Source organism: Haliotis rufescens, unplaced genomic scaffold (genome assembly GCF_023055435.1).
Source record: "Haliotis rufescens isolate VD_foot unplaced genomic scaffold, xgHalRufe1.0.p SCAF_3, whole genome shotgun sequence".
NCBI classification, from domain to species: domain Eukaryota; kingdom Metazoa; phylum Mollusca; class Gastropoda; order Lepetellida; family Haliotidae; genus Haliotis; species Haliotis rufescens.
In genome coordinates this window covers 43001970-43062917 of record NW_025964001.1, presented here as the reverse complement: position 1 = coordinate 43062917, position 60948 = coordinate 43001970, and the positions used below count along the sequence as shown (strand labels likewise).

At 38.9% G+C, this 60948-nt stretch overlaps 5 protein-coding genes across 10 annotated transcripts in view; 1 reads left to right on the top strand and 4 right to left on the bottom strand.

Moving 5' to 3' along the window:
* Positions 1-705: 705 nt before the first annotated feature.
* On the top strand, positions 706-9995 carry LOC124123567 (tryptophan 2,3-dioxygenase-like). Its single transcript, XM_046486770.2, has 12 exons — positions 706-759; positions 1348-1423; positions 1844-1914; positions 2381-2446; positions 3088-3149; positions 5347-5422; positions 5662-5772; positions 6267-6329; positions 6517-6571; positions 7410-7547; positions 8013-8112; positions 8856-9995. The coding sequence occupies exons 1-12, from the start codon at positions 715-717 to the stop codon at positions 8962-8964; spliced, it is 972 nt and encodes a 323-aa protein (XP_046342726.2). The 5' UTR covers positions 706-714; the 3' UTR covers positions 8965-9995.
* Positions 9996-23071: 13076 nt separating this feature from the next.
* LOC124125289 (tryptophan 2,3-dioxygenase-like) lies at positions 23072-25242 on the bottom strand. The gene is made up of 3 exons (XM_046488571.2): positions 25106-25242; positions 23748-23838; positions 23072-23353 (listed from the first exon to the last, which is right to left on the bottom strand). Exons 1-3 carry the CDS (start codon positions 25230-25232, stop codon positions 23260-23262), a joined length of 312 nt encoding a protein of 103 aa, XP_046344527.1. The 5' UTR covers positions 25233-25242; the 3' UTR covers positions 23072-23259.
* Positions 25243-26052: 810 nt separating this feature from the next.
* LOC124124917 (tryptophan 2,3-dioxygenase-like) lies at positions 26053-34534 on the bottom strand. The gene is made up of 8 exons (XM_048403431.1): positions 34490-34534; positions 34128-34203; positions 33121-33188; positions 31952-32017; positions 31277-31338; positions 28288-28753; positions 26277-26342; positions 26053-26100 (listed from the first exon to the last, which is right to left on the bottom strand). The coding sequence occupies exons 1-6, from the start codon at positions 34532-34534 to the stop codon at positions 28648-28650; spliced, it is 423 nt and encodes a 140-aa protein (XP_048259388.1). The 3' UTR covers positions 26053-26100; positions 26277-26342; positions 28288-28647.
* Positions 34535-47943: 13409 nt separating this feature from the next.
* Positions 47944-53841, bottom strand: LOC124123562. Its single transcript, XM_048402967.1, has 2 exons — positions 52374-53841; positions 47944-48223 (listed from the first exon to the last, which is right to left on the bottom strand). Exons 1-2 carry the CDS (start codon positions 53588-53590, stop codon positions 48220-48222), a joined length of 1221 nt encoding a protein of 406 aa, XP_048258924.1. The 5' UTR covers positions 53591-53841; the 3' UTR covers positions 47944-48219.
* A 6537-nt stretch (positions 53842-60378) lies between these two features.
* The window catches only part of LOC124123518 (spectrin beta chain, non-erythrocytic 5-like), a 151931-nt gene continuing 151361 nt past the window's right edge, over positions 60379-60948 (bottom strand). For all 6 annotated transcript variants that reach the window (XM_046486682.2, XM_046486718.2, XM_046486709.2 and 3 more), the window contains one exon: positions 60379-60948. This exon is cut by the window's right edge and continues 1851 nt beyond it. The gene's annotated coding sequence lies outside the window, so the exon portion shown is untranslated.

Here is a 60948-nt window from a genome sequence, read left to right as displayed (position 1 = left end):
TAACCATGACACTGTAACCAATCACCTCGATAGACAACCGTATGGACTTTACTTATGTCGGGAAGGGAGAAGACTCAAGCAATATGATGTTATTTCTATCACCCTAAATTAATTACTGAACAAGCTGGTACAGCTTGTAAAATAAGTTTAAATATTGACAAACAATGTTTATATGATGTTTCTTTGTATCATATGAGTATATAAAATAAAACACAAATGTAATACTGATCTCAACTTCAGGTTAATGTTTGACAAACAATATTTTATGATAAACCATTACATAATCAGAGTATATGAAATAAAACATAAATGTAATCAAATACTAATCTCAACTTCTGGTTAATGTTTGACAAACAATGTTTTATAAAAAGCCATTACATAATCTGAGTATATGAATTAGAACACAAATGTAATCAAATACTAATCTCAACTTCTGGTTAATTCTGTGTTAATTCCACTTGGACGTTCCTGCTGTTCTTAAGCATATACAACATATATTTTCTTAAAAAGCTAAACAAAAGCATGCAAACTGACATCATGTCACGATAACCAACAGTGGGTGAGTGTCTTCTATACAGATTTGTAGCGTTAAAATCTTCATAGAGCCACACTAAGGTGATCTGTGTATTTATCGTTCATGTATATTCTCCAGTGAATACTTGCATATACTCAGGTTGTTATTTTATTTCTTTATTATGCAGTTTTGAAAGCAGCATGGCAGGGGTGGAATCTAAGCTCACCTACGACTCCTACTTGAAGGTGAATGCTGTAGTTATTATCAAGGTGTTCATATTTTTATGTTAGGACATTAACATAATTATAATTTCATCAAGGTCTCAATGTTTGCAATCTTACACTGGAAGAAAGAACTCTCTTTCCAAGCAGGCAAAGAACATTGACAGAACGCCAATGCCCAACTTGCCATGTCCATGTGTGTAGTGGCCGCTCATTTGCATATATCCACGAGCCAAATAACCTCGGTTTCAAAGTATTTGCAGAACTACTTCAGATTGCGTGGTCTGGGGTAGTCTCTACGTTGCCTGTAATATGTTAGGTTTCGGGAGATGCCATTCCATGTTTTGGATAGGCTGTGAAATATTGGAATGAAAAACGTTATTGTCCGGTGGTACATGTCAACATTAATTTCGGATGGGTAAGTAGAAATTATATTTCTAATTCCCAAATTCCTAAAGTCCCTTGTGTTTTTTTCAAGTGAGTGAGTATGATTTAGCAATATTCCGGTAGTATCAATACAGGGGAACCCAGAAATGGGCCTTTACTTGATAAACTGAAGGGCACTTCTTGATCATTATAACATATTCATTGTTTCCTTATTACTGTACGTAGATTCCACAACTACTGGTCTGCCAGGAGCCAATCACAGACGTCCACGATGAACACGTGTTCATTATTGTCCATCAAGGTATTTTAGTTCACGTTTGAACATGTCTTTCTCCTAAGTTACTTAATGTAGATCACTCTTTAACTTCCAAGTTGTGATAAAACTAATCATTGCACATACAGAATACGCATGGCATAATAATATTTTCGAATAGTTGTTGATCTGATCTGCCGGGTAAAACAAAGTATTCACTTGAAACTTGGATTTGACAAATAAATTACATTTTTTAGTCGCCGAATAACTGCGAACTTCGGGTCCAAAACACAACTTTGATAACCATATCAAATACATCGCCAAGGAAAAAACATTTCTTGTCGGCATTATTTCTATACATATTTCTATGATTACTTTTTCCCGGCAGTTCATCGATATCTCGGCTTGCTCTATCAGTCGTATATGACAATACATAGCTTGAGTAACAAAATGCTGTGTCAATTTCAGCCTTCGAACTATGGTTCAAGGTGATCATCCATGACATCACGTCGGTCAGGGATATATTTCACAACCCTAAGGTACGCTGTATCTTAAAGGATCACTTAATGTTTTATCTGGATTCTCTGAGCATCTTCTGTGACATCAGCATGTGAACGTGGTATGTGTTTTCTGGTGGGGCTTCCGGGTTTGATTTGGTCCCCAGCAACCCATGTTAGTCGAAAGGGGCGATTTATTAGATCGGGTGGTCTTGGTGGTTGACTTGGTTGATAGCGTGTCATCATATCCCGGCGTCGTTGATTGTTGCTCACATTATCATTGACTGGATCATCTGGTCCAGACATGATGATTTTACGCCGCCGTCATATAGGTGGAACATTGCTGCGTGCGGCGTTAAACAATAACGACACACACATATCATGGTTATATATCATTTGAAACATGGACCGGGGTCCTACATTCTTCATGAATAAAGATTTCTACGTCATGTGATTATACTTTAATAATTGAGTTGTTGAATGATCGAACGTTATTTCTTGTGTTTAGGACTGGAAAAGCCTCCCTCTACACACTGCCATCAACCGCCTGCAGAGAGTTGCGATGGTTCTGAGGGTGAGGCAACAGTTGACATACTCTGGATGTTGTTAATTTAGCCTCTCATGCTGTTAACTCAGGGTTCCTAATCAGAACAGGTCTTAGTACCCCTTGCTCGTTTACCGAGTTGATCCCCGTGAAAAGTCGGGTTAGAAATGGTCTTCAACAACCCGTATTTTCCGTTAGACGTCGACCAACGGGATAGGGTGGTCAGGCTCGCTGACTTGGTTGATGCATATCATCGTATCCCAGACTTTTTGCAGACCGCCATCATATAGCTGGAATATTCTGACAGTGGCGTTTAACAACAAACAAACAAACACACTTAAGAGCCGACAAATGAGGACCGACAGTGTGTGACTGGACTGACAGCGTGTCAACGTCATGGATCGTTGCTCATGCTTTCAACTACTGATGCCCTGGTCTAGATTATTCATACGCCGCAGTATTCAGGTTGGGTTATTGCTGACTGTAGTGTAAAACGTCACACATTAAACACACTTTTAATATTTGTAACGTTTGGAGTAGCGGAAGGGAAACGTACATGTACAGAAAACTGTCTTGAGAGGAGATTACACACATACATTATTGCCTTGTCGAGGATAGGAGTGCACTGATAACGTATCTGTTCTTCAGTATGTCTATTGTATTTATTGCAGCTGGTTGTGGAACACTTCCACATCCTGGAGACGATGCCGCCCCTCAATTTTGTAGACTTCAGGTGAGTATATAATGTGCCATATCATATTCACCCCAAATGGAGCCTCGCTGACCCAGGCTTAAACGTTATGCAGATAGTGAAAGAATGTATTTATTATATACATTAGTGTGAAAGACTGAGTCTCTGAAGTAGAGAAAAGGGATATTTTCATTACAGTGAACATAATTGAGATTTCACTGCACTGAACATAACACTTTGACGTAACTATTTGCATACAAGAGTTACCTCCCCTTAAATTGTCTCCCCTTATCGCAAGTGTCTAGTCCGTACACAAACTGTTGATGTCCTTTTTACGTCAACTCCACATTGACTAGGCAAAATACTGACAGACGGTCTTTTAGTTGATATCACTTCTTGCCGTTTGTTATTCTCTCGAAAATATTTCTCATTTAACACGTCAACGAGACTGTTCATTTCGCAAAGTGCTATTTTCGTTACTTGGCCAGCGTGTATTTTTTCGCTTCCAACAGAACGTTTTTGTCAAAGTTGATTTTGTATATAATCATATCTATATGTATGATACAGAATTTTCGTGACCCTAAATAGTTTTTGTTACTTTTGTTTATATTTGGTATGATTTTGCAAACTTTTTTCATCGCAAATACAAGGAGTGGTGAACCGTAGGGAGAATAGATAATAAATATTATATTCCATGTGTCTCTTGAAATATCTCTTGGGGGCCACTCGTGAAAATATCTCTTTTCTTTCCGTCACTCTATGAGAGAATCATGATATTTCATTCAACACATTAAATATACTCTATATATTTGGATATTACGAAATATACACCTGGATGTCTGTGATGTTGTTTTACTATGGTCGATGAGTTACGTTGTGGAGATATTTCTAGGGGCGATATGTTGTATTACTAGGATTATATTCCAGGGACGTCCTGTTACGTTGCTATGATCATGTTCCAGGGAGCAGCTGTACTATTGCTGTGATCATGTTCCAGGGAGGAGCTGTTCTATTGCTGTGATTATATTCCGGGGACAAGCTGTTATGTTATCGGATGAGATTCGAAGGATGATATGTTATATTGCTATGATCATGTTCCAGGGAGGAGCTGTTCTATTGCTGTGATCATGTTCCAGGGAGCAGCTGCACTATTGCTGTGATCATGTTCCAGGGAGGAGCTGTTCTATTGCTGTGATTATATTCCGGGGACAAGCTGTTATGTTCTCTGATGAGATTCGAAGGATGATATGTTATATTGCTATGATCATGTTCCAGGGAGGAGCTGTTCTATTGCTGTGATCATGTTCCAGGGAGCAGCTGTACTATTGCTGTGATCATGTTCCAGGGAGGAGCTGTTCTATTGCTGTGATTATATTCTGGGGACGAGCTGTTATATTCTCTGATGATATTCGAAGGACGAGCTACTATATTTTGGTGATTATGTTCCAGGGACGAGCTGTTATATTGCTGTGGTTATGTTCCAGGGACGAGCTGTTATATTGCGGTGGTTATGTTCCAGGGACGAGCTGTTATATTGCGGTGATTATGTTCCAGGGACGAGCTGTTATATTGCGGTGATTATGTTCCAGAGACGAGCTGTTATATTGCTGTGGTTATGTTCCAGGGACAAGCTGTCATATTGCGGTGATTATGTTCCAGGGACGAACTGTTATATTGCGGTGATTATGTTCCAGGGACGAGCTGTTATATTGCTGTGGTTATGTGCAGGGACGAGCTGTTATATTGCTGTTGTTATGTGCAGGGACGAGCTGTTATATTGCTGTGGTTATGTGCAGGGACAAGCTGTTATATTGCTGTGGTTATGTGCAGGGACAAACTGTTATATTGCTGTGGTTATGTGCAGGGAGGAGCTGTTATATTGCTGTGGTTATGTGCAGGGTCGAGCTGTTATATTGCTGTGGTTATGTGCAGGGACAAGCTGTTATATTGCTGTGGTTATGTGCAGGGACGAGCTGTTATATTGCTGTGGTTATGTGCAGGGACAAGCTGTTATATTGCTGTGGTTATGTGCAGGGACAAACTGTTATATTGCTGTGGCTATGTGCAGGGAGGAGCTGTTATATTGCTGTGGTTATGTGCAGGGACGAGCTGTTATCTTGCTGTGGTTATGTGCAGGGACAAGCTGTTATATTGCTGTGGCTATGTGCAGGGAGGAGCTGTTATATTGCTGTGGCTATGTGCAGGGAGGAGCTGTTATATTGCTGTGGTTATGTTCCAGGGACAATCTGACAGGGGGGTCTGGGTTTCAGAGTCTCCAGTTCCGACAGATCGAGAAGCTTCTTGGAATGAATGACGTAAGATGTAACGCTGATATATACAAACCACGTTATCAACTGAACAGGAAAGGAAGTGTGGCTAAGATGCCTCTGAGCTTGTAGATACGTATATCTTAGTGCGTGAAGTATAAAGAATGGTAAACTACAGTTGCTAGTTCATTAGGCTGATACACTATTGTTGGTAAGAAATACTTGAATTTCATTTTATAGCCCCTGTCATTTATTGCTTTGGATGTTTTCATATGTTTATGTTATAGGGCAATCGACAAAAATATGAAGGACAGGATTATAAAGATAAAATGGATCCAAAGGACAAGGAGATTCTAATTGATTACCCAGATGGGGGTACATTCCTAGATGTTGTGGAAGTACGAATCTTAAGTACCATTCTATGAACCTATTTTGTGAACTCTTGAGTATCATTCATTGAGTCTGAGAGAAGACGCTGGATCATATGCCAACTGACTGTATCAAATCTCCCGTGTAGGGCCCGAGAACTGACATAAATATAAGCAGCATCATGCCCATGTACACCCTATGAAGATCCGAATTTGAATTGGTCTGCATCAATTCATGTTTTGCCTCAGAGGCGGTTAGGATCGGGTGGTCAGGCTCGCTTACTCGGTTGATGCATTTCATCGTATCTCTGTTGGGTTGATCGACGCTTATCATGTAAATCACTGGATTTTCCGGTCCAGACTCTATTATTTTCAGATCACCGTCGTGTAGCTGGAAAATTGCTGAGTGCGGCGTTAACAAACAAACAAACATGCCTGTATACAAGCTGACGCTGTACAAAGAGGAATGTTATATTACAAAATGACTTGTTGCTATGTTATTTATTTGTTTTGTGTTGGTACAGACGTGGCTTGAATCTACTCCGGGAATAGATGACGGAATCTTCTGGGGAGAGTATCGTGACAAGGTAAACTTTGATTCAATATAATTAAAATTAAATAAGTGGAGTAAGATTGTACACAGTTTTAATTGGCTAGCGCGTTCAACTAATACCACGTATGATCCCATCAGGCCATAACTGAATAACGTTATTCCACTGCTTTAAACATTAATTTATGCACATGCTAGTAACGAACGAATAAGGCTTTTTTTAGTTTGTAAAGAAGGAAGACCTGGACCCTTTGCTTGATCAGTCAACGTATAAAAAAGGTAAGCTTGCTTTGTATTCCTTATTAAGAAGTTTAAGTTCATGTTTAGACCATACCGATGTAAGCGTTTTCAAGGTCTTTCATAAGTATTTCGTCCATCAACGACAAATCAATGGAACTTATTCTGTCTTCAGTGGTTCAAGACCATTTGATAAAATTGAAAGCAAATGTCATCTGAAGTTAAGGAGAAAACAATATTCGAAATGGTGGACTTCCTAATAGAAAACTTGTGTTTGAAATTGGGGATACGACACTTAAGCAAGATGTAATATTCATCAGGGGAACAAACTGCGATGATCTGATGTCGTTCATTAATGGTCAGGTAGCCAATTCTCTGACTAACCCATCTGAGCTAGAAATAAGAAACCAGTTAGCCGTTTCATATTGACAAAATTCAGAATGACAAAAAACTCTCCACACGACTGTATGACAATGGGGGTGACATCAACTTTCCCTTTCACTTTTGTTTGAGGTATAACCGAGCATGTTCTTTCTACGAACAATTCAAAGAGCCTAACACTTCGTTTGCTTTAACGATGTTGAATCAGGCTTACAACATCGGTGGTCTCCGTAAAAAGGTTTTATAGCTGACACGTAGGGGAGCATTTCCAAATTGGACGCAGCAGTTTGACGTGAACAATTGACTTGCCATAAAAAAAATGCACGTGTTAGTGACGGGTACCGCCGTTGAGTCAAAATACGCTCGCATCTTCCCGCACATCTGGCATGAACAGTAGTTGATAGTGGTCCATAAAGACAAAATCTGCTTTCAGCAGAGATTTCTTATTGTGGAAAGGATATCGATGTTGTCGCTTTCATTTACTTTCACGCCATAACAGGTTCCTGGCAAATGAGTCAACGGTCGCTGAAAGGAGCTCTTCTCATCATGCTGCACCAGGACAAACCTGAGTTCCAGATGCCCTACCAGTTCCTCACACTGCTGATGGACATCGATGTCGCCCTCATGAAGTGGAGGAGTATGTATCAACACATATATACACCTGAAAACTTTTTATTCACCCGCCGTTTTTTCGACCATTGTATGTCGAACATATCGATAGAAAAGTTAAATGTTTGCTTGTTTGTATTGTTGTGCGCATACACGTCGCTACTTAAGTGCAATTATCTAAAAGCCTATCTCACCTTGGCAGGTCTTCCCACGGCCTGCATATGGCTTATATAACACTGAGTACCTACAGCAAGACCATACGGGAACTCTCATATGATATCATAATGGTATTAGTTCTGAAGAGCTAAGGCCAGAACGATCGGAATCTTTCTTCTGAAATGTTGGTCTTTATGTGATTATTTGATTATACTGGCAATTCCACTGATATTGCTGCAGACCTCTTTGCATTTACAACAAATTGTTAAGGAATTACCGAATCAGCTGCGTAAACTCTGTTTCCCCAACTTTCTGATTACACGTCCTGCACACACAGGTACCCACATCCACATGGTACACAGGATGATTGGCCAGAAGCAGGGCACTGGGGGCACACAAGGCACTTCCGGATATGACTACTTGCGAACTACCTACAGGTAAGCCTTCATCTGTCACTGATATTCCACAGGAAACGCCAGAAGTACACTCAGTATACATAACAAATCTTTAAAGTGGCGTAAGGCAACACACTTACTATTATGAAAATTGTGTGAGTGGCAGGGCATGCATACCCTTTTCCCGAACACCTCGTGTGATCCAGTCATATAATTCCAGTGGAATCGGATTGTTTTTTCTCTGGCTTTGACGTTATAGTTTTGCATGTGTTTGTGACATCTTTTCGCGAACACTTGGCATCAACCCTATTCAATAGTGATTCATAAACACATGCTCATGATACTGGAAAGGGTTTTGTCGTGTTTTATACAGAATATTATAAAGAAATATGAATGTTATTCTTTACTGTTTTCACTTTTCCCCTACTTCAACCTCAGATGTGATGAAACATTGTGTTAGTAGCATTTAAATGATCCCACAATAACCATGACCTGTTTAAATCTATAAAGGAAATCACCATTGAGCTGTATTGCATTCCACATTTCGTTTCACAAAATGCATCCTCAAATCTCTATTCAGGTGAACAAATTACTTTGTCTTTGCATGTGTTTGTGACGGGTGCCACGGGTGGGAAAGAATACGCTCACCTTTTCTCGAACACATGGTGTCATCACCATTTGATAATGATTCATAAACAAATGCTCTTTTTAGTAGCCATTTCTTATGATTTTGGAAATACATTTGATCGCTTTTTATTCATTACATTTTGTTTTCGTGGTTACAGTGATGATTACAAGGTTTTTCGCGACCTCTTCAAGATGGCAACATACTTACGACCCCGAACGGAAATTCCTGAACTGAAGACAGAGCCGAAGAGTCTCAAAGACAATTGAGTCCATTCTCATATACCATGTGTATTTGATCAAAACTATAACCTAAATATCCTCTCGACAGCCGGGGGGTTGCCGATTGGTTTTTGAAAATTAGGCTCGTATCTGAAATACCCAGATGAATCCCTTGAAATAGGCCAACATGGTCTCTATTATACAGGCACAGATATAATACCCTGAGGATCTCAAAAATGTATTTGGAACTTGATGAAACGTGACGCGTACACGCCGACCAGCTTGAATGTATCGGTGTGGTCTTCTTTTTTCTTCTATCTTTTAATTCTTTGTACCCCAACACCTTGCTTTGTATATATTGAGATTACTACCCAGGGTCTGCTCTTTCCGCAGATACAAGACAGTTAGGGGACATTGGCATTGAAGTGTAAGGGGTCATTGAGAGACAGGTGAAATTCACCGAACATTTAGATGTATAAATGGCTATATAGTCTTAATAATTTTGGTGGTTTTCATTTGTTTTAGTGATACTTGTCGAATGCACATTTCCATGACCTTGCCATATATCTATAACACGTGACCAGCCCCGAATGTATTATGGTCGGAAATTACGTTTGAAGGTTTGAACGTGCAGAGCACATGCTGAAATTGCCAATAACAGTGACATTATATTGACAGTTAAATTAAATTTACTCGCTACTAGTTTCAAAACACATAAGCAGAAACGCAATCATAGAAGCTTTTAATTTACTATAATTATTCATGCTGAGAGTATTCATTTCAACTTTATAAACAGTATTTGTTTTGAGAAGTCAATTTACACTTGAATAAGAACGCAAGTGTTCCCTTAGAGAAAACACACACGCAGGCTCGCGATTATGACATAAATGCATTCACAAATAGAATTATTAGTCAAGAAACTCACATATACACTATTCAGAGACACCACATTACAATTCTTTATAGCTAAAATGGATAGAATTATCATAAAACCGCCCGCATGTTATCAGAAATGAGCGGGCCACTGGTAACTTGATAATGCCCTTATATCGCTTGACGACGGGCCATTATCACGCCCGTTGTTAGGTGACGTCATAGGGATAGGGAAAGGTGACGTCACGTTCAATAGTTGCGTCATCTGGTTTGTTCTATGACGTTTCTATATTCGTAAAAGTGGGTCAGTGAAATTCGTGTTGATTGCACTTAATGTTTCAAAACCGATTTTGTTGATTATTTTCATTTGATAACAAATTCTATCCGTTTTAGCTATAAGAACTGTAACGCAATTTTTCAGGGCATTATCATTTGCAGAAGACCTCGGGCAGTAAATGGAAGAACTCGGGCTTCTACAAGTGATAATGCGTTAAAAAATTGCGTTACCCTTATATTATGTGAGAAAACTTCGGACATTGGGCCGTTTTTACAAAGAGTATATCTTGTTTGTTACACTGCCTATTTTTCGAATAATTCCATATCGATCGATGTTTAATATTTTTTTTTCAATCAATGTTAAAAACCTTATACTGAAGATGTGTATGCTGAAAATAATCTGAATTTTAATGCTTTGGTGAAACACGGCCATGGAACGTTTATGTGTTTGATATTGCTATTGACTTTTGCTGTTTGCTTGTTGATAAATTTTACTTGATTGCATGATAAATACGTCTACAGGTAAATAAAATGTGACATCATTTAGTGTAACATCTTTAAAGCAGATCCCCATGAAGATCCGTGTTAAAATTTGTCTTAATAAACCCATGCTTGTTGTCAGATCGATGCTCATGGTGTCAGTCAGTGGATTGTGCAGACTCTGTTATTTACAGACCGCCGTAATATAGTTGAGATACTGCTGAGTGCGGCGTTAAACAACAAACAAACAAATCTTCAAAAAATGGTTCTACAGCAGAGAGTGCCGGGTCTAGTACTCGATTTGAATGCATAAAACTCAACAGATACATAATCCAAAAGTAGGAATTAAATAGTTGAGTGATGTTGTTTAGAAAGACCGGTTACAGACGTTTTGTTCAATTCATGTGTAAACAGAACATCAATTATGCCGCAGAATGTCAGCTGAATTGGAGGAAAGTCCAAAGTGACGGAGATTACAGCTCACTGTGTTAGACCTAGTGATGACACAACGATATGTGTCAATGTTGTTTATTCGGTTACATTTAACTTTTTGTAAATAATCGAGTCTGGACCAGACAATCCAGTGATTGATGTCATGAACATCGATCAACGCAACTGGGATACGATGACATGCATCAACCAAGTCAGCGAGCCTGACCACCCGATCCCGTAAGTCGCCTCTTACGACAAGCATAATTGCCTGATACGGCAAGCATGGGTTGTGGAAGACCTATTCTACCCCGGATCTTCACGAAATCAGCCTACTCCCCGTAACTGTCGATTTGAATAACGCGTGTTAACCTTTTCGAGGTTGCATTTTTCGAAAACAGATGTACCATTCGAATTCGCCATTGTTCTTTTTACAGATCTCTGCTGTTCGAAAGCGACCATAATATCACGTGGTTGTCTGATTTCGGTTTCATTTATCTTCTTTTCAGTTTGTTGCTGTTTAGGACCTTATATATAGTAATAAAATACTGAAAATTCAATACTTGAAATTGTCGGTGTTTTTGCTAATTGTCCTCGTATTAATTCATAGTTGTATCAGAATTACACTTGCAGCCTTTACATACATACATACATACATACATACATACATACATACATACATACATACATACATACATACATACATACAAACATACATACATACAAACATACAAACATACATACATACATACATACATACATAACTTCACTTTTCGTCACATCAGTTTGTATGATGCACCAGTTGAAGTGATGGTAAACATACAACACAAACATACAACACAACCATAAGAGTACTCTCTCTACCATACAAAAAGTACAAACTCTTAACATTATTATGGTGTTTGTTGTTGTTTAAACTTGTTTGTTGTTTAATAGTTTACTCACACTGCTGCAGCTTTATGATGACGGTCTGTTAAAGGTGAGGTGAGTTGAAATTGGGTTTAACGTCGCGTCCAAGATTATTGCACTTATATAGCGACGTGCATGTACGTGTGTGTGTTTGTATGGCTGCTTGTACTAGTCCGGACTGATGCCGATTTATAGCGCTAGCTCACTGAGATACCATGCGGCAGTTTAACATGAATACCCCACTCCGACAACAGTATACTGACTCCGAGCCTACCAGTCCTTGTTTTAGCCCCTTAATGCCGAGCGCCAGACAGGGTAACAACGGTCTGCTAAATAACCGAGTCTGTACAAAACAAACATGTGTAACTAAATTAAAAGAAACGTTTCACACCGTTGGGGTACAATGACACACAATCAACCACGGGTATCGTACAGTGAATTCCTAATCATTATGGAAAGGGTTTTTTTCACTGGTAGTTTTGGACCGCTGGACACGATGGATGTCCTGAAAAAATCGTTTGGCTGCTCCTTTCAGGAAAAAACACACCCTAATTGTGATACTACATGTGTCCGGTGATTATGATTATTAATAATATTTATGAAATTGATCAAGGCTTAAGTCAGAAAATTTAACATGTACCTAAAAATTCCAATTTCCTTTGTTTTATAAAGCCAAAACATTACTCCAAATAAAAATATCACAAGTAACTCGAGTATATCTAAATCACAGAAGTGTCTATAAAATCTTCACACTTCTCCACTGATCAACAACAGGTTCACCAACAACACTGTTCCATATTTAAGTACACCATGTTCATAGCCTTATTATGAACAGAATTATACTTGAAAGTTTTTAAGTACCCTATAATACAACACCGTATTCAATAATAGATCACACCATAGACTGGAATAAGTTTAATATTGCATACCACTGTATAACTTGTGATTAGTAAAGCAATTGCTCTGCTCGCTGAATACATGCTGACAATCCTGAGTTACAAGTAAACCTAAATAATAATAATAACAATAAAAATAATACATTCTAACTGGATATATCCACGTAACAGCAATAATTCTTCTAACCACCGACGTGCCTCTGAAATGCAATACTTTAGACAATCGTTATCACTTAAAACACACCTGTGACTTCACCATTGTTTGAATATGCATTATTATTCACGAATGGACTGTCAGTTATGTACACTTGTAGCACGGATGCAGCATTTTCCCTTTGATGTCAACCGTACATCAGCTAACAATATTGGCCAAAGGATGGAACCTGCGATAACCTGTTTTAGATATCAATGATCATTTGGCAACGAAAATGTTCCAGGCCACGTGTTTTCACATGATTACGTAACCCTTGTTTCGGATCCAAGATGGTGGTAAGCACTAAATCGTATACACTGTATCTTTGTTAAAACCACAAGGTTCTGAAACTTGCCTGAAGACATACTAGCGGTAATTTTTTAAGGTTGCATCGGAGTTGTGTGGCATCAGAATGTGAATGTGGTATGATACGACAACAAAACGAGCAAATTGTTTAATGACAGAACTTTAATTTTAGGCCTGGAAAAACATCCTATTACACACTGCCATCAACCGCCTGCAGAGAGTTACGATGGTGCTGAGGGTGAGGCAACAGTAGACAAACACTTGTTAATTTTAGCCTATTATGCTGTTTATCCAGGGTTCTGGGTCACAGTAGGTCCAAGTCGCCCTTGCTCCTCTTAAGAGTAGATCGGGATTAGATTCGGGTTAGAATTGATCTTCAGCAACTTATGTTTGCCGTAAGGGGAGACTAACCTGATCGGGTGGTCAGATTCGCTGACTTGGTTGATACATCGAATCGTATCACAGTTGCGTACATGGATGCTCATGATGTTGATCACTGGATAGTCTGTCGTCATATAGCTGAAATATTGCTAAGTGCGGCGTTAAACAACAAACAAACAAACTTAGGTGCCGACAAATGAGGATCGACATTGTGTGACCTGGCTGACTGTGTGTCAACATCATGGATTCCGGGGTAGAATAGGTCTTCAGCAACCCATGCTTGCCGTAAAAGGTGACTATGCTTGTCGTTAAAGGCGATTAACGAGATCGGGTGGTCAGGCTCGCTGACTTGGTTGATGCATGTCATCAATCCCAATTGCGTGGATCGATGATCATGATATCAATCACTGGATTGTCTGGTCCTGACTCGATTATTTACAGACCGCCGTCAAATAGCTGGAACATTGCTGAGTGCGGCGTTAAACAACAAACTAATCAACCAACCACCGTCATGGATAGTTTCCCCTGCTGTCAACCACTGTTACCCTGGCCCAGATAATTCACAGGCCATGATCAGGTTGGATTATTGCTGACTGTGGTGTAAAACTACATTCATTTACTACACGTTTAATATTGACAACATTTGGTGGAGCGGGAGGGAATCTTATTTGAAAACTTACATGTACAGTAAACTGTCTTTGGAGGAGATTACACCTACACATTATTGTCTTGTCAAGGAACATGAATGCACTGATAAGACATATATGTTCTTCATTATGGCTATAGTATATATTCCAGCTGGTTGTGGAGGAAATATATGTTCTTTAGTATGTCAACTGCATCTATTTCACCTGGTTAAGGGACACAACCATTATGGATATTTAGCATGTAGGAGTAAGATTTATTTTGATATATTTATACAGTTCCTGTCTTTTAGTGAGTCGAACAACTTACAAATATTACAAATTCTTTTGATATCAATTTTATTTAGTTGAGGCGAGAAAACTATGAAGAACAAGACTATAAAGAATTGCTTGAATGTATGACATGACCGAAATGTGTGTACAAGTACCATCCATGTATGAACTGCATGAATTAGTCATACTATAAGAATAATATTATTGCATTTTTGTTCCTGTTTAGTATTATATTGATAATCAGTGGTCCCATCAGTAACATCACATGGAGCAAGTGCATCCCGCTTTGTCTCATCGAGCGTGTCGAACAGTTTACCAGATTGAAACAAATGAACTGACAGACAACTGGTCATGTGTGAAGGATTTGTAACAGCAGAATGTGTTGATATAATGTGTTATTCTTATTTTCGCTGGATTTCAATTTGGACTTACTGGAATGTACGACATGACCGTAATGTGTTAGTACAACCCATTGCCCTTCAGTATGCACGATTAAATCAAGATAAACAGACAGCATTTAAAGTATGATTATTGCATAAATGTTGTCAATGTATATGGCACCGGTGGGGCAGGATACGCTCAACTTTTCGCGAACACCTGACATCATCACCATTTGATACTGATTCATAAGCACATGCTCATGATATAGTCGGAATCGTACCATCGACTCTGCATTTAGCAAGGGTTTCTGTTGGATATGGAAAGGGTTTTGTCGCTTTATCTACATGAACCAAGCCGATTTGTCTGCCGGTGGACATTTTGTCCCCGAGACATATTACTAGCTTGGTACTATTTACCTAAAACATGTTGAACGAACAACATAGAAACTGTTTGGACTGAGACAGTAAAACTGCCCCACCCCACCCCCCACACCACCCCACCCCACCACACCCACCACATTAGGCTGCAGACGGGATTGCTGCAACATGGTTTAGATTGCAGTCCTCGGTCCTTCCGAATATCATGAAATCGACTTATGTTCAACATGAAGGCAACTTCTATTTCAAACATCATTAAAAAATGTTCAGTAAAGTTAGAGGAAATTTTCCTTTCGAACCCATATCCATTCAGCATTTCTTCATGTGGCACAACAAATCGCAAAGCCTGTCCCATTTTGATAACTGATCCTGAATTCAAAGGAATTGAATCTACCCATTGTGGATAGATTTATGTGGGACATACACAACAAACATTATCGACACGAGTCAGTCAGCATAGATCGGGCATCAACAGAAACGTTTCCAATAGTGTCTACCAGCATTTCAATTCTGAAAATCACTCCATCCTTTGTATGAAAGTTAGGATATGAATGCAGTCGACCTTATAGAATGTTCAGAGAAATTCATTGGATTTGACCGTTCTGTACAGTAATGCAATATGGATGAAATGATGAAATAAAAGACGTTGGTACAGTCTTTCTAACCAACGAACAGCCAACGTCAGTGTATAGAGTCTGTTTCCGGCATCCCAAAGACGTGGACGCAGCCATGGTCACAAGAAAGGATGAAGGTCAAATGATACTATTCATTTTTGATGATTGGCTGCCTCTCCTTCAGGAACCATTGGGTCTGCACAAAGTAAGAACAAGACAATACTGTGTCATTGAAAGAAGTCAAACGATTGGTGGGTCTACAAACAGAAAGAGGCCGCAGTATCGACAAGAGAGTATAGTTCTTGATATCGCTTTGAAAAGTTTGGCCAAACCAGACTCCTATAAATCAGACAAAGACCACATGTTCTTGAATTAGAAATTTCCAAATAAGGGAATATAAGAAACGTTCTCAGACAAAAATTAGTTTCCCAAATGCCCCATAATATTTCAAATTTCAGGAACCAAGACCATTTCATTGAGGTTGTTTAATTATAGGTACGTGTTGCAGAACATGGACTTGGCAGCTCACGATGTAAATCCAACTACTTGTGGCTGCCAAGAATCATCATACTGTTACCAACCTGTTGGTCACACTATCACAGGAGACTTCATTATTGTTGACAATAACAACCTTCGTTAGTTATTCAAATATGGTCCAAAATAGCGGGAGCAACCTCCTGATAGATATGAATGCTGTCGATGCATATGCCAAAAGATGGGCCAAAAGAAAAGAGGAACCTGTTGAATGTCTTTCAGAGTGGGCTACGTCAGTACGTGACGTCGTCATTGGTAGAATGCACAAACATAAACAGAGGAAACGGAATTGGAATAAACCCATACTGTCCCAGCTAGCTGTAATCCATAGTATGGCTACCCTACATGAAAAGTATTTAGTTGTTGCCACGGACAAGGCCTCAAATAACATAACCATTACATGTAAGCGTCACTACATCAATTCGTTGATCAAAGAAGTTGGTATTAATGACATATCAAATAATGCCATATATAAAGCCAGTTTGGTAACTGATTAAGAAATCAGCCCAAACCATGCATCAATACTACCAACTATTAGGATGAATCTAAAACCTGAAGACATGTCCATTCCTCTTCTGTACTGGATCCGAAAGCTCCATAAAAATCTGTACAAAGAGATGTATTGCTGGGTCCAGCAAATGTACCACCAACTCTCTGTCTCAAAGACCAACCATAATCCTTAATACAAGCATGGAAGGACATTCTGTATATTCACAGAAAGTAAGACCATGGGGATTCTAAAAAACTCAATAGAACTGCTTGGCTTTTTGCAATCCCAGAAAGGTTACATGCTGATACCATTCAACTTTGTACACCGCTATCCCACATGACAAACGTAAGGAAAAACTTCATTCCTTGATCCATGGGGATTTTGTTACAAAACGTGGTGAACACAGACACAGTTATGTATCTATATTCAGAGGTTCAGGACAAGTTGTCACAAGTGCGACGAAAGAAAACAATACGTGAAATGTTGGACTTCCTCATTGATAACATATTTGTAAAACATGGGCTTAAGACACTTAGACAAGAGCAGACTTCTCCATGAGCACCAATTGTACTCCCCTTTTGCTGAATATGTTTCTTTATGCATATAAATCGGAAATTCTGCTCGGATTGACAAAGTAATAAGATAACAAAGGTGGAAACGTAACTGTGGAAGTCAACAGTTAATTTGCGCTGATAGGTGATTAGCAATGGACAAACGGAATCCAACACTTAACAGTGTCATTACAAAGTGTTTTTCTGTCTTTGGAAAACCTAACTGTAAGCTATTTAAAAGTTTGAAATTCTTTCACATATGTTAAATATATTATCCATCATGTTAGTTATTACTAAAGTAACCTATACACAATTAAGATATTAATGAAGTAACTCTGAACGAATTACTTCGTATCTACCATATATGTACCAAAGGTATCTGACAAAGAATCTGAATCCATTGAAGGCGACTTACAAAATGATGAAGTTCTTAATGCTTTTAAATGTATGAAAAATGAAAAAAGTCCTAGACCATCAGGATTTTCTACAGAATTCTATGTCTTCGTCATGACAATAATAATTTCTAACTTAATTAATTAAACTCTGCATACCAACACGGTGAACTTTCGGTCAGTCAAAAACAAGGTCCTATAACATGCATTCCAAAGAAAGGGAAGTCAAAAGAACAGATTAAAAGTTACTGACCAATATCACTTCTTGATACATCTTATAAAATAGCCCCAGCAACAATACCTGCCCGAATTTAAAAAGTACTCCCTTCTATCATAATCGAAGATCAAAAGGATTTTATGAAATGTTTGTTTGTTGTTTAACGCCGCAAATAATCGAGTCTGGACCAGACAATCCAGTAATTGATATCATGAGCATCGATCCGCCCAATTGGGATCGATGACATGCATCAACCAAGTCAGCGAGCCTGACCACCCGATCCCGTTAGTCGCCTCTTACGACAAGCATATGAAATGTAGATACATTGGCGAATGTACGAGACTGGTATTCTACATAATGTATTAAACAGATTTTTTAAACATACCCGAATTATTGATATTAGTCAATTTCGAAAAAGCATTTGACTCTGTAGAATGGAAATATACAGTTAGGTGTCTTGACTTCTTTAACTTAAGACCATCTGTCGAAACATGGCTTAAAAACCTTTTATAATGATATTACGTCAAGTACTCTTGTAAATGGATTTGCTTCAGAATTATTCCATATAATGCGAGGATGTAGAAATCTCTTAGTGATCCTCTTCTCATTTCTCTCATGAGTGCAGGCATTCTTGCCCATATGGTACGCGAAAATAGACAAGTGAAAGGAATAAAAATGCTTGACACTGAATATCTCTCAACACAATTTGCAGATGATACAACAGTTATATTAGACGGATCAGAAATTTGTTTCCAAACGACTATGAACATACTTGAAACTGATGACAATATTTGACAGTCGATTGATTATGGTTGGTATGAGGTGGATAACATTGAATGAGCGAACCCAGCTTCCTATTATGCAAGAAAGGGTCACTGAACAGTACTATTTGGACAATATACGGTCGCCCTTTGATGTCATGTTTCCAAGGCGTGTGGTTCAACACAGGAGTACATCGCCCATTCTCACCATACACGAATCGTCAGTGCATACCTCCAGCAGCACAACATCCATATAATGCCATGGCCAGCAATTAGCCCAGACCTTTCCCCCACTGAACACGTCTGGGACATGACAGCTAGACGTGTGAGACCACCGCCAGGTGCTGAAAGATGAGTGGGACAGACTCCCTCAAATCGCCATTAGGAGGTCATACACAGTATGCCTTGTCATGCGGATGAATGTTTGACAAATCGTGGTGGTATTATGCACTACTGATCCAAAAACGTCAACTTTGAAATTTACCATCTTCACCCTATCATCCTCCAAGATCATTGTCGGTCATAACAATTTTTAGAAAATTGAGGTATATTGTCTGATATTTTGTTCTAGATCCATCAGATCTTGTTTTGTCTTTCCCTTCTTACAATGTCAGTTTTGCTGCCTTCTGTGGTATTTGACGTACTTCTGATGTCACTTGTGATATCACTTACTGTAGATATTACTTGCTGCATCTGTTAGCTAAAATTATTGTATACATTACCACTTCTAGGTCTTATTTCTACGTCATCATTTCAAAAAGTCAGTTATGAGCATTTGGATTCCTGTACGTAGGCAATTAGGAGATAAACCTACTGTGTTTTGAAAGCGCTCGGTTCCAAATTATAATAAGTGGTATCTACTCAACAGTGAGACTACATCAAATTTCAAAACACAGTTGTTTTATGTCCATTGTACCATGATGGCAACAATGCTTTGAAAATGGTGCTCCCTTGCAACCCGTAACAACACAGGGTACAAAGGTCGCAAACTTGGAACGTTCCGAAAAGTGACCACACTTAGTTACATGAATACAGTTCAACATTAAAATACCCATAGTCTTGAGACGTTCGCAATGTGTCCAAAACACATAGTTTTTCAAAAAGAAGTTGACAAATAACCCGATAAACTTAGTCCAAAGATACTTTAATTTCATCGCAACCTGCTCTGCACTATTTGAACTCGGCAAGTCATTTCTTGGAAACCAGTGAGAGAAGTCATTTCTTGGAAATTGGCTATGCCATTTCCAGTGTAGGGATGAAAGGTTGTAGAAATAGTTTTAAAAATGCTAAACGAATATATTTCTCCAAAAGACTTAATAGATTAACATTCTAATATTGTTTCTACATGGGTAGGTTTTATTAGGTAGTTAGCAATTACCCCAGTAAATGATTTATAAAATGAAAATAAATGCCTCTCCACCCCGAACTTGGATGTGGCAGAACTTGACCAACATCAAGATTACTCACACCTCACAACTGTCTATGGTTGAAAATTTGTGCTTCAGACAAGTTACACGAGCAAGATGACAACCCCGATCTGTAATGTGGTTCAACATTAGCCTGTAGATTTACTGGGAATGATCCTGCTGGTACAATACGATTGCAAATGGAACTGAGTATGATTGAACAGCCGCTTTTTAGGCTGCAGACAAGCCGGATATTTAAACACGTGGAATCTGCATGATTTGACCTGTCAATTTCAAGATTTCACGGAATCAAAGCCTGTGTGTGAAAGCAATGTGACATTTGTGACTCGGAAATAGAGGTTCTTGTATGATTTTCTTAATTGTGCGTGTCCTAAAATGAATTTCATCAAATTGATAAGCTGTGACTTCGAAGGGAGGAGTGTTTTCTGATGGTCTTTCAAATCCCCTCCTGCCAAATCTTTACAGGTGGTGGTTGACGGAGATGACATTTATTAGAGACCAGGCGAGGAAATATCGATACGTTTAACAGTTCCTATAAGGTGATTGACAGTCATTTTTTATTAATCAATGTGTAGGCTATCTATGTATTCATGCACTTGTTATTTTGTGTGAAAAGGCTTAAAATATTTAAAAAGGGTTTCCGTAGCAAAAAGAAAAGATCATTTAAACCAATCAGAATCAAGCATTCTTCGGTGTCATGGTAGAATACACGATCTCTACCTTAGGCCAGGTTCACACAGTGCCGATTATGGCTCTCGTTTGAGATCAGACAGTGCTATGACACTAAAAGTGAAAAAGTCGGATTACTATCCTCAATGATCTTGAATGTCCTGTCATTGTCTGAACGCAACTGTATACGTTCGTAACAGAGTCCTACGGATCGGAAAGGTCCAGAGAGATGGGCCAAGCACTCCCGACAGTATGGTGCGTCCCCTAACATTCGGTAAACTCGGACGATTTTGTCTAGTCCGATTACAATCGTGACTATGTCGTGACAGATTCTGCTGTATAGGATAAAAATCGTAACAATAACCTGTGATGTCTGCACGGTGTCCTGTGGATCGGGACGCTGTCGTGATAAACGGACATGAATTGGTCATTGCTGTTTCTTGTCGATTGAGTCCAGATTTCGTCCAGATCTCGCCGAATGCAAACCATCTATGTCGGTTCACTGTCCGGTCACTGTCTAACCTCTGTCGGATCGTATTCGGGTGAATCGGGACGCTGTCGAAACAGATTCGGTCGTTTTTTACCATGCGGAAGATGCAAATCGGATGAGTACGGGGGAACAGCGACGAATTCGGCTGGAAACGGCTGAAATGTGACGCTTCCTGAACACTATCTGCTTGTTTGTGAATTTCCCACCACGAATCACAGGATCTTGATCTGGCTTTTGACAAATTTTAATCGGGAATGGTCCTATCAAGGACGACAGTAAAAATCCAGAATGTGTGACTGAGCCCTTAAGTAAAATTTTGGATAATCCTGACAGGCTACTATGTCCGATCAGAGCTCTGAGATAGTATACTCAAGAAAGACTTTTTATCTAGTGCAAGCCTTCTTCCGAAAAGGATATTACCATGGCTCCTGTGACAGGATGGCCCAAAACCATCATAGCAGACAGCTATCGCAAGTACAACTCTCCACACAAACATGGGGAAGCTGCAGAGCTAATGGGACCATAACTCTAGTCGCAAGTCTGGCTACCTATTCTTGCATGACATTTTTTAACCCTAGTAGTAAGCCTGTAACCCTCCATCCCTTTTCTTTTGAGAAAAAAATGAAGAGGGGAGGGGAAGAAAGTTACAACAAGTTACATGTTAGTCTCGGATGTATCAATTCACAAGCCACCAGGAGTGAAGTCACAAGAGACATCAGTTCCGGAAATTATGTCAAATATACGTAAATATCACCGACTGGAAACGAATGTGACGGCATCAGTAGGAAATGGCATCTCTAGATGAGGTAATGGATACTATTATGTCGTGTATACTGGCATGATGTAACAGAGGAAAGGTATTTAAAGGAATTATCACACCATTTCTTAATTCGTTGGATAAAGGAGAGTATGTCAAAATCACACAATAGTTATATTTTGGTGTAATTCTAAGAATAGTACCTCTATTACATCAGGAATTAGGTACCTCCCACCTTCCGTATATGTCTGCATCTAGTTGATAAAGGTTGTTTGGTGAAAGACTTCACGTTTTCCCGCCTCGCGCATGCGCAGTTGCATTTCTGTACAAGAAAGGGTTTTCCCCACAACTATTAGAAATGATGGCTGTCAAAAGGACGTCTGTGAAATTCTAAATAGTTTAAAGCTGATTGTCAACCAAAACAGGAATGTATGTAATTTGTTTTTGTTAGTTAGTTAATGCCACACTCCGATATTCCAGCTGTATGGCAGCGGTCTGTAAATAATCAAATCTGGGCTAGATAATCCAGTGACAGATATCATGAACATCGATGTCGCAATTGGGACTGGAAGACATGCATCTTCCAAGTCAGTGAGCTTGACAACCTGATCCCTGAACCTGATCTACTGCAGTAAAAGTTATTACTTTCAATACTAAACAAACACATTTGATTGGTCTTCATATATATTTATTGTGCAAATAAATAACATGTGTCAACAAGCAAACAGCAAAAGTCAATAGCAATATCAAAAACATAAAGAAGGTTTCATGTTTCATCTGTGCATTGAAATTCAATTATTTTTTCAACATACATATTGAACTGATATTGAATGAAAAACATATATTATAGATCGATGTATATGAGGATTAATCGAAAAGATCGAATTTAGATCAAAAGTCAATTCATATACATAATATAAACGTTTGGTCATACTTATATGGGTGTTTGTGCGTACGTGAGTGAGTGTGTGTGTCAGGGAAAACGTGTTTGAGACTGGTTGGCTATATCATCAGATGCCACGTTTAGGTACGTTGGGTAGCAACTTCGGGAATTTCCGTTCGAGGTCGTAAGTATGTTGCCATCTTGAAGAGGTCCCGAAAAACCTTGTAATCATCACTGCAACCACAAAAACAAAATGTCAAGAAGATGCGTTTGAGTTAATTTTAAGTTTTGAGGATGAGTTAATGTTTGTAAAACAAAATGCACACAACTCAATGATGATTTCCTTTATGGAAAGACGATTTACATAGGCCATAGTTATTGTACGATCCAAAAATGCCACTATAAGATGTTTAAATCGCATCTGAGGATAAAGACAGGCAAAGAATAAAGGAGTAAACAAGTACATACATGTACATATTTGTTTGTAACGTTTCTCCATAAAAAAATGCCACATAAATTTTATAACCGCAATTTGGTTTGTTGAAACCACACAGACACAGATTTGTTATGTTTACTGAGTATCCTTCTGGCGTTTCCTATTGGATATCAGTGACAGATGTAGGCGTACCTGAAGGTAGCTCGCAAGTAGTCGTAACCGGAAGTGCCCCCAGTGCCCTGCTTCTGACCAATCATCCTGTGTACCATGTGGATGTGGGTACCTGTGTGTGCAGGACGTGTAATCAGAAAGTTGGGGAAACAGAGTTTACGCAGCATACTCGGTAATTCACACAGACTTTGTTGTAAATGCAAAGAGGTCTGCAACAATATCACTGTAATTTCCAATATAATCAAATGCTAAAATAAAGACCAACATTTCAGAAGAAGCATTCTGTTCATTGATGACCTTAAGTTGTTCAAATCTAATGCAATACTTTTATGATTTCGAATGGTAGTTTTCATACTGATCTTGCCGTAAGTACCTCACACTGTCATATTGGCCATAGGCAGGCCTTGTGGTCCGTGGCAAGAGCTGCCAAGGCAAGATGAGTTGATATTTGCAGTTATATAGCGACGTGTGTGTGTTTTTGTACAGACTAGATTAATGCCATTTCCACATGTCTGCATGTATCTACTTGCACTAGACAGGACTTATGCCGTTTTCATAGTGCTAGCCCACTGAAACACAATGCCGCAGTTTAGTACACTGATCCGGGGCCAACAAGTTCTTGTTTTATCTCTGTAATGCCGAATGACAGACAGGGTAACAGTAAGAACAATCTTTTAACTTCGTTTGGTATAACGTGGCTGGCGATCAAACCACCGACTTTCCAGAGGCAGACCCTTTATCCACAAAACCATGTAGTGGTCTAAAAGTCATATTGGCCCTCAAGCTTCACTTAAAGGCACTGGTTGATTTGGACATATTAGAAGTACTTCATTCTTAAAAGTCAATATCAGTTCAAAATTTCAGAGGACACAATATCTTCCTATGTAGCAGCTTGTAAATGTAGAGAAGTGACACTATGTATTAATAATAGCATCTTTATAAACAAAATGTTGAAACATGGATACGCGTCCTTATTATACAAATTGAAATTAATTAAGTATCCCTGTAACCGCCACGGTCCTCTTCCTTTCTTCTGATTCCCACAATTAGTTTTCTGGTACAGTCAATTGCTGCTATTCCCGATGGAATGTAACTGCTACAGCTGACAGATGGATCCATTGCCTGCATGTCTCAAACATTCAGTAGATTCTAATCTGGACTCTAATGTAGCCAGGGCAAAGTGTCTTTGTCCCGCAAATAATATATTGAACATTGCCATCATTTTCATAAGTCAAGAGCCTCATCTTCCAGATGGCATTTATTTTTCCTACCTATTTATGAATGAACGCGAGTGACACCATGTTGTTAGATATAGATGGTAAAAAACAAACGGGGGCTGCCTAATTAATTTCCGGGTGTATATATGGGTTGGTACATACTCCGCCATTTCATGAGGGCGACATCGATGTCCATCAGCAGTGTGAGGAACTGGTACGGCATCTGGAACTCAGGTTTGTCCTGGTGCAGCATGATGAGTAGAGCTCCTTTCAGCGACCGTTGACTCATTTGCCAGGAACCTGTTATGACGTCAAGGCAGATAAAAGCGACGAAACATTTTTCGTGAATATAAGAAATCCCCGCTGAAAGAAGAGTCCAACCCGACTATATCATGAGTATCGTTTATGCAAAAGTTGTGGGATGTTCTTTAATTTTTTTCTAAAAAAAGCATGTTCGATTGTACCTCAAACGATCTGAAATGTAGACGCCAAAGGTTTCAGCTGCAGGAACATTGCTTAGCATAAAGAGAAAGTTCAAGTCATCCCTCTTGACATACAGTCGTGTGGAGGGTTATTTGTCACTCTGAAGTTTAATGACTAGATCTAAATATGATACAAATGAGGTGGTTTCACTGGCCTCTTATTTCTAGCTCATTTGGGTAAATCAGTGGGAGGAAATTACTGAACGATTAAAGATAATCAATATATCTGGAGTCTTGCCAAACTCCCATGTTTTGATTTTGCCAATCCCCACAGAAATTGTATGTGTACAGGAACAGACCAAAAAGGAGGGAGATTGCTGCTTCTTGCCTAAATATCCTATCCCATAATTTCAAACACATGTTTTCTGTGAGTAAGTCCACCATTTCACATATCGTTTTCTCAGTAAACTTCAGATGACATTTGCCTTCATTTTTTACAAATTGTCCTGAACCTTAGATGAGAGAATAAAATCTATTGGTTTTTCATTGATGTACACACAAAAATAATTATGAAATAACTTGATGGCGTGAAGATCGTGATGCTGACAAAGACAAATATGTAGCATATCTTACATCTTATAAAACATTAACTGTAACTACCCTTTCTAAGGAATGAAATGCAAGTTTACCTTTATCACTCGTTGACTGATCAAGCAAAGGTCTCAGGTCTACCTTCTGTTCAAAATGAATGTTTATATTAACAAAAGTTCAAAGAGTAAGATATTCAACAAGTTCCTGTGCAGTGTAGCCATATTTATTAAATACATACATTTTGTTTAATACATTTATTACCATCGACCATATGAATCTGCTTGTGTGCTGTTTCATGATTATACTGAATTAATATTTACCTCGTTTTGACTATACTTTGCCCAGAACTCCTCGTCATCTATTCCCGGAGTAGATTCAAGCCACATCTGTATCAGCACAAATCACATCAATTACGTAGCAACAAATTATGTTGTAAGATAACATTCACCTTTGTGCAGCTTCTGCTGGTATATAGTACAAATTCCTTTGAATACCTTCCCTCTGTCAAATCACAGCCATTAAAAATCTTTAAATTTTCAACAGACGTCTGTTTCATTGTCAATCACCCCAACCAGTTGTTTGGTAATCCACTCCTTGTGCACAACCCTTTGCACATGGCATGAATCGTCACTTCTTTCCTGTGTGTGTAAGCTGCAACAGGCTTGCTTGACAATGGTGTAAGGATCTATACCAAAATGTCGCATCATTATCGAACAAAGAAGTTGTCATCCATAAAAAAATATCTAAATTATCAGGCAGGTAGGATACAGTTGTGTATCACATTGTTTTGTGGTTTGCGGTGTAAGGATCTATACCGAAATGTCGCATCATTATCAAACAAAGAAGTTGTCATCCATAAAACATATCTTAATTATCAGGCAGGTAGGCTACAGTTGCACCAGTTCCCAGTGTTATCCCAAACCGTCACGGCCCAAATGCTATTTAATAATCAATTTCACCACATCATTAACGATGTTCGGCAAGACAAAATTGACAGATTCCAAACGTCAACCATCACCACCAGACCACCACCTCTACACCATGCATCCGGAGAGGGTTGGGTGGCTCACATGGATGGCACTATCGTCAAAGGAACATGGGTAGATCTAGACGAACGAAACGCTTCAAATAAACTGCCTGAGATGCTTTTGATTTACCACGCAACTGAATCCTGGACATTCAGATTGCGTCTGTCGTCGGTACTGTTTGCTACGGACATCACTGTAGTAGCCTATCTACAACGACGGGGAGGAACGAAGTCACAGTGTTTGTTGAAGGAGACTATTCATTTATTCTTTTCATTAGATCAGCTACAGATTGGACGGACATCACATTCCTGGAAAACTATCCGTCTTTGCTGATTGTTTATGCCGGAGGAACAAGATCATGTCGACGAAGTGATCTCCACATCCCCAAGTCTTCAAGTGGGTAACGACGATTTGGGACACTTCCGCTAACAACATTTTGCAACGTGTCAGACCAGTACCAGACCCATAGCTAGCTCCCATTACCTCCTGATCTGCTCCGTCAGCCACGATCGAAGGTATTCCACGGAAGCCTCCAAAATCCCCACCTATACACCTGGAAACTATCATGTGTAAAAATGCAGGTTTTCCGGTTTCTCCAAGTCTGCCTCCGATGCTGTGGCACAGTCGTGGAGACCTTCCCCCTCTGACATCTATCACAACCCGATTCCACAAGTTTTGGACACTGGCAGAGAGGAAGGGAAGTGGAGCTCTTCTCATGTTAGCAGATTTTCAGCTAGATATAACGCAAGGAGAAGAATTTCGCACCAGGCAAAAGTGTGGACCCTCCACACAGACTTTTTGGCCCATCGTTGTCACAGGAAATATCCTACTACCTCTTTTGGATAAAGACATCGCCAAGGCTACAATCTCCGAAAATGCAGAGCTCTCTCCCCCGTCAGGAGTGATTGCAAGGTTGATGAAATTAGAGCATCATCAATGCTCAGCATGTCAATCACTGGATTGGCTGGTCCAGACTCGATTATTTACAGACCGCCGCCAGTTAGCTGGGATATTGCTGAGTGCGGCGTTAAACAACAGACAAACAAACGATGACATGCATCCACCAGCGAGCTTGACCACCCGATCCCTTTTGTCACCTCTTAGAGCAAACGTGGATTGCTGAAGACCAATTCTATCCCGGATCTTCATGCGGTGAACATCAGTAAGGACCTGCATAAATTTATATCAGTTTGACTTGATGCAGTCAGTAGGCATATGATTCAGGTTTTCTTTGCTCAGACGCAATGTATAATACTTTATATTTCACAGAATAGCATCATAATATATAACTTAAGACTCGTACTTGCACAACATCCACGAGTGTACCCTCATCAACTTGGTCTGGGTCCTTCTGGAGAATCACCTTATCCTTTGGATTCTTGTCTTCATATTTTTGTTCTTCATGCTTCTTTCGATTTTGCTAACACAAATGGTATAAAAAGGATTTGTAATATATGGAAATGGTACAACTCCAAGGAAAGCTATCAACAACAAATGACAGGGACTATGCAGTGAAATCAAAAGAATTCTTACTTCAACATACTCAATATCCATAATGGTGTATAATTCAAATAAAATAGCAACTGTAATTTACTAGCTATTATTCCTGACGCACTTAGATACTAGTATTCGTACTAGTATACGGCCATACTCCTATTCCTGTTCAGTTGATAACCTGGTATATCAACGTTACATCTTTGATTCCAAGGAGCTTCTCGATCTGTCGAAACTGGAGACTCTGGAACCCAGACATCCCGGTCAGTGCATCCCTGGAACATAGCCACAACAATATAACACCTCATCTCTGAAACATAACCACAGCAATGTAACACCTCGTCTCTGGGACATAACCACAGCAATGTAACGCCTCATCTCTGAAACATAACCACAACAATATAACACCTCGCCCCTGAAACATAACCACAGCAATGTAACGCCTAATCTCTGAAACATAACCACAGCAATGGAACGCCTCATCTCTGGAACATAACCACAGCAATGTAACACCTCGTCTCTGGAACATAACCAGCAGCAATGTAACACCTCGCCTCTTGAACATAACCACAGCAACACGACACGTCGTCCCTGGAACATAACCACAGCAATGTAACACCTCGCCTCTGGAACATAACCACAGCAACACGACACGTCCCTGGAACATAACCACAGCAACACGACACCTCGCCCCTGGAACATAACCACAGCAACACGACACCTCGCCTCTTGAACATAACCACAGCAATATAACACCTCGCCTCTCGAACATAACCACAGCAATGTAACACATCGTCTCTGGAACATAACCACAGCAATGTAACACCTCGTCTCTTGAACATAACCACAGCAATGTAACACCTCGTCTCTTGAACATAACCACAGCAATGTAACACCTCGTCTCTGGAACACAATCACAGCAATATAACACCTCGTCTCTGAAACATAACCACAGCAATATAACACCTCGCCTCTGGAACATAACCACAGCAATATAACAACTCGCCTCTGGAACATAACCACAGTAATATAACACCTCGTCTCTGGAACATAACCACAGCAATGTAATACCTCGCCTCTTGAACATAACCACAGCAATGTAACACCTCGTCTCTGGAACACAATCACAGCAATATAACACCTCGTCTCTGGAGCATAACCACAGCAATGTAACACCTCGTCTCTGGAACATAACCACAGCAATATAACAACTCGCCTCTGGAACATAACCACAGTAATATAACACCTCGCCTCTGGAACATAACCACAGCAATATAACAACTCGCCTCTGGAACATAACCACAGCAATATAACACATCGTCTCTGGAACATGACCACAGCAATGTAACACCTCGCCTCTTGAACATAACCACAGCAATGTAACACCTCGTCTCTGGAACATAACCACAGCAATATAACACCTCGCCTCTGAAAAATAACCACAGCAAAATAACAACTCGCCTCTGGAACATAACCACAGCAATATAACACCTCGTCTCTGGAACATAACCACAGCAATGTAACACCTCGTCTCTGGAACACAATCACAGCAATATAACACCTCGTCTCTGAAACATAACCACAGCAATATAACACCTCGCCTCTGGAACAAAACCACAGCAATATAACAACTCGCCTCTGGAACATAACCACAGTAATATAACACCTCGCCTCTGGAACATAACCACAGCAATATAACAACTCGCCTCTGGAACATAACCACAGCAATATAACACCTCGCCTCTCGAACATAACCACAGCAATGTAACACCTCGTCTCTGGAACACAATCACAGCAATATAACACCTCGCCTCTGGAACATAACCACAGTAATATAACACCTCGTCTCTGGAACATAACCACAGCAATATAACACCTCGCCTCTGGAACATAACCACAGCAATGTTACACCTCGTCTCTGGAACACAATCACAGCAATATAACACCTCGTCTCTGGAACATAACCACAGCAATGTAATACCTCGTCTCTGGAACATAACCAGAGCAATGTAACACCTCGCCTCCGGAACATAACCACAGCAATGTAACACCTCGTCTCTGGAACACAATCACAGCAATATAACACCTCGTCTCTGGAACATAACCACAGCAATGTAACACCTCGTCTCTGGAACACAATCACAGCAATATAACACCTCGTCTCTGGAACATAACCACAGCAATGTAACACCTCGTCTCTGGAACACAATCACAGCTATGTAACACCTCGTCTCTGGAACACAATCACAGCAATATAACACCTCGTCTCTGGAGCATAACCATAGCAATATGACACCTCGTCTCTGGAACATAACCACAGCAATATAACAAATCGCCTCTGGAACATAACCATAGCAAAATAACACCTTGTCTCTGGAACATAACCACAGCAATGCAACCCCTCGTCTCTGGAACATAACCACAGCAATATAACACCTCGTCTCTGGAACACAATCACAGCAATATAACACCTCGTCTCTGGAACACAATCACAGCAATATAACACCTCGTCTCTGGAACATAACCACAGCCATGAAACACCTCGTCTCTGGAACACAATCACAGCAATATAACACCTCGTCTCTGGAACACAATCACAGCAATATAACACCTCGTCTCTGGAACACAATCATGATTGATAACCACATGCTCATGAAACAGCATACGGAATCGAACAATCGACTCTAAAGAGATTTCTGGTGTCGAAGGAAAGGGTTGTGTTGCTTTTTTAAGCCTGAGTGAGCGAGGCAGTCCTCAAATATTAATGGTGAATATGATATGGCACATTATATACTCACCTGAAGTCTACAAAATTGAGGGGCGGCATCGTCTCCAGGATGCGGAAGTGTTCCACAACATGCTGGAATAAATACCAGAAACATTCTGAAGAACAGATAGGTTATCAGACCATTCATGTTCCTCGACTAGGCAACAATGTATGTGTGTAATCTCCTCTCAAAACAGTTTAATGTACATGTACTATTCCAATAAGGTTCCCATCCACTCCTCCAAATGTTATAAACATGAAAAGTGCTGTTAATGTCTGTAGTTTTACACAACAGTCAGCAATAAGCTATATGACGGTGGCCTGTAAATAAACGTGTATGGGCCAGACAATCAAGTGATTGACATCATGAGCATCGATCCACGCAATTTGGTTACGATGACATGTATCAACCGAGTCAGCACACTGACCACCCGATCCCGTTTGTCACCTCTTACGGCATGCATGGGTTTCCGAAGGCCATTTCTAAAGGCGACTATGCTTGTCGTAAGAGGCGACTCGATTATTTACAGACCGGCGTCATATAGCTAGAATATTGCTGAGTGCGGCGTTAAACAACAAACGGACATTCTAACCCGACTATTCATGGCGATCAAGTATTAAGACGAGCAATGGGTACTAGTACCCTGAGCAAACAGCATAAGAGGCTAAATTAACAACATCTAGAGTATGTCAATTGTTGCCTCACCCTGAGCACCATCGTAACTCTCTGCAGGCGGTTGATGGCAGTGTGTAGAGGGAGGTTTTTCCAGGCCTAAAGTTCGATCATTCAACAATTTAATTACCAAAGTATAAACAAATGACGGAGAATTCTTTAGTCATGAAGAATGTAGGCCCCGGCCCATGTTCATACAAATTATGTAAAATCATGTTATTTGCGTGTTTTTATTGTTTAAAGCCGCACTCAGACTGTTCAAGCTATATGACGGCGGCATGTAAATAATCGAGTCTGGACCCCACAATCCAGTGATTGTTAATATGAACAACGATCCATACCATCGGGATACCATGACAGGTCAAGTCACGGAGCCAGACCACCCGATCCATTAAATCGCCTCTTACGACAAGCATAGGTTGCTGGGGACCAATTCTACTCCGAAATCCCCATGGGAGAAGAATATTAGAACACGCCAGTCGTGGCTTACTCGCTTATTGTGTCGTATCCCCCATACCACGTTCACATGCTGTGCAACAGAAGATGTGCACCAAATTTCGATGCAACCTTGAAAATTACCGCTAGTATTTCTTCACAATTCAGGTGAGCTTTTAACAAAGATACAGATATTGCGTCAGTGAGTACCGTCAACTTGAAATTGAAACAAAGTTTACGTGAGCAGGTTTGTTTGTTTGCTGTTTAACGCCGCACTCAGCAATATTCCAGCTATATGACGGCGGTCTGTAAATAATCGAGTCTGGACCAGACAATCCAGTGATTGACATCATGAGCATCGATCCACGAAATTGGGATACGATGACATGCATCAACGAAGTCAGCGAGCCTGACCACCCGATCCCGTTAGTCGCCTCTTACGACAAGCATAGTCGCCTTTTATGGCAAGAATGGGTTGCTGAAGACCTATTCTACCCCGGATCTTCACGGGCCTACGTGAGCAAGTGAAAACACATGACCAGAAACTTGATACCTTTGTTTGCCAAATTAGATATTGATAGATATCTCAAACAGGGTATCGCAGGTCCCACCCATTGACAGGATATCGTGAGTTCTTGTAGTGTTCAACTTGGCATCAAAGGGAAAACGCCACATCAATGCTGCAAGTGTACATAATTGACAACCGGTAGTAAATTCGTGAAAAACAATGGAGACGTCACAGATGTGCTATAAGAGATATAGCGTACCTTGTCGTGAAATATATTCCTGACCGACGTTACGTCATTGATGATGACCTTGAACCATAGTTCGAAGGCTGAAACGGACACAGCATTCTGTTCAGCGAACTATATATTTTAAAATGCAACTGGCATGGCAAGACATGTAAATTGCCGGGGAAAAGGAAGGTATACACCCATGTCTGATTGTGGCTAAAATGAAACCAGAAAAAATGGTTATTCGATTGTGATATATTTGATGCAGGCATCATAGTTGTGTTTAGGAACTTAGATTTGCAATGCTTAGGCGACTGTTTGTAACGTTTGTAAATGTTTTGGTCAAATCCAGTTTTTAAGGGCTCCTTCTCTACAACCTTGTAACGTTTGTAAATGTTTTGGTCAAATCCAGTTTTTAAGGGCTCCTTCTCTGCCCGGCAGTTTAGATCAATAAGTCTTCGAATCTTAAGATATATGATCAACGTCATGTATGTTCCGCACGTGTAAAACATAGTTTAATCATAACTTTGAAGTTAAAGAGTGATCTACGTTATGGAACTTGTGAGAAAGAAATGTGTGATCCGAAACAAACAGGAGCAAAGAAAACTATACCTACAAATATAAGTTGATTTCATATGTTTAATCTTCAATTGAAATGTCTTAAGTTAGCGATAGTATATCCTTAAATGAACTGTATTGGCGCTTCGTAAGCATTCAGAGAATTCTCGTACATTATTTTTTTAGATATTATTTGATTTAAACTTCTAAAACTTAAATACATTTTGACATAATACATAACAGTTTGATGAGTATCTGAGACATTTTATTCTGAAAATCAATAAATTAGCTTTTTCCGGCACACATTTACCACATTTCAAAAATGGTGTGGTTACAAATTCATTTCTTACCCCAGTCTTCATTGAACCAATTATTTTCCTCAAAACTACCCATCCACAGATGGCTTTTTACAAACTGTTGCAGAAATGAGTGATGCTCAAATAGACATAATCAAATTTAACAAAACTTTTTTTCCAGTTTACCTTGATGGACAATAATGAACACGTGTTCATCGTGGACGTCTGTGATTGGCTCTTGGCATGCCAGTAGTTGTGGAATCTAAGTACAGTAATAAGAAAACAATAGATATGTTATAATGATCAAAAAGTGTCCTTCAGTTTAATTAATAAACGCCCAAGACTACACAATCTAATGCATTCGTTATTTGGCTCATGTTGATATTAAATGAACCGTAACCGCACACATGGTAAGTACAGAGTTGGCATTCAGTCCATGTTCTTTCTTCTAGTGTAAGAGTGCAAACATTGAGACATTGTTGAAATTATAATTATGTTAATGTCATAACATTAAATATGAACACATTGATAATAACTACAGCATTCACCTTCAAGTAGGAGTGGTAGGTGAGCTTAGATTCCACCCCCGCCATGCTGCTTTCAATACTGCACAATAAAGAAATAAAATAACAACCTGAGTATATGCAAGTATTCACTGGAGAATATACATGAACGATAAATACACAGATCACCTTAGTGTGGCTCTATGAAGACTTTAACGCTGCAAATCTGTATGGAAGACAACCAACCACATGATGTCAGTTTGCAGTCCATGTGAGCTTTTTAAGCAACTAGTACATGCATGTTGTATATGTTTTAACAGCAGGGATTACCAAATAAAATTAACACAGCATAAACCAGAAGTTGGTCAGTATTTGATTACATGTGTGTTTTATTTTATTTCACATGTACTCAGATTATGCAATGTTCTTGTAAGTCCAGCAGCGTGTTCTGTCATTGGATTTCGGGAGATAGATAATACATCATATTACTTGAGTCTTCTCCCTTCTCGACATACAACCAGCCGCTTGTAAAATCCACACGGTTGTCTGTTGAGGTTTCACTTTTATTTGATCCAAAGAGAATGAAGTGATTGGTAATTGATTACATTTACGTTTTATTTCATATACTCAGATTATGACATGAACCATCATATAAACATTGATTGTAAAATAGCAATGGCTCTTGTACGTCTACACGAAAAACAACACGAAATAGTACAGGTAACATCAAGGAGACATCACCATAAGTAACATTCATTTGGATACACTAATACATTGCAAATGAATAAACCACAGAAGAATTCATGATATGGAATAAAACCTTATGCAGATACTTTTATTTCTGAAACATGAAATACTCGTTCAATGAAAAAGCAGTAGATAAACATGATTAAATAACATAATATTTTCCAGATGAAGAGCAGATTCTTAAACTGCCCGTTATCTGGAGTCATTCAAAACTGTAGCTATAGAAAATGTATCATTAACTTCAGGCACAGCACTTCTGAGATTGTGTCTTATAATGTTATGCCCAAAGCATTTAATTAGGTAGTGTCTCCACATTGCAATGGCCACGTTTAGAAGGCCAACAGTGTCCTGGTCGACGTGCGGTCAGAATGACCCCATCCCGCCTTCTACGACAGCAAATTTTAAGACCAGATTTTACATTTGATCTAAGATTGTGCTTAGTTTGTCGGCCTGTTGTGGCAGCATCCCACACTTGTTGCCACCTTACTGAAAATAGTTTCAAAATCGTTAGGACTTGATCTGATACATCAACTTCAAGATTTTAAAATCTCATCCCCATGTATTCCAACATGTGCTGGAAACCAAACAATATCGCATGCAATGTAATTCATGTTAAGAAATGTATCTGATTTTAAAATCTCATAAACAATGTCATCTCTGGATCCATTTGCACCAGCTTCTAGAGCTTTAATTGCTGCCATGGAATCTGTAAAGATACCTGCTTTATTGTAATGTTCATCTTCCCATCTCAGAGTTTACAAAGTTGACAAAAGTCTGCAAGAACTGAAAGATATTTAGGGAATCTAAACACATTAGAAATGGAGAAAGGGGTATTCAGCCCCAGCACTGCGATCATTGGATGACTCTTTTGATGCATTAGTGTTTTAATTAGAATAACGTTCAGACCGAAAATCTTGATTTATTACTTTTATCAACTTTTGACAATTATACTGAGTTCCGAACTCAGTCCAGGCTTGAGTAGACGTCACGGGGATGTGGCAGGCGGAGCAGAAGGGTCAACTGGGTTACTGTTGTAAAGACCATGTGGAATTTTGCCGTGAGACCAGTCATACGTGACACATTCCACACAGTCCTTACAAGCTCTGTTACTGCGTGGTTCCTGCTTTTGGTTTTAATTTGAAGAAAGTATTTCATATATCCCTGTTGTCTACGAAGATGAAGAGGCATCCCTGGACACTCAACTTGAAGAGCTGATCTTGGAGTTGTTGCATAGGCCCCTGCGCACATTCTCAAAGCTTTAGACTGAAATGGTCAAGCCTATGCAGGTGACATTAAGACGCAGGCGCAAACACGTAGTCTAGATAACACGTCGTGACTAGATAGGATCAGGGCGTTGTAAAGCAATATCATAGTTGATTTATAAGCACCCCAATTAGTTTTTGATTGATGACCTTGCTACATGTGTCATACAAATGTGTATAAAGGTGACCAAAATGAACACCAAGAGGTTTGAACACTAAAATTATTTCCAATTTATGGTGAACGAGAGTTGGCTTGATATAAGGGATGTTTCGTATTGTGATCACCATCGCCACTGAATTTAATGTGATATCTTGAACCCCCATTTTGAAGACCAGGGACTGATTTTACTTTAGCAGATTTGGATAGATTCCAAAAGACAAACTGAAAATTACCAAACCATCCCCAAACGATCAACCATCTGCAAATTGTGAAGCATTGATATCAAGAGGCAGGTCCACGAAAAAGTCATTGATCATGATATTGCATAAAAATGGACTTGGGGGTACCATTTTCAATCACTGGCAGGCCCGTCAGTTCTTGATCTATGCGAACTGGAATGGTTTGTTTGGACAAAAAGATAATATCCACATAAACATATTACCACTAATTCCAAGTTTCCATGGCAACAAGTTGGATTTAAGTTTTAATATAGGGTGGGTTCAATTATGGAGTATAACAAATAAACTGTTAAATATTTCCTTGCCCAATGTCTATATATAAAGCACATACTGAACTGGTGCCATTTAATATTAAGGAGTTTTAGAAATGTCTATTTAAGAATTTCCATTGCAGCTATTTTGACATGAGCTAAGAGAAGTGTTGGGTCGGTTACCTGGTTTGGGACCATAACGTGTTACAATGGGCGGGGGATATAGATGACTTCGTTGACTATACGCTTGTTTAGTTATTGTTTCTTGTAATTTTTCATTTGTTTGCATAAAAAAACAAACAGAAACACACTTGTTTTACTTTCCATTTCATATGGATGCGACCGTGGTAGATCTTTTGTGTGTAAACAATGTATGCTTCTTCAAGAACATTCAACTCTTGACTCATTACATACAGAACTGCATATTTCCTTGTGGTTACTTTACAGATGGTTGTCGGGGGGGATATGTCATCTTTCTGATGACTCTTGTCTAAATCCTTACTGACTGGGTGTGATTAAGAAGGTAATTGCGTTCAAGGGGATAGTTCAGGCGACTAGTTACTATTCTCTCTGTGATTTCAAATATATTCGAAGTAAAAACAACCAGTCTCTATGATGCAGTAAGCGTTGGATCTTATCCTGGTTTCGGCACTGGAACTATTAAGACAATTCTCCAGATCATAGGCTAGGATACAGAACAACAAACTAATATTCAAAAGTTCCCGAATAACAGCTGCAACAGATTCTGACATATGCATAAACATTTCATAGCATAGCTCATTTGCACCATGTGGCGAATTATGTGTTCTTGGTATGGCTGCTTTAAGCTCACCTTCAGTGAAAGCAACATTTATTTCCGAGCTACTTTCCAACATGGCAGAAGACATTTCAGGCAAAACGTTTGTTTCAAAGACATGAATTCATGACAAAAATTTTAGATCTGCTGACAAACTTGAATTGTTCAACAAGAGCGTTTGCTTTCTGACTTCATGTAAGTAGTTTTCCAGAGTCCCCCATCACCGGTAAAGGCAACTAAATATCAGTTCCACTGATCGTTTTCACCCTGGACAAGATATTTATTAATGTAATCTACTGATATTAGAAACAAATTCTCGCCAGCTTGATCATTTAGTACAACGGACCATATGCTGAAACATGGCTAGGTTTTTTTTGTTTTTTAAATCGTGATGGTAGTGAAGAGTGACAAACCTTATTACATGCTTTCTTCCTTTAAACAGTAAACTTTCCAAGACTATGGAGAAAAAGCCGATTTTTTTCACAGATTCTTTTCCAGTTGTCACTTCCGCAATGTTATTCACTTGTTTTGTGACACATTAGACATATCAACATACCATTTATAAGACCAGATGAGATCTGTTCAGATCATAACAGAGGGACATTATCATTATGATTCATACTAATAATAGTATGGAACCCTTTCCATATCCATAAGAAATCCCTACCCAAAACAGATTCAAATTCTCTGGGGCCGAATTTTTGACACGAACACAGATAGATGATGCATTAGGGCAAGGTTAAGTTGGCCGGGCGTCCTCCGTTGAATCACCAAATCTCTACTTCATCCTAGCGAAGGACTCTGCAGGCTTGCTGATCTTCTAAACAGACAGCCTTTCCTTGAAAAACTGTGTCTGGGCCGACTTGATATGGCACTGCGCTTGGTTAACACTCATTTCTGTACCGTCCAGCAGTACAGTACCATCAACACCGACATTGATATTATGTCCCACATCCTTGGCTCGTTTTAGAAAACTGTGGAATGCCTTGTTTTCATCATGAATCTTGACATGCTTCACAAGAGGATCTTCAGTCAAATAAATGTGTGCCCTGGCGCCGTATTAGATTTGGCCTTTTTAATGACATTTTTTAGGGAATCAGGTGTAATGAAACAGGCCAATGGTGACCTTATTTTTCATGTGCAATATTTATTATTATTATTATTATTATTATTATTATTATTATTATTATTATCATTCATTCATTCATTCATTCATTTTATAATACAAAGTCAAGCTTAAAATACGAGTGCTGGTCAAAAAGTTCTAACCCTGACTAACTTTTAACTCTGGGCCATAACAAAGTGAACTAGTCAATGTAGTGCACTGTTTGAGAAGTTCATTGCAAGTGTATTTGTTCTGTTGAGGCCGTTTGTATATAAGTGACAGCCAGTTCAACGTGATAGGGGTCCAAATGGACACAGAAATGGAAAAGAACGAGTACCGAGCAGTCATCAAGTTTCTGAATTTAGAGGAAAGTACTCCCCAAGAAATTCATGACCGCATGGCACAAGTGTATGGGGATAAGTGTCCTAGCTATTCCACTGTTAAACCTTGTACAGCTATGTTTACGGCTGGGAGAGCAAGCGTTGATGATGACCCTAGGTATGGACGTCCCTCAACTTCCGTCAATGAAGATTCAATCAAGGAGATAGACAAACTTATACTGTCAGATAGACGTATTACGATTGCTGAATTTTGGAAGACACATGTCTAAGCCATGGATCCATTGAAACTATTATTCATGAACATTTACAGATGAAAAAGATATCTGCTCGTTGGGTGCCAAAGTTTCTAAATTCTGAAAATGAGCTGTCATTGCAAGATAAAATTAAGAGCTAATTGCGTTCGTAAAATCAAAAAAGGGTGATGAAACATGAGTCCACCACTATGATCCCGAGTCAAAAGGTCAATCCATGGAAGGCACCATTCCACTTCTCCGGCATCAAAGAAATTCAAGTCTTCAAGATCAGTAAAGAAAGTTATGGCCACTGCATTCCGGGATGCAAAGGTTGTGATCCTCGTTGATTACTTAGAAAGTCAAAAGACGTTTACCGGTGCCTACTATGCTGATGTGCTGCATCGCCGTAGAGATTAATTCAAAGAAAAGCGGCGAGTAATGCTTTTCACAATTGTTGGTTTAGTTTGTTAGGCTTAGAACTTTTTGACCAAGCACCGTACAGTAAGCTAAACTGTACTCGCGCATATTCCCAACTCTTGCTTGTTGGTTATATTACAGATGATAATAAAAATCGATAATAACTTCGTAAAGGTTTTACACAATACATGCACAATTCCACTTGTTAACTTTTAGTTCAAATATTGGCAAGACACATCTGTCAGATCAAGGAAATATTAAAATCAATATTATACGAAATACATTGAGATAAAGTTAGTTGTATTAAGTAAAATCGATATGCAGTAAAGATATGAACGGGTACTGCAATATTTAAAAATAAAATGTGCAATGTATAATAAATTGTATTGAATTTAACAATTTAACAGTCATCTGACTTTGAGCTGTGTGTACAGTTTTAAGGCTAAAGTATAACCGTTAACGAAGGGATGCTTTTTTCAAAAGGACATGGAACAATTTGACTTACCAGGAACAAAGCGCTAAGCGGCTGTGGGTCGTGGTGGTGTTCAGTCCTGCTATATACAACTGATGTATACCTTAATGTATGTAAAACCCTGAAGCAGTCACAGGTTGCCCACTTTCTGTTCCAGTAGTGGTGGCGCGATGACATTCAGTCAGGTTCAAGATTGGCGGATATACATAGTAATGACAGGTGCGTCATGTTCAGTGTGAATACTTTAGTAGGTGTGTAGTACTGTATAGTCAGTCATAGGGAGGAAATGAAAAGGACCGTGTCTCGCCTATATTTTCACGTTGCAGATAAATACTATTTACTAAAGTTTATATGCCGACATGAAATCTGCTTCGCTGGATAATTGAGACGCGTTGTATTCCCCGAACTGGGTCGATGGTTCTGCTGGTGGATTCAAGTCCCCTTATTTCATATAAGCTCTATAGCATTTGTCAGTTACGCGGAGTCAAGTACAAAAGAAATGCTTGTGCAGAGACATTAAAACTGCCCCCCACTGTGTCACGAAACGAACATAATCCTTAAACCTTTCTTAGTTTACTAACAAGTAGCAGAATCCCTGCACTTGCACACGCTTCATATTCACCAACTCGCGGTATAGGTATCATCTAATACACAGGATGCCTAGATCTATTTATTGCTTAACCAGATGGGTGTTATAACTATTACAACTGATTGCTATTACTATTTATCTAGAGTTCGATGTCAGTTGGTGCAGGGAAACCATGAGAGCAATACATATACATTAAAAATCAAATAAGTGGAGTACGATTGTACACAGTTTTCAACTCGTACCACGTATGAGTATCATCAGGCCTGAACTGAATATTCAGTTATGTCCTAATGAGACCCATACGTGGTTTAAGTTGAAAGTGCTACTTTATTGTGCTTGAGAGTTAGAACTAGAACTTCTCTCTCTCTCTCTCTCTCTCTCTCTCTCTCTCTCTCTCTCTCTCTCTCTCCGATATCGATACACTTTCGTTAAACCCTTTGCTCTTATAACCACTCATTAGAAACTAGGCTAGACATGTACCTCTAGATACGGATGTAAATCTGTATATCAAAGTGACAAAACCATTTCCATAATCATGACCAATCTCTAAAAGATACAAATGTTTGTTTTACAATCTCCAATAATGTATACACACCTTGTTGTCGCGCTTTATAACACTTTGTTTTACAAAATGAACATATAACAGGTTGAGAAATAATTTGAAATAATGTTAAAATATGGAGGTAATGTTTAAATTCCATGTCTTCTTATTTTTTTTAAACAATATTTTCAGTAGTGGTACTTTTCGGGATGAATTGTCTAAAAGCATAATTATTCCCCTTCATAAGCAGGGGAGGGTGTACATGATGTGAAAACAAACTATCGGGGTATTACGATTATGGATATCACGCTTAAGTTTTGTACGAAGATTTTAAATAACAAGGCGATACATCTTGTTGAATTATGTGAAAAGCTTCCATAATGTCAAGCATGTTCTACTGCATGATTGTAGATTTCCAGGAGTCGTTCGATTCGGTAAATAGGGATCCGCTTTGTTCTTCACTCAAACGGAATTCATGGGAAAATATTGTCTATTATACAGATTTATTCCAAAACGTTATCTTCGGTTGAAATTTCAAAGAGCTGTATATCGGATTATTTCAATTGTTTCAGTGGTGTGAGACAAGGCTGCAAATTAAGTCCTCTTTTGTTTTCACTATTAATTAAACAGTTGGAGAATGATATCCAGTTTGGAGGTATCTTTGCTTTTGTATGCTGACGATATGTGCCCTTAAACTGGTTCCGATAAAACAGCTTAGTTATAAACTGCGAAAGATTTCTCAAAAGGTATTGTTCACAGTGATTGAGCTATAGAGTAAACCTATTGTGGTATATGGTTTAGAGATTTGAGGTGTTAATACATGGTTGTTTCTCGAACGTTTTCAAGTTAATTTAAGTAAATTTGTGTTAGGAATTTGTTCCAAGGCTACAGACGTTGCAGTGTTAGGGGAATGTGGTCGTTTTGGTATTCATGTTGATACTTTCATCAGACGTATGAAATACTGGTTTCACGCTATTGTATATCTCAAGACAGATATCCCAGATAGTGTTACGATATGTGAGATATGTTACTGAGTTTCAGTGAACCATTCATATAATTTTGACAGCTATTTTGTCCTTTACGCCAAATGGAATCTGTTTCGGTGGATAATCTAGACTGGTTAATATCTTGCTTTGACAACATATATTAAACTAGATGCAGTCGGGAGAAATACATCGGCTTCAAATATCAAGAACATATTATTCTTTTGGTTATAGTTTTGTTTGGGAATTCCAATGTGTTGGTGAGAGTGAATGGTTCTTAAATGAATTATTCGTCGGGCTAAAGTTTGTCATAAACAAGCATAGTATTCTGAGGTGTCGAGTTACTCAAAACTAGAATTATATTCAGTGTTAAAGAGGCTTTTTTACATTGGAGCCGTTCTTGTTTGCATATCTATATTGTAAATTGGAAAAACCTTCTTCACTGGTTAAGAACTAGATATTTTATTAAATATGTTCTGTTTATTTATTATATTTGAATGACGGATGGACCTGGTCTTCCTGATTCAGTAAACTACGTGTGAATAAAGGTCTCTCTAAAATACGCTGAGCTTTAACCTTTAGCCTGCTGAATCGTTTTCACACATCTTAGCCCTGCCTGATGGATTAATTTTAGCATAAGGCGCTGTAAAGAGGGTGGGTGATTTCAAACAGTTGGTGCTTCATTATACAAGGGCCAATTGAAGGAATATTTTGCACATTTATTCCTGATAGAAACATACACATTACTATGTAAAAAAATCCTGATGTTTTCAATCATACCAAGGTTAAGACCAAAACGAACACAAAATTTGGAAATTTTCGTGATCTTGCCTGAACTACGTTATTGAAGGTGGTTTACGTGTCATGTATGGAACCTTTTTAAATCGTTAAATTTGTGCAAATTGATTTCAATAATCAGATCTCCGATATCTTAATTTTAACTGAGTATAAATTCGATGTTTTTTATTGGTAAATAACAGCGCGATAGTAAATTATGAACCATTTTAGTAAATTTATTATCCAAACGTTAAACAGAAAAAACCCTAAATTTTCGAGGTTATCTTGTAAGGTGCAGAAATACGAACATTCGGGTTAATCTAACATGTCACGTTATAAAACTTTCAAGAAACAATAAATGACTCATAAACATTCACCAATCGTTATTTCAAGTGTTTTGGTTGAATATTTACGATATACGAAAATATAAGTACCTAAGTCCATGATGCTAGCAGACGTTCGAACATCAAACATGGCGCGCTTCGTCCGACCTCGGCATAACTTATTGCTATTTTAATATCAACAAGTTTACACTGTGTTCAGGTATATGCCTTGGCGAAAGTTGACGATCTTCTCCATCGAAGTTTGTTGCATTTGTCATTTTCCGTTTAATATGACGAGAGAAAAACGAAAATAAAGATCATAAATTCTGACAGCAATATTTCAGTTTGTGCAAAGGTCACCGGATGTGATGTCTCAGACAGGGGTAGTCTGCTGATAATCTTTCGGAACAAAACAATTACTTTCAATTTTGAAATATTTCGCCTGTATTATACAGAATAAACACAAATCACTACATATTATCAGTACTCACCTCTAATGTGAAACTACAAAGTGATTTTCACGATATAATTGGCGTATTTTTTAATCCGTTTGACCTTGCATGCTCCCGTGACCCGGAAACGGGAGAAGATGAATCAACACGCCACATGCAAGTTTCTCGGTATCTTTTATTTGAACTTTTGTTGATATATACAGATCACCATTCCATGTTACGTTGAATATAAAGTGATATGATTCATGTATCTGCGATGTACATTCTAATGATTTTGTTTTCACTACAATAATTATGTCTGTAGAAATCGTCGATCGGCAACGATCAGACCCTACAACAGGTGCGCGAAAATAGGCGTGACAAAACGTGTTTCAAAATAGCATTCATGCGATGCCGAATATGACAGGATATACGTAGGTGCTTGATGTATATATCGATAAAATACCATTTACATATTTTCAGTGTTAGTTTCTAATTAAATGTGGGATAGTTAAAGAATTGTTCCTTTTATAATATATTTATCAATTCTAGCATGATTTTACAACAATTCACGGATCATCTTTTTTTATTCATTTTATTCCATCAATATAGAGACCGCCATGATTGCGTATTGATGATAGATTTGTTAATGTTTAATTATTTACATCTGTTCACAGCTTCTAAAATATTAAGTTATATTTAATACTTATTTTTTCCACAATGATTATGTGTATGGACACTAAATATTGGTCAACAGGTCAGACTTTAATTATTATCTTTAGTTTAAACATATTTTATTCAACAATTGTTATCTTTCACTTGAACATACATTTTGTGAATAAGTAACTATATGATGTCATTATTTAAGTTTAGTATTCCATAAAAAATAAAGAAATAGATTATGAACCTATGTATACACAACTCATATGGACATTAATCTTGTGTAGGAAGTTGTTTGTTTCCAAAAAACTAATTCTTAAATATAATTGTAATGTGAATACGATACATTAATTTCTTGTAACAGAACATGATATTTTTGTTTGTTTAATCACAAGAACCAGGGTGGCACTTAAGCTGGCGAGTTAGCCATATATATATTTATAAGAGAATGTTATCTTTTGAAAAAGGAATAGGGCATATATACGTACATTGACAATTCTTACAGTTCTGTTCTGTCGGAGAAAAGTACATGGAAATATCCTACCTTATTCTGTTGTTATTATTATGGCCTATCAAACTTCATCAGCTGGTGTGTCACAAGTTCCTCAGTTTGTGTGTATAAAAGTGTCTTTGCCATCATGAAACAAGAAATGCCAAAAACAAAAGCATTTGCAATTAAAAAAAACCAACATTTGTCCTTCCTTGAATAATCTTAGGTCCAGTGCTTGAAATTTTCAGTGTCATAGATTATTAATTTTTAAATTTCATGAGGATTTTTCATGGATGGACCAACGTCAAACCATCTGACAAGTTAGATAGAATTATAACTTTAAAAGCCTTTATTTCTGAGGTGTCCATGTTTCAGATTTTTTCCTACATTTAGGACAAAATATGAGCCGTCTACCTGAGCTTGGTTACGTAAACAAATACTTGTTTAAAATGTGAAATAGAATTGGGAATTTTATAAGCGTGCAGAGCACGCGCAATGAAATTGTAATTTTATGAGTAAACTGAAATAAGGTCTAAATGTGATTATCCCTGGCTTCCGGCGGTCACAAGCCTTTCAAAGTCACGTGAGAAAAACGAGATCTCGTCCTTGATTCTCTGAGCGAAGAAGAACAGACAAGAATATTAAAGGGGCACTGATCTAACGCAATTCCCCGGGACTGGTTGTTGCCTTTGTTATTGTTTTTTCCCAGTGAGTACCCGGATGTAAAGCAGAAATCTAGACTAGTTCGCGACCTCTGCTGCGCCATTCGTAAGCGCATGAGTCACTTGTATGGGTAGTAATATAGAGGGCGTATGGTCACATTAATCAACAAAATGAAATACAGTTTGGGAGATAATAAGGAAATGTAGGTATCTTTGTGGTTAGCATCGGTAATGGTGACGAAGTCACTTGCTTGATAATTTTGCGATTTTCGTTTACACTATTTTGACTTGCAACACAAAGTAAATATTTCACCTGAGCATTGCTTTTTGATAGTGTGTATATTTTTTACTGTCAAAATGTGTAACATTTTCAAATTTATTCAACGCCTAAATATTCAGTTATTTAACAAAGTGACTGAAAAACATTTTCATCTGTATTATTATGATAACGAATTCCAAACATTTTGATGTTTAATGTCATCACCAAGAGACTGAAAATGTTACGTTGAAAAGTACATTTCTATGTTGTTTGGCTTCTAATCCTACATAATAATCTGTTGTGATGTTTGTAGGCCCTTTTGATCGCTTTTATCAATCTGGACAGATTTTTTAGTCAAAATGACTGAAATATTTACACATTTTATAAATTGCCTGAGAGAATTACATTTTACAAACGTATATCGCGCATTGAAGAATTTCCCAACCAAGACGTAGAGAAACAAGGACGAATCGGTTCAATGCTACAGCAAATGAAGGAAAACAAAATGCAAATACCATAATTACAACCTACCAAATTTATGTGTATAATGTTAAGCAGCTTCCTTGTTCGAGGAATGTATCCGTGAATATCCACACAAAGGAACATTATCCCACTCGTCTGCAGCTGTACAAAGAAACCTATTCGATGTCACGTGTCTCTGTAACAATCACATATTTTAAAAGATATATATCGTTTCGGGATATTATAACCCGTGTTCGTTTCTCAACTGATCACTTGGATTGTTTCAGGTGTTTCACATAGGTGTCAAGTCTCAAGGGTCAGCTGAGAAAGCCCACGTGACAACTATTTTCATAACGTTCACGGTTCCTAAAAAATCCATTGAGTGATAGATAACAATGATCAATCAATCAACGTATTATCAGTTAACCCTTTGAACAAAGTATGTTGGTTTTACATCGGCACTTCACGCAAGGATATGTGTGTATTCCCTTTGTTTTAGTAAACCTAGACATGTAAACACTCACTTTTGACATATCCACTGTGCAAGATAACAGTGATTAATCAATCAACGTATTTTTTGTTAATCCTTTGATGACTAGGAACGATCCGTTGACTTACAAAAAAAGTAAATCAACTGATCATTCACCTCTTGCTGGTCTGCCACGTGCATATTACATAACACACATTTCACCTCACTTCAAACCTGGATTTAGATTGAATAATTACCCCAGACACAATAAATGCCAAATCGGAACCTTTGTCAGGTAATCTAAGTGGTGCTACCACTAATTGTACCTGTAATAAATTCATTAACTGAGCATCAAGTGAATGACGACAAATCCTCAAGTGTAGGGTTATGCGAGAAAACGCGGATGACAACAAGGGAGTAGTAATCGTATTATCGACGCAATCCGAAAACCGAAAATGCTTTCACTGCATGGATACTTTTTTTAGTGTAAACTATAACCATCTGGGGTATTTCCAAATGACGACATCCGATGAGCTACGCCGTTCTTTTTGTCTGTTAGTTTAGGCTGAAGAAATTAATTAACATGCGCCCTTTGTCGAAATCTTAATAGTTCACGGTTAACCGATCAGTGTTTATGCAAAAATGCGTAAAACAAATATTGCCTCCAGGCTCCAAGTTTATTTAGCTGTCTTTGCAGACGGTAGCCCAGTCTCTGGTCACGCTCAGTTGCGTTGCGTATCATCCGGGTACTCACGGGGGAAAAAACAATAACAAAGGCAACAACCAGTCCGGGGAATTGCGTTAGATCAGTGCCCCTTTAAGTGTGATAACAGTTTACTCAACAGAAAACAGATACTGGTACAGTACATGCCGAGTCAACAAAACCGAACGTCTTTGAATGTCTGTGACATCGGCCCAAGTATCAGATTCTGCACCAGAGTTCGAAGACAACAAAGTCAACTTGTAAACCATGTCTTGAACACGTCCGTGGTCCAATCCACCCAAACACACAGGTACCATGTTCCCACTTCATAGAACATAAACCAACTAGAACCGCAACAAACACACGAAGTGGATCCTTCTTTCTCCATAGTCTGCAAACTCTTCTAACTGCAAACAAAAAACACTCATGAGTTTATGGTTTCACTAAATAAACTCTTCACATATAATTTGAGAATTCCACCATTAATCATTTAATAATATGATCCAGATAAAAATTCTTTCACTAAAGATGTAAGTTGAATCCATTCAAGTACATAATGTGTAATCACCAGGGTGGAGAGGGAGGGATTTAGACCTTATTTCAGTTTACTCAAAAAATTACAATTTCATCCGCACGCTTATAAAATTCCCAATTTTATTTCGTAAACTGAAATAAGGTCTAAATGTGATTGTTTAAAGTTCTGATCCCTAATAATTCTGTATCCCAACAGTTTTGCATTGTAATATCATCTTATTCATTTAGTTTAGAACAATGTTTGCAAATTTCTCATTGGTGGTTTTTTTAATACCTTTTTCATAATATCTATGAAAGGTTTTAGCTTTTGACCAGTCTGCACATTTGATAATTTCAGCAACTGACATCCCAAAGTTTCTGGCTTTGGAAGTAGCCGCTGATCTAGTTGAATGAGCCTGGAATTTCTTGGTATCAATCCCTGCCTGTTTCATCAGCTGTTTCAACCAATTAGAAACAGTTGATGTGACAACTGGTCTATGTGGCTTGGAACATCTCAAGAACAATTGATGTTCCTGCTCTGAAGATACTCTCCAGCACATAGTTCTGTGTAGGAAAGCTCTAAGTGATGATGTGGGGTCAAGTTCGGGTATGTCAGATGAATAAACGGTCACTTTGCTTGGACAAGACCCCAACTTCCGTGTTTTTGTCAATCTAGTAATAACAAATTCGATGTGGTCTCCAAAATCTGAAACATTGTTAGGATCTAATTTGTGCAACTCAGAAGCCCTACTCGCGTTCGTCAGTGCTAACAACATCGCTGTCTTTTGTGTAAGGATCTTATCAGGTAAGTCACTGTTTGGGCCTAAACTTTCAATGTACTCTGTCACTGTGTCAATGTCCCAGGTCTCGGTATACTTAGGCTGGGGAGGCCTTTCATTGAATATTGCTCTCATTGTGTTCTTAATTTCTTTCGTTTGACTTACCGGTTCTCCCTGCACATGGGGATGAACAGCTGAAATAGCAGATCTTATTGCATTGATTGTGCTGTAAGAATAGCCTGATTCATACAGACGAGTGAGAAAGTTAATCACATTTGCCACAGAGGCTTGAAATGGATCAATTTCCCACCCCATGCACCCTACGCCATTTCTGCCAGGAGCTGTTGTAAGAGTTCCTGGCGCCTGGATTTGGAGAGTAACTCGGAAGCCGATTCAGAAATGCCTTCTGGCTGGTCACAACTCCCGAGATTCTCCAGGCTGCAAGGGTAAGAGACATTTGATAATTTCAGCAACTGACATCCCAAAGTTTCTGGCTTTGGAAGTAGCCGCTGATCTAGTTGAATGAGCCTGGAATTTCTTGGTATCAATCCCTGCCTGTTTCATCAGCTGTTTCAACCAATTAGAAACAGTTGATGTGACAACTGGTCTATGTGGCTTGGAACATCTCAAGAACAATTGATGTTCCTGCTCTGAAGATACTCTCCAGCACATAGTTCTGTGTAGGAAAGCTCTAAGTGATGATGTGGGGTCAAGTTCGGGTATGTCAGATGAATAAACGGTCACTTTGCTTGGACAAGACCCCAACTTCCGTGTTTTTGTCAATCTAGTAATAACAAATTCGATGTGGTCTCCAAAATCTGAAACATTGTTAGGATCTAATTTGTGCAACTCAGAAGCCCTACTCGCGTTCGTCAGTGCTAACAACATCGCTGTCTTTTGTGTAAGGATCTTATCAGGTAAGTCACTGTTTGGGCCTAAACTTTCAATGTACTCTGTCACTGTGTCAATGTCCCAGGTCTCGGTATACTTAGGCTGGGGAGGCCTTTCATTGAATATTGCTCTCATTGTGTTCTTAATTTCTTTCGTTTGACTTACCGGTTCTCCCTGCACATGGGGATGAACAGCTGAAATAGCAAATCTTATTGCATTGATTGTGCTGTAAGAATAGCCCGATTCATACAGACGAGTGAGAAAGTTAATCACATTTGCCACAGAGGCTTGAAATGGATCAATTTCCCACCCCATGCACCCTACGCCATTTCTGCCAGGAGCTGTTGTAAGAGTTCCTGGCGCCTGGATTTGGAGAGTAACTCGGAAGCCGATTCAGAAATGCCTTCTGGCTGGTCACAACTCCCGAGATTCTCCAGGCTGCAAGGGTAAGAGACCCTTGTTCCATCAGGGGGTGGGTCTCCCCTGCTGGAGACGAAAACATTTGTGGGTCTGGAGGAAGGAGGATTGGCTCCTCTGTTAACAAGCTCATCAGAATAGGGAACCACGGTTGGCTTTGCCATGGGGGAGCTATTAGTATGAGTTCTGATTTTTCCTTTTTTACCTTCATTAGGCAACGGCCTATTAATCTGAATGGGGGAAATGCATACGGTTTCATGTCCTTCCATTCCATTAGGAAGGCGTCCGTCTGCCATGCTGTCAGATCTGGCCACCAGCTGACATACCTGTCCACCTGTCTGTTCAGTCTGTCGGCAAACAGATCCACATTTATTGGTCCCCAAATTTTGTTTATTTAATTGAAATAAACTGTTTTCAGTTTCCAGTTGCTGGAGTCTGAGTGGTGTCTCGACTCCCAATCTGCCTCCACATTGTCCTTCCCGGGAAGGTATTCGGCCGATATTATGTTCTTTCTCTCGAGGCAGAAATCCCAGATCATTTGGGCTACCGTCAACAAGTCCATGGACTTCGTTCCCCCTTTCTTGTTGAGGTATGCCACTGCTGATCAGTTGTCCATCCTTAGATGGATGTGTACATCTGTTCTGCTCTTGGCAAATGTCTGAATGGATAACCAAGCAGCCATAAGCTCCAGAACATTGATGTGGTGTTTTCTCTTGGAGAGACTCCACACTCCACCTGTCCGAACTTTCCCATACACTGCTCCCCACCCCGATTTCGAGACATCTGTAGTTATGACTACATCTGGCCCTGTCGAGAGAAAAGATTTGCCGTTCCAATCGGCAAGATGATGTATCCACCATCTCAGTTTCTGTTTGGACTCTACTGTCAAAGTCACTTTAGTCTCGTAGTTTTGTTTGGGTAGGAGAGCGTTCGTTCTCAACATTTGTAAAATGTCGATAGTGTAGTGGTGCTGGTAGCACCGCCATCATTGAGGCAGTTAGTTTGCCTATCAATGTCGCTAGTTGTCGTACAGTTGTGTTGGAACAAGTCAACATCATTTCGCACTGTCGAAGAATGCCAGTCACTTTGTCCTGTGGAAGTGCCAACGTCATGTCTGTCGAGTTGACAGTGAAACCCAAGTACTCTATTATCTGACATGGTTCTAGGACTGACTTCTTCCAATTCACCACAAAACCTAGTTTCTCTAGAATTTCTAGGGTCGAATCCCTGTCTATCATCAATGCATCTTTCTGGGGATTGGCCAAAATCAAGTCGTCTAGATAAATTTGGGCTCGGATTCCTATTCTGCGTAAGAAAGATATCACTGGTTTCAAAAGCTTCGTGAATACCCTTGGTGCTGAAGCAAGTCCGAAGGGTAGGCACTGAAACTCGTAAAATTTGTTTTGCCAGCGGAACCTTAGGTATTTATTGTGCTCGTTGCACACTGGGACACAAAAATAGGCATCTTTGAGATCTATTTTGATCATATAGTCCTGTTTGTTTACTAGTTCTGTCAGTGTCACTATTCCTTCCATTTGGAAGTGTTGGTAAGCAACACAACAGTTTAGTTTCTTTGCATTGAATACCGGTCTGTGACCCCCTGTTTTCTTTGGGGTCACAAACACTGTGCTCACAAACTGGTTTCTTACTGGAGAAACCCACTGCACTGCCCCTTTCTCTAACCTTTTTGTTACCTCTGCAGACATTATGTCCATTTCTGATTTTTGCATCTTTAGTTCTGTTGGTTCTGATTTTAGCTGAGGAATTTGATTGAATTCTATTCTGTACCCCTGAACAATGTTTAGAATGTAATGATCCTTTGTCAACTTTGGCCAATTTTTTATGAAGTGTTTTAATCTCCCCCCTAGTTTGGGATCTTCCTGAATGACCTGAAAGTCTAGGTCCTGTAACTGACTGTGCAGTGTGTTTTCCTTTTGATATTGTGAAACATACATACCTTCCTCTGGAAAACTCTCTGCCTCTGCCACCACCGTCTCGCTTTCTAGTCGAGTTGGTGAATTGCACCTTCTGGAAAGAGTTGGTAATGTAACGGCCCCCACCTCTGTAACCCTGGTAACTTGATGAGGGCCCTCTGTGAAAGGGTCGGCTGTTTCCTCTGTTAAACCCTCTAGTAGAGCTCTTGAAGCCATAGTGGCTCTTGTTTTTGTAGTCTGAAAACTGTCTCCCAGTGTCTAATCTCTTCTTTCTGTTCTTGGACAGCTTTAACAATTTCTTGTAAAAACCTTTGCCAAACAAGGCCTTCTTGTCACTGAACTTTTTCTCATTCTTTGAGAGAAATTTCTGGGCTTTCTTCTGACTTTTCATCAGCTTTGTTAGAATGTTCAGTCTTCTATAAAAAGTAGTGGCAACGTTAGCTTGTCCCAACAAACAAACAGTCTTTTCAACTAAATTAAAAAAGTCGTTCACATCAATCTCTTCACCACCTTTATCTCTGATTTTATCCACTGTCTGCCACACTTGACCGAGTGGTCCCATCACATTGAGTAGTCTTGATAGGATTTTTCCCAACCCTGCTTCAACAGATTTAGCCGCAGTAAATCTTTTTTCTTCCAACATATCTGACCATTCTTCATCAAGCTCTAGTAGCACAAATCCTTTTGGGGTCGGACAGCCCTCTAATAAGTTCTTGGTGATAACTTCATCTTTAATGTAGTGGTTGAAATGCTCATGTGCATAATCTAGCAGTTCGTTAGACAGTTCTTGTTCAGCCCTATCATCTGTGGGCTTAAAACGCTTATACAGGTGATTGTCAGTACTAACAGTACGATTGTCGGAAACACAATCTTCCGAAACTGACGATTCTGACGAACTAGTGTCACTACTTGAGCTGGATGACGAGCTATCGGAATGAGAACTACTAGTGCTACTGTCACTTCTTTTGCGATGACGATGGCGCGATTTGGCTTGGTCCCGTTTTGGAATTGTGAAGCCTTTCCAGTCCTTCCTATTTCGTTTCCTGCTTCGATTCTCCAAATCAATATCCTTAGGTCTGCAATTGTCACCAACTGCCTCATGGCTCTGGTTATTGTTTGCCTCATGGCTGGTTCCAGTGGCCGTGGTTGCCTCATGGCTGACAGGCACATGGCGTCCATGCTTTTGGCTAACAGGAATTCCATCCTCGCCATCCGAAGCCGATGAATGATTCGATCTCATGACGGTTAAAAAACCGAAGAAAAGAGTTAAGCCAAGAAGAAAAGTCACAAAAAGAGCAAGACTGACGAAACACCATCGAAGATTGCTCACGATGAAAAACACAAGACGAGCACGCAAAATTCCACGTCTTGCGTCTTCGGAAGCCAGAGAATCAAGGACGAGATCTCGTTTTTCTCACGTGACTTTGAAAGGCTTGTGACTTCCGCCGGAAGCCAGGGATAATCACATTTAGACCTTATTTCAGTTTACGAAATAAAATTCCACTGATTAGAAATCTATCTTTATCCCATTGCTCTACGAAATCCATTTGAAATGTGCTTTTTGTACGTAAAATGTCTTGAGAGTTTGTACCCAAACAGGTATGTGCTTTTGTGCCCAGAATATTTTTGTATTACAGCTTTGTAGTTTCAAACTTACACATTGCATTTTGTTTGAAAAAGTTAATTTGTTATCACTTTTCTGTCAAAACACTAGATCTACAATTTACTTATGGTTTATCAATTTACTGCCTTCCTCTCCAGTGATAAGAATAAATGACTTTCCTATCACAATCAGTCAATTTGAGTTGTGCCAGTGTGGACTGACTTCACTCAAGGACCAGGTACATTTAGGTTAGTCATATTATGAACTTGATGAAATTTTTTATCATAATGCTCAGCTCATTGTTTGCAATAAACATGAAAAAATAAATATGATCAAACAGATTTAGTTTAGTTTTCTTGGGAACAAAATCACCAAGTACGTTGGGAACAGAATCACATAGGCCCTACATTCATCAAGTCAAAGTGTATACCTACTTTCATCCGTTCTGAAGGTTGGGGAGGGGGAGTAAACGTTTTAAAAACAATCCTTAATATTCTAAGTTGTCCTTCCAATGACAGACCAATAACATTATTATGTTGTTATTATTATGGCATATCAATATGTTATATCGCTCTCCGCTGCCTTCGTTTTCAGAAAATAATTTTCAAATCATCGAGCTGCATGAATCCCTTACGGTTTCGGATTTAGACTTACAAATTTGATGTTACGCACCGGCGGCAATCACGAATAAATATGAAACAAATAGGAGTGAAGGCTGCTATCCAGATCAATAAATAGTAAACAGTTGTCGAAAAATAGTAAACTATGTATTTTGTTTTGAATTTGAATCTATTTCGGAATATTTTGTTATGATAGCTTACCAACGTTTGCATATTTTGCTTCGATGTGTCATGCGGTACGTGCTTCCGGTTTCAGAAATGATAGCTTAAATTGCAAGTATTTGATTATTTTTCGTAAACTGCATTATTTTGCTGTTGAATGGTTCACCTATAATGTATATCAGTTCAGATTTTGCGTATCATCCAATGTTTGTCATTATTTGCAGTGTTTGTTGACCTTGTTCAAATAATCAAATCGGGAGTTAAGCCACGCCCAAACGTATCACTGACGTTTGTCGGCTTGTCAATGTGTCCGAAAGTTTATCAAACGAAATCATTTGCAAACTGTAAAAATGAGATTTTATTTTACACAGATTTATACATGCGTGTCAATAATTCTAGAAAATTGAGTTAGATGTAACGAAATTATTGTAATAGTCTTACGGGATCACTATGCATGTGGAGTTGTTTGTTTACCGCCGTTGCCATGATCGTACAAGTTACATCCAATCGATGATGTTACGATTCAGATTGTTTTTGTTTATAATTAATTACATCGAAATTTGCTTATTTTAAAAAATTAAGGAATTTGAGTATTTTCCTTTCGTCAGCAAACAATAAATCATGATCGAGTGTGAAAAATGATAACATTATAAAGAAAATATCGGACTGCATGCCGCTCAACGCGAAGTGCCAAAAATTAACAATGGCCGTTTCTGGTAGTTGTGTGCCGAGAAGTTTGGCCGAATCTTTTTTAACTCGCGATATTTTCTTTTTCAGGTAAATACACTACTCAAAGTTTTGATATTGAGCAAGCTGAGCGTTTATGCATGCCATACGTAATTTAAATGTTACGCAAAGCCTTCTTGGTAAAAAGATATGGCGAGTTTTGTTTGTTGGTGTCCTTATGCTATTCGCCTGTCGAACTGGTTCGACAGTAGCAACACGGCTAGTGACACACTATGTCGAACAAGTTCGACAGTAGCGTTGAGAGCTTTAAATATATATGTATTCATATAGGACTTGGTTTTAACTGACTAGAATGGCTGCCCTGGTTATATCGCCCAAATCTTCCTGGACAATTGTTGGCCATAAAACCAAATACCTACAAAATTTTCATGAATATATTTATCAGCTGAACGAAAATCAACTACATTAAACTTAATAACATTTGAAATTAAATTCCAGAACTATTTAATATTTTCATTTCATAAGCATTGATTAATCGCCCAAATCGTCCTGGGAAAATGTTGGCGTTAAAACCAAATTCATACCATATTTACCATTTTATATTTGAATATATATATTTGTATGAATAACAAAATCTTTTTGTAGATTTTCACAGCTGAACGAAGATCAAATACATTAAACTTAATAACATTATAAATTGAATTCCAGAACTGGTTAATATTTTCATTTCATAAGCGTTAATTAAACTGAGGTGAATGTAGAAAATATACTCAGAGGAAAATGTTATGCACACCCTAATATATTTCATTATTGTTTGGTCCCAATATTTGTAACAGTCATTAAAGATATAATTACGGGAAGAATTTTGTTTGCTCGAGATGATGTAATCAGTCATGCCTGACGAAAGCTCACGTGCCATGCACGGTATGCCCGTGCAGCATGCTACCCACGAGTATCTCTAAAAGCAGTATATCCAAACGTTAAAATTGCTTTCTTAAGCTCGGTTTTAAACAGTTATTCCATGACATTGTGTGACCATGGCACGAAGGCGATTATCAAAGGCAACAAGATGGCAAAATCGGCATGCATAACGCAGAAATGTCTTTTAAAGCCATTGGTCGGAATTTGGGGTATAATCACACTGTCGTAAGTCGTTTAGTCGAGAAACATGCTCAGACCGGTGATGTACAGGACCGTCCCAGATTAAATCATTAAATTATTTTGCCCACCCATCCCGAACTTCAACAATAGCAGAGAGGCCCTTGCTTTGCCATTGTTGCAGGTTTTCATGCCATGTGTAGTCTGAACCATCAACACAGCTCTCCGCTTTATTTATTAACTATAGTTGACGCGAATCATATATCGTAACTCGGAAGTAGATGTAGCCAAAATTTGTTTCAAATCCAAGGTTCAACTGTTCACTTTACGTACGTTTATGTCGAGGACAGTGGTCTTCAGTTAAAATGACTAAAAACCCTTTCTGTGTTCACAAGAAACCTCTGTTAAAAGCAGAGTTGACTGTACGAGTCCGATTTTATCGTGTGTTTATGAATGACTATCAAATAGTGATGATACCAAGTGTTCGTATCGGGCCCGTAAGGTGAGCGTATCCAGCCCCAACGGTTGTTCCCATCGCAAACACACGCAAATACATGCCAGTTGTTCACTTGAAAAAACACGGGAGCATTTGGCAGCCGTCTGTGAAATCTGCTACTTCTTTTAAGAAGCGTCATTCAGATACAAATGGACAACAGATAATTCAGAATTACACTTTGTTATTCCTTTGGCAGAAGGGAAAATTGCAGGCGTCGAGGTGAGAAACACAGAAATGGGCAATATGGCCTTGTCATGGCTCTTCTGTACAACACTAGGATGTGGGTCAAATGTCTTCTCAATAACGAATTAAAAGATAATAAAATCAACCAAATTCCATTCAATAATCATGTTAAAGTGACAAAACCCTTTCCGTATTCATAAGAAATCTCTGCCAAAAGCAGAGTCGATTGTACGATTCCGACCATATCATGAGCATATGTTTTTGAAACACTATCAAATAGTGATGATTGCGAAATGATGAGCGAAAATGTGAGTATTATTCCCCATCGGTGGCACCCATAATAAACACATTCAAAGGCAAGTCAATTGTTCGTCTGAAAAACACGGGAACATATGGTATAAGTCAAAATAGGGAACTGCATCGGACATCATTTTGGTAATTGATGCGTCAAATTTGGAAATGTCCTCCACATGTCGAACACAAAACATTTAAAGCTTTACTAAGGCACAGAATGTTGTAAAGGTTACTGTTACTCTTTAAAATCTGGGGGCACGGGTGGCCCAGTCGTCTAAGGCGCCGCGATTCGCTGTGCAGAGTTGCGTCCCTTGGGCACGCCAGAAACCTATGATTGTAGGTTCGAATCCCGGTTCGCCCCGATTATGTTTCTAGGTTTGTCAGCACCATACCCGTGCTCGTGGGTTTCACCGAAGTGGTAAACGTCTGAGACCTGCATCACTTCTGGCTTTCCTCCCATATTAAGCTGACACGCCGTGATATAACTGGAATACTGTTAAAAGCAGCGTTAAACCATAATTCACTCACTCACTCTTTAAAATCTTGGCAGAAAGAGCTTGCTCGATTGTACCTCATAAATGTGCTGTAAGCATTTAGCTTCGCATTTAGTTATTGATGACCCCAGTAAACATGACAATGTAGCCTGTTGGTTTCACCACCTGTCGATCTGATACTGATATGTACACCAGTGAGAGCTTAGAGCCATAAGGGCCAATGTCGATCTGATACTGATATGTACACCAGTGAGAGCTTAGAGCCATAATGGCCAATGTCGATCTGATACTGATATGTACACCAGTGAAGAGCTTAGAGCCATAAGGGCCAATGTCATGTGGAGTCTATTTTGAGAAAAGTGATGAAAACACATAATATTATGCATGTTAATGAACTTTTTTTTCACCGATAAATTCCTAGACATTAACGCATTCTGACAGCAAAGATATAAATGTTGTTATAAAAAACATTCAAACATGGAAATAAACTTATGTTTGTAATTTGTGTGAGGGTGGAAAGGGCCAGTGTCTGTATTTTGGCCCTCAGGCATTTGCATGAGATTTACCATGTGAGATTGATATACTACTACTAAAAGTACAAACACATGCTATTGAAGTACTTTTAAATGATTTAAACTAATGCCAACCTTATTGAAATAGTTGAAATATGATAAGATTCAAAACTTTTAAAATCTCTCTCAGACAACCAGTCTCAACCACACACGGAAATGAGAGCTAAAAGGGCCAAAATCTAACAAAGTGACTTTGGCCCTTTTATAGAATTTTAAGTAGCTATATTTAAAAAACGCATCAATTAAAACATACAATATTTTTTCAACAGGTAGACAAGAACTCATAGACGTTATTTATACAATAATATGCAAAAAGGGCCAAAGTGCATTTTGGCCCCTTTTAGCTTTAAGCTCTTCACCTGTATTACACCTGTTCTGACAGTACTTGTCCAGTGCAAGTGGAATCAGTTTTGTATCTTCCATAAATTGTCACCAATCAGCCAATACATATCTCCAGTAAAGGTTAGTTAAGTTTTTATTGTTTTCAATATTAGCCCATAGTACGAATGTATGTTCAGTGGAAATATGCTAGGGTCATTACGGCTTTTGTTTTGAAGATGTTTTTTTAATAGAAATGACAATTTTAGAGGATTGATATAAGACCTAACCACTATCATTCTCAGTCCGCCTTCCTCATGTTTCCTAATTAATATTGTTCGTTTTATGATAAAACTTTTATCTTATGCCTTTTATCATTCCTAAACTGAAGAATATTTTGTTTAATTCATGAAAAAATTCACTTGGATGATTTGTAAGAGAAAGAAATATAGGTACTAAAGTTGAAATGGCCATGGTTTTAGGTCTTTGAATGGCATTTTGAAGTGATACACATAAGGAAGAGAATTTATTGATGTCAACTTCTTTATTATGAGGAACACGTTTCTGAGTCTCAGATTACTGCACTTATGTAGACGAGCATGAGTGTGTGTGTGCATGCGTGGTATAGTGCCAGCCCACTGACATACCATGCCGCAGTTAAACATGAATACCCCACTCAGCCACAGTATACCAGTCCTTGTTTTACCCTCCTAATGCCGAGGGCCAGGCAGGGTAACAACAAGTGCCATAATTTAACTTCTTTTGGTCATCGATCATCCCCCGACCTACCGCTCGACCATGGAGCTCGTTCCCAAGGGTAAGAAGTGAATGGTCTCTCTGCAGCTCTTACATTACTCATGGTACTTTTAAATGTCCCCTGGCGACTGCTAGTCTGGCATAATATTCATTCCCCTTGTGTGCAAGATTGACCAGATAGCAAATAGGAGTGTGTTAGTCAGGAGGAGTTGGGTAGTAGTGTTTGAATCCCAGTCAAAAGTTACAAAAATGGAAATTAGTTATTGTTGAGGCAAAGAGTTATGACTCTTTCGGCTCTGGTGCTAGTGAAACAAAGAGAGACAAAGAGTTAAGGCTCATTTCGGTGGGACGAGCTAAATCTTATCAGGATAGTATTTGTAAGCTGAGTGTGTGTGAATTCAACTCTCCTCGCTGACCAGAAAGGTGTTCTCTGTGTATTTTAGAGGTTTGACTACTAGAAGTCAGAAGTCAAGAGCTCATATAAAATACTACCGGGCTCTTCCATGCATCATCTAGAAACGTCTTGTGAATATATCGGTCAGGCAACATAAATACATCTGAGGACCTATTGTGTGGAATTCTCATCCAACACCCTACAATAAATGGAATTGAACAACAAACCTGACTTATGATCTGAACAAGCTACATCATCTTCGGAACCAAGATGTGGTAAGAATCAGTTGCTGGGATAGAAGGGTATTACACCTCTGATATCTCCCGGTAACATTACAACAAACACAACCTGTATTATGTAAATGTTTTATTACCAGTAACAAGTCAGTTGATATACAGGCATATTCTGTGTATTAGCACTTGCAATTAGTTACTACAATCACAAGCATGGTCTGTATATCATGAACATGGACTACATGCAATACGGATATGACCGGCACGCCTCGTAAAATATAATCTTATTTCGTAAGTTATTGCATACTATTGGAAATAGCACCAGTGGTCTTAATTTGAATAACAATATAAACAGAAACAGGAGTTTAAAGAGATTCAAAACTCAATCTTTGAAATGATAGAATAGGAATGTAGTATTCATTTAAAAAAATGAATTCATTATTTAAGTTATCTTTGAAACAATAAATGGTCCCCTGATATTTCATTTGCAACAGGTTTGAACACTCAGTTAGCTCAGTGGCAGTATAGCAGTAATGCCAAACTTGGAATCCTTACTTCATGGAAGCTCGCTACATTTTTGTAGAACGTGACTCGTAAAATGGACGGCAAGTGAGTTCTGAACACACTGATTGCTAAATCTTTAAAACAATAATCAAAAATGACTTCTTATAAGGAACAGGTAGAGAGC

Excerpts from the sequence above, each read along its gene's own strand:
- LOC124123567 (XM_046486770.2), top strand. The coding sequence starts at position 715 with ATGGCAGGGGTGGAATCTAAGCTCACCTACGACTCCTACTTGAAG. Across the intron at positions 1,424-1,843 it reads GTTCATTATTGTCCATCAAG|CCTTCGAACTATGGTTCAAG; the intron begins GTATTTTAGTTC and ends TGTCAATTTCAG. Across the intron at positions 6,572-7,409 it reads TCAGTCAACGTATAAAAAAG|GTTCCTGGCAAATGAGTCAA; the intron begins GTAAGCTTGCTT and ends ACGCCATAACAG.
- LOC124125289 (XM_046488571.2), bottom strand. The coding sequence starts at position 25,232 with ATGAGTCAACGGTCGCTGAAAGGAGCTCTACTCATCATGCTGCACCAG. Across the intron at positions 23,839-25,105 it reads CGCCCTCATGAAATGGCGGA|GTACCCACATCCACATGGTA; the intron begins GTATGTACCAAC and ends CTGCACACACAG. Across the intron at positions 23,354-23,747 it reads TACTTGCGAGCTACCTTCAG|TGATGATTACAAGGTTTTTC; the intron begins GTACGCCTACAT and ends TTGTGGTTGCAG.
- LOC124124917 (XM_048403431.1), bottom strand. The coding sequence starts at position 34,534 with ATGGCGGGGGTGGAATCTAAGCTCACCTACCACTCCTACTTGAAG. Across the intron at positions 34,204-34,489 it reads CCTACCACTCCTACTTGAAG|ATTCCACAACTACTGGCATG; the intron begins GTGAATGCTGTA and ends TACTGTACTTAG. Across the intron at positions 28,754-31,276 it reads CTCAATTTTGTAGACTTCAG|GGATGCACTGACCGGGATGT; the intron begins GTGAGTATATAA and ends GCTATGTTCCAG.
- LOC124123562 (XM_048402967.1), bottom strand. The coding sequence starts at position 53,590 with ATGAGATCGAATCATTCATCGGCTTCGGATGGCGAGGATGGAATTCCT.